The sequence below is a fragment of the Mustela nivalis genome, assembly GCF_964662115.1.
Source record: "Mustela nivalis genome assembly, chromosome: X".
Classification (NCBI taxonomy): Eukaryota; Metazoa; Chordata; class Mammalia; order Carnivora; family Mustelidae; genus Mustela; species Mustela nivalis.
Window position 1 is genome coordinate 28,340,745 of NC_139040.1, and position 72,089 is coordinate 28,412,833.

General features: G+C 41.9%; 1 protein-coding gene across 1 annotated transcript; it reads left to right on the forward strand.

Moving 5' to 3' along the window:
* Positions 1 to 7,378: 7,378 nt before the first annotated feature.
* On the forward strand, positions 7,379 to 50,033 carry LOC309855867 (uncharacterized protein; the record flags this gene model as incomplete). Its single annotated transcript, XM_082716507.1, has 5 exons — positions 7,379 to 7,440; positions 46,078 to 46,138; positions 46,188 to 47,817; positions 48,608 to 48,751; positions 49,747 to 50,033. The coding sequence occupies 4 exons, from the start codon at positions 7,379 to 7,381 to the stop codon at positions 48,709 to 48,711; spliced, it is 1,857 nt and encodes a 618-aa protein (XP_082572633.1). The 3' UTR covers positions 48,712 to 48,751; positions 49,747 to 50,033.
* Between the last annotated feature and the right edge of the window lie 22,056 nt (positions 50,034 to 72,089).

Genomic DNA, 72,089 nt, shown 5'->3' on the forward strand with positions numbered 1-72,089 from the left:
GAATTGTTTGGTATGTGAAATATGTCTCAACAAAGCTGGAAAAAAATACAGACAAATCATAATGGAATTCTAAAGGTAAATCAAAAGAAGGAAGGAAAAATAAACACAAAAGTGAAGATCAGAAAGAATAGAAAACAAAAAATGTTACACTTAAGCCCTAGCATATCAATAATTTCATTAAATGTATACAGTCTAAATATGCAAATTAAAAGACACAATGGCATAATAGTTTCAAAATATGACACAATAATATGCTTATAAAAGAAACTTCAAATAACAGAATATATGCAGGTTGGAAGTAAAAGAATAGAAAAAGTTATATCATGGGAATATTAAACAAAGGAAAGCAAGAGTGGCTATGTTAATATCATATAAGTAGACCAGAGAAATGAAAATTATCAGAGATAACTAGGGAGAGAACATTCTATAATGAAAAAGTGTCAGTCACCAGGACAACATAATGCAATTCCAATCTTTATGCCCCAAACAACAGAGCTGCAAAATGTATGAAGCAAATACTGATAGACTGAAAGGAGAAACAGAAAAAAAAAATGGTAATTGAAGACTTCAACACACTTGTCTCGAAAACTGACAGAACTAGACAGAAAATCAGCAAGGATATAGAAGAACTAAATAGCACGATCAACTTACAGGATCTAACTGACGTTTATAGAACACACCAGTCAACAACAGCAGAATATACATTCTTTTTCACATAAACATGGAACATATACCAAGATAAACCAAATCAGTACCAAAAAGATAACAGGAAAATCTCCAAACAGTTGGAAAATAATCAAAATCTAAATAATCCTTAAGGCAAAGAAAAATTCTCAAAGAAAATAAAACAATACATTGAATTAAGTGAAAATAAAAATAAACACATCAAACTTTGAGGGATATGGCTAAAGAAGTGCTGGGAGGAAATTTATAGCACTAAAAGCTTATATTTTATAAGCACTAAAATTTATAGCACTAAAAGACTTAGAAAAGAGAAAATGTCTCAAATCAATAACCTGAAGTTCTGATTTAAGAAAGTATAAACAAAATAAACTCAAAGCAAGCAAAGGGAAGGAAGTAAAGAATGGAAGTCAATGACATTGAAAACAAGAATTATAGAAGTGGAGTTTATGAGTCTTGGGATGCCTAGCTGGCTCAGTTGGTAGAGCATGTGACTCTTGATCTTGGGGTTGTGAGTTCAAGCCCCATACTGGGTGTAGAGTTCACATATTTAAAAAAAAATGTTGAGTTTATGAGTCTATACTTCAAAGAATTTACCTTCATCCATTTTGAAAACCAGGACAGTATCTATTCCTCTCTCAGCTTCTTTATGGACCTAGTCCATTTTCACTATCCCTTAAAGATTCCTTCTTTAAAAAAAAAAAAAAATTATTATTTTCAGAGAGTGAGCACACAAGCTTGAGGGCGGCAAGCAGAGGGAGAAGCAGACTCCCCACAGAGCAGGGAGCCCAATGCAGGGCTCAATCCCAGCTCTCTGGGATCGTGACCTGAGCCAAGGAAGATTAACTAACTGAGCTACCCAAGCCTCCCTCCTTAAAGATTCTTGACAGCAGTGCTATAATTCCATCTGTGATCAATCCCCTGGGATATAAACTATGCCAAGAGACTTGAGGTCACAAACTCAACTTAACTTGACATTGGATTCATTCTTCTCATGCTTAGTTCTACCTTTTGTGATGCAGGTAGAAGCCAAATAAAATTTGAATACTTCCTTCTCTCTTACAACATTATCAGCCAAATCACCAGACCCTTGCTCTCAGGGACCATCAGAGTAATTCTGTAGAACCCTAAGACAGTGAAAAACAGTTTGAAAATCACTTGACTAAACTATGCTGCCTCTCCTATAGAAATAGAACACCGAAATCTCCATAAACTCAATTTTCAGCAAGATTACAATCTCATTGCCTAACCGTGGCTTATTAACCTGTGCCTGAGGTTTGCCTTCCTTTAGAAAATGTAGATATTATACTGATTCTTGCATGAACATATTAATGAGAGAGTGACTCTGGAACCATCATCTTATCTCCAACCTTGATAAGTATCATGTCATAATCATTAAGAAACCTCAATGCAACCTCTAGGTATACTTTGGTGCTAGGGTTTCTTTTCCAAATAGCCTAAGAGTACACTATTTCAGCATGCAGATAAACTCCTTCAAGAGCAACAAAACATGAAATACAACCCTGGATAAAAATTTGAAAATCACAGCACTGAATAAATTGATTCCTGAAATATTTACTAAAATAGCAGCCGGTATCCAGTAGTATATCACCGAATACCTTCCTGCAGCAAAAGAATGTGAGCCAAAGAGGTTTTTATCTTCAATGTATTTTTGGAACCTGTATTTATGAACCAAATCTGAGTTGTTCATTGAAAAGTAGTTGTTTGGGAATTTGTTATGCTCTACTAAATGAGAATATAAAGGACAAGAAATATGCTCCATTATGAGCATAAACACTCTTTCCTGCCTCCTCCTGTTGTTTTTTTTCTGCCTGCTCAGTACTGGGCAAGGCCCTTGGGAGATACAAAAACATAAAGGAATGGACCCTATCCTTAGGGAGTTTATGGTCTGGTTGAGATAACAGACATGTCTAAGAAGTAAAATAATTCAACAAACATGACGAGGTTGCTGATGAGTACTCTGGGGGTGTGGACACTATGGGCTGTTGAGTCAGAGAAGGCACCAAGAAAGAGACTAAACCTGAATTAGAACTGAAGGAATGGCAAAGATTTGGAGAGACAGTAAGGAGAGAAGGCATTTCAGCCAGATGGAGCAAAGTGGCCAAAGGTTCTATAGAGTTAAGACTGTGTCAAGTATGCTTAGGGAACAATGGCTAGAACGGAGGGTCTATGTTGAAGAACAAGAATGTGACTAGGTCCCGATTAGGGCTGATTTCCCCGTATTAAGGAGCTTTGGCCTTAGCACATTAGCTACTACTAAATTGTAGCCATCTGCATCAGAATCACCTGCAGAGACTGTTGAAAATTAATTATAGGCCCCAAGTCCAATGACTCTGATTCAGTAGGTTTAGGGATGGGGCCAGGGAGCCTTCATTTTGAACAAGCATCAACCCCCCTCCCCCACCGCCACCACCACACAGGCGCACAGATACCCCCTCAACTGATTCTGATGCCTGACAGAATATGAGAACTCCTTCAGGCAATGGAAAAGCTGATGAGAGGCTTTTGAAAGAGGAGTACTATAGTGATACAGCAGTGATTTGGGAAAATAAATCTTCATTTGTATGCTAGACAGATTGAAGAAAAGGAGATAAGGGAAGTCAGAGGAAGGCTTTCAATAGTCCAGGTGCTCGGGCTAATCACTGTGATTTATCCATCCCTTTGTTTCCAGGACCTAGCATGGTGTCTCGGAAGTAGTAATTCACTCCGAGGCCGAGTTACTTACGAAGCTGATGGAGCTTATGTTTCGAAGTGCCTTACTCGAGGGATCCTTTCCCAGTCCCTTTTTTTTTTTAATTAAAAAAAAAAAAGAGAGAACCTCACATATATATCTATTTCTGAATTCTTGTACTTAAAAGTGGCCCCCAAAATTGTATAAAGCCTTAGACTCCATAAATACTAGATCAGCCCTGTATTCAATGTTTACAGAGTTGAACTCAAAGATTTAATCTTTGGACAAACCATTTAATGTGTTCTTCCTCCCTGCTAGACCCCTTAATCCAAGTTGATTCTCAATATAATAGACTGATCCTATTAAAACAGAAGTCATATCACATATCATTCCTCTGCCCAAACTCTCCAGTTTCAGAGTGAAAGCCATATTTTTACAATGGCTCTGATGAAGTTCTAGAACCTAGGTGAGGTTCGGTGGGCTGAGGTCTGGAGCCGATGACCAAGAAAGAATTCTTGAGACATCTTTGGTGCAAAATAGTGGTTTATTAAAGAACGGGGACAGGACCCGTGGGCAGGAAGAGCTGCTGCCCAGGGCCTGTGAGGAGTGGCTGGTTATATACACAGGAGTTGGGTAGGTGAGGACAAAGGGGTGTTCAGAAGGGCTATTGGGGTAAAGAAGACTGTCAGGATATTGAAAGCCTGGTTACTATCAAGCCAAGGCCACTTTCCCTCTAATGAGGCACTAACATAAAGACAATTGGGAGTCTCCTGGTGGAATGTTACATTCCTGCTATCAAGCATGCTTGTTAGTGAGATTTAGGTTTAGAAGAAATTTAACTTTATTTACTTTTCCTTCTACCTCAGCCTCCTTCAGTTTTTATGGAGGGGAGGGTGACATTAGGGCTTGAGGAATTGAGTTATGTGCCTTTGGAAATTGGGCTATTGATAAGGTAACTTCTTTGTTGTATATCTCAAGGACATTTGTAAACCAAGGGAGGCTCTTGCCTTGCAGGATTGTGATCTCTGCAAGTTAACTATTTGTTTTCCTTCTAGGGTAGTCAGGGGTGCCTAAGGAATGTGACACATATTACTGAGGGGAGCGGGTGGAGAGGGGTGCAAGGTGCCAGCTTTTGCTTTGTCCTCAGCCAGCCTCCTGCTCCCTCATCAGCTCTAAGGTCCTATACAACCTGGATCCTTTTCCCTCTCTCTCTTTTTTTTTTTTTTAAGATTTATTTATTTATTTAACAGAGAGAGAGAGAGAGAGAGAGATCACAAGTAGGCAGAGAGGCAGGCAGAGAGAGAGAGGAGGAAGCAGGCTCCCCGCTGAGCAGAGAGCCCGATGCGGGACTCGATCCCAGGACTCTGAGACCATGACCTGAGCCGAAAGCAATTGCTCAACCCACTGAGCCACCCAGGCGCCCCCCTTATTCCCTCTCTTATCTCATCTCCTACTTTTCCTTCTGCTCACTCTGCTCCAGTTACATTAACCTCTTTGCTGTTCCTTGACCATGCCAGGAATATTCCTGCATCAGGGCCTTTGAAATTTCTCTTCCCTTTGCATGGAATGCTCTTCTGGGCAGATATTCTCATGGCTCACTCTCTTACCTCCCTCAGAGCTGTGCTTGAATGTCACCTTCTCAGTGATACCTTTTCTAACCACCTTCTCTAAACTTCAGTCTTACATACATACTCCCTATACCCCTTCTCTGCTTTATATTCCTCCTTAGCACTTCTCACTATATAACATATATATATTTCAATTTTTGTCTTTCACCATTAGAAAGGCAAGCTCCAGGGGTGCCTGGGTGGCTCAATGGGTTAAAGCCTCTGCTTTAACCCACTGTGATCTCTGTCAAATAAATAAATAAAACCTTTTTTTTTTTTTAAGATTTTATTTACCTGACAGAGAGAGAGAGAGAGAGATCACAAGTAGGCAGAGAGGCAGGCAGAGAGAGGAGGAAGCAGGCTGTCCGCAGAGTAGAGAGCCCGATGCAGGGCTCGATTCCAGGACCCTGGGATCATGACCTGAGCCGAAGGCAGAGACTTTACCCAATGAGCCACTCAGGAGCCCCTAAATAAATAAAATCTTAAAAGAAAAGAAAAGAAATGCAAACTCCATGAGGGCAGGGGTATTTGTCTCTCTTGTTTTCTGGTATATCCCTACCACTTGCAACAGTTCCCCAGGCATAGGAATTGCTCAAAATAAATCGCTCCTTGAATGAATGAATACCACATTTTAGCTGTGTAACTTTGGATAAATCACTTACCATAAGCCTTGGTTTTCTCACCTATACAATTAGACGATAATAGCACTTACTTCGCAGTCTTCTCAGGTTTGGAAGGAGATAATTTGCTAACAGTACAGAATCTTGCACAAAGTAGTCAATAAATGTTAACACGAGCCCTCAATAACTTAATCCAAAGAATATCACTTCCCCTACTTCCACGGAAGACCAGCCGGAACCAGGCACACTTAGCCAGGCCTGCCCAAATTCATCAACAGAGCTGCAACTGCAGAAGCTATTTCCCTCCACTGATGAATGTCACTGACAAGTACAGAGGCAAACAGACACATGCAGAGAGGCAGATGTGACACACCAGAAGCTCAACCAGGACATGATCTCAGGCAAGCAGAATTGTAATCTGTCTTGTTTTACAGAGACATGAGAAGGGAGCCAAGCTACATATGCACATTCTGTTATATTTGTGAGGAGTCAGTCGCAGCAGGATCCCAGCTAAAAGATGCTCACCACCACCCAACACATACATACATTTCGGTGCGCATATCAAATAAGCCCTCTCTTTATTCCTTGGGCATCATGGGAAGCCGAATCAAGAGCAAACCTACTTACACAGACAGTGGGAGGAGTCTTAACTATTGGCATCACGTGACCAGTACCTAATTTTGAGTCACTCTTGCTTAAGTGAGAGCCCACCCCTTTCACTCACACAAAAGCATACTGAGCTCAATTAGGACCTCAGAGGGTCAGGGCTGCTTCCAACATCTGCTCCTGGACTCCATCCGGACTCTTCATTGTCCAGTTAGAGCCTATAGATGTGAGTCTTCCTGAAAGGTAGGGGGCTAGGGAGAGTCCTTCCTACTGTCATGCTTCAATATGCTCCTAACAAATGTGTGGGACCAACTTTAAGACCATAGCTCTTGTTTCCTCTACATCTACTTGGAGAGTAATATTCTGTGCACATTGAATAATAATAACAATTACTAGCTGCCATTTAGCCATTACTATGTAAGAAGCACCATATAACAACCTTTGCAAGTTCACTGTTCTTAAACATTCAGTAACACGTTAAGTCGGTACTACTGGCCCCATTTTACAAAGGGGAAATCCAAACTGACTCAGAAAGATGAATTTATTTACATAAGGTCATATAGCTAGTGAGTGACAAAGTCAGGATTCAAACAGATCTGCCTTGCTCCAAATCCAAACTTGCCACTATAGAACACTGCCATTCTAGAAAAAGATAATTTAGCCATATGCACAAAACTAACTTGAAGATATAAAGTCCATATCAATTAGGCAATGTGAAATTGAGAGAGACTGAGAGCAGTTTCATCCAACTCAGAAAGTAAAAGCAACAACATTTGGTTTGGGATTATAAATCTGCTCCTGATTCAGTCCTTCTGTAACTGTCAGAAAGGTCAATATTCACTTTCCAATTTTAGCTGGCTCCCTCTCAGTTGCTGAAGAAGAGTCTGTCTACTTGGTCCCCAGATATCGTAAGCAGCCAAGTTCGGTGTGCTGGTATATCAGTCTGGGTCCAATCAGGATAAATAAATGACACAGTCATTTGAACAGGGAAAGTTAAATATAAAAACCTATTAATTAGAACAGAAAATTGGAGTAACAAGGGATTGGCTAGAAAGAAGTAAAGACCATTCCAAATACAGAAATAGCATATCTAAGGAGCAACCACTATCCGAGAGGCTGAGATGTAATGCCCAAGGAAGAGTTCCTCCTCAGTCGCACAACCCTCCTCCAACATGGCTGACATTGGTGGAGAGGATATAGCCATGGCTAACTGGATGCCAGAGAAGCTGCTATGGTACCACACCAGTAAAACATGCTAGAAATCTGCTCTTTGGAACTTGTCAGAAACTCATTCTCAAGGGGTTTCATGGGAAGTGTTTTAGTAGATGCACTCTACTACAAAATTACCTGAGAGGAGCTTACTGGGGAAAGCTTGGGGCCCCCAGTAACTGCTAAATCCCATGCACCGTAGAAGCCAGGCACTGGAGGGGCTGCCCTCGCTGCCTCGGAGCGGACAATGGGGAAACCACTTGGCCTGGAGTAGCTTATTGTGTATGCACACTAGAATCAGAAAGCAAAATTTTTTTTCTCCTTCTAATCTCTCTTTAATACCTGCTGACAAAATGTAATATCATAACTAGAAAAGGAAAAGCATTTAAAAGGCCGAGATTCATCTTCACAGATCAGTCAATAAGAATACATATGGAGCTGAAAAATCAAAAACTCGTGCTGTCAGGTCTGTGAAACCTTGGTATGCTCCTGAGCAGCCTGTCTCTCTACTGGTTCTAGCTTCTACCCAAGGCTACATATGCTTTTTTTCCGTCTCTGTGCCTCCCACATAGGAAAAAAAAACTGATAAATTTGTTTTTATAATGTGTTCTGATTCCAGTTAGTAATAAATATGCATTATAGAAAGATTAGAAAAGTCAACCCTTTTATAGAAGAAAATGCAAAACATTCCCTAACTCAAGAGATAACCACAATTAACATTTTAAAATGTTAACATATATCTAAAATATAGTGAGGTATGTGTGTATATGTATGTGTGTGTACATATCCCAAACACATGTACACATATGGACACATAACCCTACGTGCACCTACATATCTATGTTTATGTACACTGGCACATCACATCTATCCATTTATATAAATAGATGTATATAGAGATACAAATATGGAAATATTTTATAAACAAAAGGGTACAAATATTGTGTCCTTTTTTTAAAAAAAAATTTTATTTATTTATTTGACAGGCAGAAATCACATGTAGGCAGAGAGGCAGGCAGAGAGGGAGAGGGGGAAGCAGGCTCCCTGCCAAGCAGAGAGCCTGATGCGGGGATCGATCCCAGGACCCTGGGATCATGACCTGAGCTGAAGGCAGAGGCTTAACCCACTGAGCCACCCAGGTGCCCCTTAAGTGTCCTTTTGACTTTTTGTTCTGTAAGTGTAAGAGTGCTGATTATCTCCAATAGAAGAACAAGGAAAACACCTCTGTTACTCGTGAATCATTAATCCTTAACAATGTCACAATACTTTAGAGTGGTTCAAGAGCAGAGTTCAATAAATAGCCCATACCTACATCCCTCCACCTGCTTTTGTAAATAAAGTTTTATTGGAACACAGCCACATCCATTAATTTATCTAGCAGTGATGGCTTTTCTGCTACAACAGCAGAGTTGAGTAGTTGCAGCAGAGACCATATGGCCTGCAAAGCCTAAAAACATTTACTATCCAGCCCTTTACAGAAAATTTTGCCAGTTCTTGCTTAAGAGCATGGAATCTATAGAGAAAATCCCAGCTCCAACCCTAGCTGTGTGCCTTGGGCAAGTCACTTCCACTCTCTGAGGCTCAGTTTCGTCATCTTTATGAAATGGAAATAATAACACCTACTTCACAGGGCTACAGGAGAGATTAAAAATGAAACATATGGTACTTGCAACGGTTACAACATGAAGACCTAATGAATGCTTGCTCTTGTTATTTTTTGTAAGCACACCAAATATAAACAAAAGCAATCACACACAGTGTTTCTTTGGCCTAATACCATACCCTGGGGGAGTGGACCTAATCAGCTGTAACTTTCTTTTGTTTTTTCCTAGGAACACAAAATGGAAGCTTAGAGAAACAGAAAACCAGCCTATTTATATAAAAATGGAAGTATGCCATTTCTTTCCTTAGGAGAAGCCCTAGCACAGGAAGCTGAATCCCTTACCCATTCAATTGGCAGAGCCAATGAAAGAACAGCAAAAAAGCTTTGAAACAAACCTAGGTCTGGACATAAATATATAATGTGCTGTAAGAATATATACAAGCTGCAAGAATTTCCCTAATCTCGTATCACAGTTCCATTTCAGCATGGAGGGTTTGTGCCCATCAAGATGACCCCCCTCCCCAGCAATATCATTATACCAACAGTGTGGTGAGCCACTCTCGTCACCTACTAATTGAAAAGCTTTAAAAAAAAAAAAGTGGTAATAATGTCAGGCAATAAAGTAGTTTGATTTGGATTCAAACAAGAAGTTATTATACCATAATCCATTTTCTTAAGCCTATTTCTTAGAAGCTTTAAAATATTCTTTTAGAGAGAGAGAGTGTGTGTGTGTGTGCATGTAGGAGTGGGGAGGGGAGGAAAAGGGGGAGAGAGAATCTTTTTTTTTTTCCCAAAGATTTTACTTATTTATTTGACAGACAGAGATCACAAGTAGGCAGACAGGCAGGCAGAGAGAGAGTCGGAGAAGCAGGCTCCCAGCCAAGCAGAAAGCCCAATGTGGGGCTCCATCCCCGGACCCTAGGATCATGACCTGAGCCAAAGGCAGAGGCTTTAACCCACTGAGCCACCCAGATGCCCCAGGGAGAGAGAATCTTAACCAGGCTCCACGTTCAGTGTGGAGCTCAGCACAGGGCTTGATCTCATGACCCTGAGCTCACGACCTTAGCCAAAATCAAGAGTCAGATGCTTAACCGACTGAGCCACCCAGGTGCCCCTAAAAATATTATTTTCTTAAAACCTAGCATGTTTTCTGATGGTATTATTAAGCACTACAGAAGTACAAGGAAAGTTTATTTGGATAAATTGCTTCAGATGAACCAAGTAAATCCAGGAAAACTAGAGTGCTTTTTCTATCCTCTGAAGTTTTGGGGTTTTTCGAGCAGCTAAGGAGAAATGAACAGGAGTTTTCTTTTAACTTTAGTATTCATCCCCCTCCAACCCTTCACTGTTCTTGCTAACAGAATAGATAGGCAGATGGGTGGAGGTGGCATGGAAAAGAATGGGACACAATATGATACTGTAGTAATTAGTCTCTCCACAAACTGACACACAAGTTTCCTTGGTTTTTGGTTTCTGGTCCAGATAAAAATGTATGCAACATTTTATATTACAACAAAACAAACAGGATAATGGCTTATTATTATTATTATTATTATTTAAAGATTTTATTTATTTATTTGACAGACACAGATTACAAGTAGGCAGAGAGGCAGGCAGGGAGAGAGGGAGAAACAGGCTCCCTGCTGAGCAGAGAGCCTGATGCGGGACTTGATCCCAGGACCCTGGGATCATGAACCAAGCCGAAGGCAGAGGCTTTAACCCACTGAGCCACCCAGGCACCCCATGGCTTATTATTTTTATTCTGGAATAATACCTCTCTGGAATATGGGAACATTCCTTTGGGCCACTGGCAGGTTGATAAAAATGTGAGAAAACACTATATGATATAATAGGCTTATAACCCCAAATACTACACTTAGACAAGAAGTATGGTCTTTTACCCCAGCATGGGGTTAAAAATCTGGCCCCAAGTCTCAGCATAGTTATATCTCTTCAACAGTAAGTTCTATGGGTACCTAGATGGTACCTTCAAACAACATTATACTGCTAGAGGGGCACACCGTACCTGTTCCTGTATTGACTACCTTTTATTTTTAGTCATGGCTTCTTTCTGGAATTCCTTGTCCAACCATTTCTGCCTATGAAAAAAAAAATTTTTTTTAAGTAAGCTCTATGCCCAACATGGGGCTTGAACTAATGACCCAGAGATCAAGAGTTGCATGCTTTGCCGGCTGAGCTAGCCAAGGACTCCCTGCCTATGGAAATTTTGGCCATCTTTCAGCTACCAGCTCCAGTAAAACCACCCATTTTGAAACCTTCCCCAATTCAAGAACATACTTCTAGGGGCACCTGGGTGGTCCAGTTGGTTAAGTGTCCAACTCTTGATTTTGGCTCAGGTCATGAATTGGAGTCCTGGGATCCAGCTCCAGATTGGGCTCCTTGCAGGGCAGAGAGTCTGCTGAGAGAGCAGAGAGATTATCTCTCCATTCCCCACTACCCTCCCCCAGCTTGTGTGCATGTTCATTCTCTCTCTCAAATAAATCAATAAATAAAATCTAAAAAAAAAAAAAAAAGAACATATTCCTAAAACATGTAACCACTCCTGCTACCAAAGATGAAGGACATGAGGAGGCAAAATAATTAGAATTTAGGGGTGCCTAGCTGGCTCAGTCAGTAGAGCGTACAACTCTTAATCTCTGGGCTGTGAATTTGAGTCCCATGTTGGATGTAGAGATTACTTAAAAATAAAAACCTTCAAAAATAGAAATAATAATAATTAGAGTTTATATGAGTGTGGGAAACACGGAGATGGGGTTGCTGGATTAGAGGTGTAATGAGGGCTTTGGATTTTACATTGAATTTTTTCACCCGAGTTTGTTGATTTGAGTTCAAGTTGTTACAAAAGCTGTAAACTGGTAAACAGGGTCTGCTTAAGACTAGACGGTATGAGAACAACAGAGAATCACTCCCAAACTCTCACAATCAGCACTGCACAAGTAACAAGCAATAGTATTTTACCATTGTGGGAGGGGAAAGAACATGAAGAGAGACCCCCTTTTCGGTGCAGGCATCCAGGCCAACTTAAACATTGATAAAAACCATCTGACAATCCAGCCACGACTCTAAGGACAAAATAATAGCACCCATTGCCAGAAGAATCTGAAAACTGATGTCTTTTTAAAAAATATTTTATTTATTTAAAAAAATATTTTATTAATTTATTTGACAGAGATCACAAGTAGGCAGAGAGAGAGGGGGAAGCAGGCTCCCCGCTGAGCAGAGAGCCCAATGTGGGGCTCCATCCCAGGACCCTGGGATCATGACCTGAGCCGAAGGCAGAGGCTTTAAGCCACTGAGCCACCAAGGCACCCCCTGATGTCTTGAATGTAACAATAAACATGAAAAAATCCAAATTCACTTTAACTCTTGATGACATTGACTCAACCATACATTAAAGGCTTGATAGAATAAGAGGAAGCCCATTCCTAGACATAAATAAAATAAAACCTACCTCAGTCTCTCCTCTTCTAACCATTTGACAAAAAATTATGAGACACAGGGACCTGAAAACAGGCCATTGTCAGTAGGCAAAGCAATCAACAGAGATGGCTCAGGTGTCAAAACTATCAGAGAGGGACTTAAAAGAAATTTGTTATGTTAAAGAGCATATTATATTAAATGAATTATGATACATATGAAAGGAGCTGGTGAAAAAGGTAGACAACAAACATGGACAGGGAATTTCAGTAGAGACAGAAATTGAAAAAGTCAAGTAAAGATCCTTTTTTGGGTTTGTTTTGAACAAGAAACCTAAATAAGGACACCAGTCATATTGGAATTAGAGTCTACCCTAATGTCCTCATTTTAACTTGATTACCTCTGTAAAAATTCCTTTTAAAAAAATTTTTTTTAAAAAGATTTTATTTATTTATTTGACAGAGACAGACAGGCAGAGAGGGAACACAAGCAGGGGGAGTAGAGAGGGAGAAGCAGGTTTCCCACCGAGCAGAGAGCCTGATGTGGGGCTTGGTCCCAGGACCCTGGGATAATGACCCGAGCTGAAGGCAGATGCTTAATGATTGAGCTACCCAGGCACCCCTCTCTGTAAAAATTCTATGTTAGACTTCTGGGTTTTGGTTTCACATGTTAGGACCTTGGGAGTTACCACTCCATTCTAACAAGTAAAAAACAGAATAGACTGAAAAATCAACAGCTCTTCTTGGATCTGTAAGAGAGGGGAGGACACAAAGCAAATGTCAGCCCCCAATACAATAAACAGGCAAATACAGGAAGGGAGTTGTGGCTTACCTGAGTCTCTGCTCCGGAGCAGAAACCACCATGGCAACGATAGCCTGGGTAAGAAAACCTGAACTCCAACAGGAATTACCGGAGGCTCAGTGTGGGCAACTCCTTGACCTAAAAATTCCAGGAGGCCCCAGTCACAGAAAGGGGTCCCAGCAATACTCTAAGAGTGCAACCAGGTTCCCACAGTAAATATCAAGAAAAACTCACTTGGACTTCTGGCAGGAAAATGGAACCATCTTGAAATACCCAGAGAACTCTGCTGTTAACAATGCCTGCCGTCAGGGGAAACTAATTAACAAGAGCCCAACCTGGTGGGGTATTATCAGCTTAACTCACCTGGGGAAGGAAAATACCCAACTCTAGCCCAATCTACTGATCTTGACCCACCTAAATAGGGGCGGGGGGGGACTAAGAAACACTTTTTATTTTCCCCAATCCCCAGCTATTGGAAAACAATAGGGCATAGTATTTTAAAAGTAAACTTTCATAAGTTAAGAATGTATTTTCTACACCCTAGAACAACCACTGAAAGACTAAAAAGAATGGCAAATTAATAAGGAAATACATTAGGATCATGAACTAACATCAAAAAACTCTAACTCACTAAGATATAATTGGTCAGAACAGTGAATCCAACCTCATAGCCATCATTATGTAGGCAAGAAAATCAGAACCCATTTCACAACTGGGAATTAAGAAAGAGAAAAGATAGGATGACTTCCAACCACATAACTGCATATATAGGGAAGTAGAGTTAAGTGGTGCTGACTGCCTCTGAAGGAATTTTTCTCTGCTCCTTCTAATAAGTCATTAATCAAATTGTATAGTTTAGAGAGAGTTACAGAGGGTAGCATGAATGGCCAATACAGGTGGTGACGGGATGAGACAGAGGTAGAAGTGTACCATATGGTATGAGCTGGAACCATGAAGAGACGGATAAATGACATAGCCAATATTAAGGCCCTTTCCTGCATGACTGAAAGGCCGTGCCCCTAATCACTGAACTATTAATACCTGCCATGTGTAGACGCTCCCTAATAGTTGAATAAATTACTTCCTACTGTCGCTTCTTTCTGGAATGCTCTTTCCTTTTTCTTTTTTTTTTCCAAAAGATTTTATTTATTCATTAGAAAGAGAGAGCATGAGCAGGGGGCAGGGGGCAGAGGGAGAAGGAAAAGCAGTCTCCCCACTGAGCAGGAAGCTGGTAGAGGGTCTGGGTCTGGGACCTGAGGGTTAGGACCTGAGTCACCCAGGTGCCCTGCTCTTTCCCTTCTATGACCATCTATAAAAACCCTATTTTACAGAGACCAGTTCCAATGCAGCCTCCTCCATGATGCCTCTCTGATCTACTCTTCCCTACCCACCAAGAGACAGCTGCATTAATATAAATACTAATATAAATACTACTAGTAGTAATAGCGGCCTAGAACTTATGAGTGCTTACTCTATACCAGGCAATAGGTTAAGAGTTTACATGGATTATTTTATAAAATCCTAGCAATAATCCTATGAAAAATATACTATTTTATAAAAAGATTTTATTTATTTGACAGAGAGAGACACAGTGAGAGAGGAAACACAAGCAGGGGTAGTGGGAGAGGGAGAAGCAGACCCCACACCTAGCAGAGAGCCTGATGAGGGGCTCGATCGATCCCAGGACTGTGGGAACGTGACCTGAGCTGAAGTCAACCGCTTAACCGACTGAGCCACCCAGGTGTCCCAAAAGATTTTTTTTTAAATCTTTTTTTTTTAAAGATACTATTAATATCTGCACGTTTTGCAGATGAACACTTTCAGAGAGGTTTAAGAACAGCTCACTCGGGGCGCCTGGGTGGCTCAGTGGGTTAAAGCCTCTGCCTTTGGCTCGGGTCATGATCCCAGGGTCATGGGATCAAGCCCCACATCGGGCTCTCTGCTCAGCAGGGAGCCTGCTTCCTCCTCTCTCTGACTGCCTCTCTGCCTACTTGTGATCTCTGTCAAATAAATAAATAAAATCTTTAAAAAAAAAAAAAAAAGAACGGCTCACTCTAGAGTACACAGTGGAAAACTAATATTCCAACACAAGTTTCTGCCTCTAAAGCCCATAGTATTAACCACTTAGCCATTTGGTTTCCCATAAATTGGGGGCTGTGTCAGAGACTAACTGTCCCCTAGGATTTATCCTCTCCTATTAACAACAGAAACACCAAGTTTTATCTGGGCCCCTGAATGCCCTGATAGACACTATATACCCAGCTTCCATGTAAGTTAATTGTGAATGTGACTTAGTTGAGCCAATAGGATGAGAGTAGAAGCAAAGAGTGTAATTTCCATATCATCTCTTAAAAGATGAAATCACAGGGCACCTGGGTGGCTCAGTGGGTTAAAGCCTCTGCCTTCAGCTCAGGTCATGATCCCAGGGTCATGGGATCAAGCCCCACATCGGTCTCTCTGCTCAGTGGGGAGCCTGCTTCCCTCCACCCCTGCCTGTCTCTCTGTCTACTTGTGAGTTCTCTCTGTCAAATAAATAAAATAAAATAAAAAGAAGATGAAATCACTAGCTCTATACTCTTTTTTCCCTTTCGTAAAATCAGGAACATGAATTTGGAGGTGAACTAGTTTCAACTATGAAAACAAGGAGTATACCCTAGAAGAAGGCAGAGCAATAAAATGGAAGAAACCTAATTCCTTGAATCACTGTATGAAGTAAAGCCATCCTGCCAGACCTGATCCACCCATCTCTGGGCTACCATATAAATGAAAAATAAACTTCTATCTCATTTAAGCTGATGGAGGGTTTTTTTTTTGTTTTTTGGGGGGTTTTTGGTTTTTTTTTTTTGCTATAGTATGTTAGCCTTTACCCTAATACAAATATTTTCCCCTACACTAGGAAGAAGAAACTAGACAACTACCTAATTAAGCATATGCAATTGAGAGATTATCATACAAGAGAGTATGGAAGTGAAAGAATATGATAACACAAGAAATATTGGCTTATAAGTACAGTTAATATGTGTCAAAGCTTGAATTTGAATTGAGATTCAGTGCTCGCTTCCTGCAGCACATATACTAAAATTGGAATGAATTGAGATTCACCTGACTCTAAAGACCATGGTCTTAAATTTTAACCAATTGTTCTCAAACTCTTTATGCCCCAAAATGACCTGTACCACTTGTTAAAATATAGATTCTGGAAGAGATTATGCTGAGTGAAATAAGTCAAGCAGAGAGAGTCAATTATCATATGGTTTTACTCACTTGTGGAGCATAAGGAATAACATGGAGGACATTAGGAGAAGGAGAGGAAAAGTGAATTAGGGGAAATTGGAAGGTGAGACAAACCGTGAGAGACTGTGGACTCTAAGAAACAAACCAAGGGTTTTGGAGGGGCAGGGGGTTGGGTGAACCTGGTGGTGGGTATTACACAGAGTACGTAATTGCATGGAGCACTGGGTGTGGTGCATAAACAATGAATGCTGGACCACTGAAAAGAAATAAAATAAAATAAAATGGAAAAGAATATAGATTCTCAGCACTTATCTCCAATGATTCTGATACTAGAAATCTGTATTTTCATCAAGTACCTCCAGTTGATTCTCATCCACAGCCATGTTAGTAAAACACTGGCCTATGGGAATGCTTCTCTTTCTAGATCACCCAAACTCTCAGATAAGTACAAGTGTTGAATGGCTACTGGTCACCCTAGGGAGGAAGAAGGAAAAAAACAGCAGGAGCCTCACTGCTCCCTCTGGCAAGATTTGCTTTGCTTTTTTCCTCACAGGCCTGAAATTTGCCTAACAGTATGGGAGCGCAAAGAGAGTACCATTCAGTATACAACAGCAGGAAACTCACCCACATTCAAACTGTGCAGACCAGAACCCTCAGCCCCAAAGACTTCTCCTCAGCACTTTATACTCTCTTTGCGAAAAAGCACTTTCTTTCAAGGTGACTAGGTAAAGGCAAGGAAGGGCAATATTACTCCATTATTTTGTCAAAGCTCATAAGAGCCAGGAAACCCAAATTCCAAATATTATCTGCTCTATTGATTTACTCTTACAAAGTATATGGAGGTTCATACTTGCAGAAAAAAAAAAAAAGACATGTCAGCCATAAGTTTGATCTTTTGATGGAGTCTTTGGGTTTATCATGTTTGACAATTAATCCATATTCCTTCCTATTATATCAGAATTATTGTTAGTGATTTCATTAATGACTTCTTAGAATTAAAAAGACTGACTTATGTGTTTGTATGTATATTTATTAGATAACGTGACCTAGACAACCTCTACATTAACTATAAATACTCTAGAATTCTAGAGTCTACTATAATGCAAACTTTGACTCAATTTAGGCAAAACCAGGTCTTAGCGCAAAACAACTTTTATTACAGTACTATCTTGGCACCTGGGTGACTCAGTCAGTTAAGCGCCCAACTCTTGATTTTGGCTCAGGTCATGATCTTGGGGTTTTGAGATCAAGTCGCACATGGTGTTCCACACTGGCAAGGAGCCTGCTTAAGAGTTTCTCTCCCTCTTCCTTCTACCCCTCCCCCTGTAAAAGAAGAAAAGTACTATCTTCCAATACCAACCTTAAAATGGAGACAGTGTGTGAAAGTACAAGGTAAATTTTAAAGGGATCAACTGTGATGACTATCAATTGAGGAAAGTAATCTACCATAAGGGTAGGGTACTTGGAGGAATTTTTTTATACTATGTCACACTACCCCTTTTTAAATGTGGGATCTCAGTTTCTGGGCTACAGTAACCCAGTTTCTCTGGCCCCAGAGTCTTAAAACTACCAAGCAATGAAGAGTAAAAAAGAACTTTCAAAAAGAGTTATTCAGGGACGCCTGGGTGGCTTAGTGGGTTAAGCCGCTGCCTTCGGCTCAGGTCATGATCTCAGAGTCGTGGGATCGAGCCCCGTGTCAGGCTCTCTGCTCAGCAGGGAGCCTGCTTCCTCCTCTCTCTCTGCCTGCCTCTCTGCCGGCTTGTGATCTCCATCTGTCAAATAAATAAATAAAATCTTTAAAAAAAAAAAAAGAGTTATTCATTCCAAGATCAAGTCCAAGCTCTGCTATAAACACTGTTTGATCTTGGATAAGACATTTAATTATCAAGGTCTGATTTCTCATATATTAAAGGTAGGTATTGACACTTCTCCAAAGAGGCCATAATAATCTAATAAAATGAAAGGATATCTTTTTTTAAGATTTTATTTATTTACTTTAGAGAGAAAGCACAAGTGTGAGCAGGGGAAAGGCAGAGGGAAAAGAGAGAGAATCTAAAGCAGACTTCTTGCCAAGACTGGAGCCCATTGTGAGGCCTGTTTCCATGACACTGAGATCATGACCTGAGCAAAAACCAAGCGTCAGATGCTCAGTCAACTGAGCCACCTAGGTGCTCCAAGGTGATATCTTTTTTTTTTTAATGAGATATCTTGGGGTGCCTGGGTGGCTCAGTGGGTTAAGCCTCTGCCTTCCGGCTCAGGTCATGATCTCAGATTCCTGGGATGGAGCCCCGCATCAGGCTCTCTGCTTAGTAGGGAGCCTGCTTCCCTCCCCCTCTCTCTGCCTGCCTCTCTGTCTACTTGTGATCTCTCTTTCTCTCTGTCAAATAAATAAATAAAATCTTTTAAAAAAATAAAAATAAATAAAATGAGATATCTTGTTCTTCTCCTAGTCCTCAACATGTTATAGAGTAAATAGCACATAGTAGGTACCCAATACATACATGTTCATTGAAGTGAATAAGCAAGTGAATACAAAAAATAAGGATGACAAAAGGAAAAGGTGATCATAGTGTAAGTTCAAGGAAAAGCAAAGATGGATCATAAAAACAATAAGTGAGGGGTGCCTGGGTGGCTCAGTCGATTAAGCATCTGCCTTTCACTCAGATCATGATCCCAGGCTCCTGAGATGGAGCCCCGCATGGGGCTCTCAGCTCAGCAGGGAGCCTGCTTCCTCCTCTCTCTCTGCCTGACTCTCTGCCTGCTTGTGATCTCTGTCTGTCAAATAAATAAATAAACTCTTTAAAATAATAAATAAAAAAATAAAAACAATAAGTGAGTTCCACATTCAATAATAGCAACTAGGTAATTTGTATTAACCCTCCTATTGGGAATAATGAGAAAAACTATGTAAAAAAAAATTTTTTTTAAATCTGTTAAGGCACCGAAGAACTACCAAAGACAACAAGAAATTAGAGAGCCAAGATTTGAGAACCGGAAACCTAGAAAAGAGAACCCAGTTTTAGAGACCACATTTCCCCTAGAAATGCCTTCAGTTCAAGAAGAGGCATCTGAGGGGATGAGAGGATATGCAGGGCAGTCAAAGGCTCTCAAGCCTAGGAGAATAAAACAAGGAGTTCAGGTCCCACAAAGAAGAGGAACCCCAGTAAACCTCCCAGAAAAAAATCATATGTTTTAAGAGTAAGAGTGAACTAGAAATGGACTAGAGCTTGTTAGTACTCCTAGCCTATGCACTTACTTGAAACAAATACAGAAACATCACCTAGACTCTAACAATATCTCTACTACTCCCAACCCCATACAATGTCTTGTCTGCAATCAAAATAGCAAAATATGAGAAGACAAGACAATATATCACAGAGAGAGAAAGACACAGAAAATAAAATACATAGAAAATTCATACAAATGGAGTTTTGGACATAAAATTTTAAGTAACTCTACTTAAAATGTTCAACGAAATAAAAAAATTGAGAAATTTGACAAATATGTAGAAACTATATTAAATAAACAAGTGGAGGGGCGCCTGGGTGGCTCAGTGGGTTAAGCTTCTGCCTTTGACTCAGGTCATGATCTCAGAGTCCTGGGATGGAGCCGCACATCAGACTCCCTGCTCAGCAGGAAGTAGGAAGTCTGCTTTTCCTTCTTTTTCTGCTTGTTTCCTCAACTTCTTTCTTTGAAATAAATAAATAAAATATTTTTAAAAAATAAATAAGCAGTGGTACTTGGGTGACTTAGTCTTTAAGTGTCTGTCTTTGGCTCAAGTCATGATCCCCAGAGTCCTGGGATCAAGCCCCACACCATGGGGGGACAGGGGGGTCCCTGATCAGTGGGGAGTCTGCTTCTCCCTCTCCCACTCCCCTGCTTGTGTTCCCTCTGTCCCTGTGTCTCTCCCTGTCAAATAAATAAAAAAAATCTTTAAAATAAATAAATAAATAAATAAATGGAAATTCTAAAAATGAAAAACATAAAAACCGGAATTAAGAACTCAAAGGACATGGGGCACCTGGGTGGCTCAGTGGGTTAAAGCCTCTGCCTTCGGCTCAGGTCATGATCTCAGGGTCCTGGGATAGAGCCCCCACATTGGGCTCTCTGCTCAGCAGGGAGCCTGTTCCCCCCAACTCCCCCACCGTCTGCCTCTCTGCCTACTTGTTATCTCTGTCTGTCAAATAAATAAATAAAATCTTTAAAAAAAGAAAGAACTCAATGGACAAATATGACAGTAGAATATATGGATATATCATGAGACATTATAGCGAGACCAAAGGATGGAAAGAAAATACAGAAGTAGATACATACAAGATAAAGAGAAGGCAATCAAACTTTGCCACTGTAAAAAATCATCAGTTCAAAAGGAAGACTGCAAGAAAGGAAAAAAAGAACTAAAAAAAAAAAAAAAAACCCAGCCAGAAAACAATTCACATATAGATATAGTGAGTTCTTACCTATCAATAATTATTTTCAACATAAATATATTAAATTCTCCAATCAAAGGCATAGAATGTATCTAAAAACAAACTCCAACTATCTGCTACTTACAAGAGATTCACTTCGGCTTCAAGGACACAGGCGAAATGAAGGTATAGAAAAAAGACTTTTCATGCAAATGGAAACCACAGGAGAGAAGGATAACTATTTTTTTTTCTTTAGGTTTTTATTTATTTGACAGAGAGTGACAGAGTGAGAGAGGGAACACAAGCAGGGAGAGTGGGAGAGGAAGAAGCAGGCTTCCCACTGAGCAGGGAGCCCCACATGGGGCTTAATCCCAGGACCCTGGGATCATGACCTGAGCTAAAGGCAGATGCTTAATGACTGAGCCACCCAGGCGTCCCAAGAGCTATTCTTATATCAAACAAAATAGTCTTTAAATAAAACACTGTATGGGCACCTGGCTGGCTCAGTCAGAAGAATGTGTAACTCTTGATCTTGGGGTCATGACTTCAAGACCCATGTTGGGTGTAGAAATTACTTAAAGAAATAAAAACTTTAGAAAAAAATAAGAAACTGTAACAACAGACAAGGTCATTATTTAATGATAAATGGGATAATTCATCAAGAGGATTTAATATTTTTATATGCATCCCAAATCAGAGAACCTAAATATATTATGCAAATACTAACAGATCTGAAGGGAGTAACAGACAACAATACAGTAATGGGAACTTCAATACCCCATCTCAGTAAGGCACAGATCTCCAGACAGAAAATCAATAAGGTAACATTGGATTTGAACTATTCTTTAGACCAAATGGACCTGAAAGACATATACAGAGCACTCTAGTGAACAGCTATAGAATACACATTCTTTCTCAAGTGAGTTTGGAACCTTCTCCAGGATAGATCATATGGTAGATCACAGAACAAGTTTTAGCATATGTAGAGATTGAAAGGTACTTTTTTCCAACCACAATGGTATGAAGCTAGAAATCAGTAACCAGAGGAAACTGGAAATTTAATATGACACTCCTGAATAACCAATGGGTCAAAGATGAAATCAAAAGAAAAAAAAATCTTGAAACAAATGAAAATGCAAACACAATACAAGAAATGTCAAAATTTATAAAATAATCATTCACAGGACTAAAAGGAAAAATAGAAAATGCCATAATACTACAGGGGGATTTCAGCATATTTCTCTCAGCAACTTACTAGGCAAAAACTCAATAAAGCTATAGAAGATATGAAACAACCCAGCTGACAAACTGGACTGAATATATATAAAACACTGCTCCCAATTTTGCAGGGGAAAAAAAAAAAAAAATATATATATATATATATATATATATATATATATATATATATATTTCAAGTGCTCAAAGAACATTTATTAAAATTGATCACATGCATCACAAAGCAACAAGCTTGAAAGGACTGAAATTTCAACTGACTGAAGATAATCTAGAAATAATAATAACCCAATAGCTAGAAAGACCCCCACATGTTTGAAAGATAAGAAATTCATTTCTAAAAACTCCATGGCTAAAAGGAGAAAAAAAAATCACAGTGATATTTAAAAGATATTTTGAGCTGAATTAGAGTAGAAATATTATCTATCAAACTTTTGGGATGCCGTGCTTGGAAAGACATTTAAGCAGGGCCGTCTACAAAATTTGCTAGGCCCAGTGCAAAATCAAATTGCATGGCTCTTTGTCCAAAAAGATGGGCTGTGAGGGCAAGTCCTATTAAAGATAATATATAAAAATTTCTCCTTTTCGTCAGATTCTCTTTCTCTACTTGTGGTGTTCTCTGTTTGCTATTTAAATGTAATCCTAAAGGGGCACCTGGGTGGTTCAATCGGTTGAACATCTGCCTTTGGCTCTGGTCATGATCCTGGGGTCCTCGATGGGAGTCCCACGTTGGGCTCCCTGCTCAGCAAAGAGCCTGCATCTCCCTCTGCCCTTCCTCCCTGCTCATGCTCTCTCTCTCACTCTCTCTCTCTCAAATAAATAAATAAAATCTTTTTTAAAAAATGTAATTCTAAGAACGAACATTTTCAATTTTAAACTTTTAGCATGAATTTTTACTGTTCATCTTTGTGTTCTGCAATGCCAGAATCCTGTGAACGTGGAGCATCACAAACACCATCTGCAAATAGGGGAACAAGGAAGTTCAGACATGCGTATTGCACACACCTCCCCTGCGCATGTGCATGCTCTGTTGGTACATAGATTTTACTGTAGAGAGTACAAAGATAAAACAAAAAATTTTAAGATGGGAACAGCATAATCCAAGTGGAGAGAGGGGGCTTCTGAGTGTGGAGCCTTGTGTGACTGCACAGGTGACACACCCATGAAGGTGGCCTTTGCCTTAAGTGCAAGTCTTAGAAAAGATAAAAGGCTGATAAATCAATACAAATCAAATATCCAACTCAAGAAGGTAGAAAAAGGACACAAAATTAAACTCAAAGAGCGTAGAAGGGAATAAGAAAGAGCAGCAAAGAAGTAGAAATCAAGCATAAACAGCAACAAAGCCAGAAGAAGCTGGTTCTTCGAAAAGAGAAAATTGAAAAACCCCTAGCAATATAAGTCTTACATTAAAAGAACAATCTAGGGGTGCCTGGGTGGCTCAGTAAATTAAGCCCCTGCCTTCGGCTCAGGTCATGATCTCAGGTTCCTGGGATTGAGCCCCGCATCGGGCTCTCTGCTCATCAGGGAGCCTGCTTCCCCCTCTCTCTCTGCCTGCCTCTCTGCCTGTGAATTCTCTGTCAAATAAATAAATAAAATTTAAAAAACAAAAACAAAAACAAAAAAAAACAAACAAAAAAATAAAAGAACAACCTAATTACTGTCTTAATACATGTAGAACCAGCATTTAATAAATCTCAAAGAAATCTTTCCTTAATCTGATGAAGAGAATCTCACCTGTGGGCTCAAGACTCTCCTGCCTTGCCCAGAGACACCTTTATAACAACAACACCTTTATAAACAAATAGGTAAAATATAGAGTAAGTTAGCAAGCGATTCAATCTGGTAAGAAATATAAAGCAGGAAAAGTTAAGTGAGAGTATTGAGAGAGGGTTTCAAGTTAAAAATAGAACAATCACGGAAGGCCCCAGTAAGATGACCTTTGACTGATGAAGAAAAGAAGGTGAGGGAATTAGGCATCCAGATCAGTGGAAGAAGGGGATTATAGGCTGAGGCAGCAAATGCAAAAGTCCTGAGGAAGAAAATGTCCAGTGTGGCAGAGGCACAGCCAATGTGGCTGGAATAGAGTACTGGGGAGACAAGTCGGATATAACATCTGAGAAGTAACAAGGATCCGGATCTTAGAGGGTCCTAGAAGGCTATTGGAATTACTTGGGTTTTACCTAACATGATATGGGAGGTAATTGAAAGAGGTTTGTACGTGACTGGATTTATTAATTAACAGGATCACTCTGCTGTATTAAGGAACAGACGCAAATGGAATGGAAGCAGGGAGACCAGTTATGGGGCTATTGCAATAATCAAGGCGAGAGTTCTCATAGTTCAAGCTAAGGAGGAAGCAATAGTGTTGAAAAATGGATTAGGTTTTCTTCTCCATCTCAACATCAAATTCTGTATCATTTCTGAAAGGTATAACCAAGGAAAACAATTTTACAAAAACCTTTATCTTCCAAAACAAAAGTCAAACCAGGGGCACCTGGGTGGCTCAGTGGGTTAAAGCCTCTGCCTTCGGCTCATGATCCCAGAGTCCTGGGATTGAGCCCCGAATCGGGCTCTCTGCTCAGCAGGGAGCCTGCTTTCTCTTCTCTCTCTGCCTGCCTCTGTGCCTACTTGTGATCTCCGTCTGTCGGATAAATAAATAAAATCTTTAAAAACAACAACAACAAAGACACACCACTACTTAAATGCATCTTTTTATGCTCCCCATTATAAAATCTCTTAGTCTTTCCTCAGTTATCCCTTCCCTAATTAAACAGTGCATCAATGACCCAATGACTAAATATCAATAGCACTTTTGTCAGCCAACAGCAATTTAGGCAAGAAGTCAAAGATTCAAAATATTTTTATAAAAGTGTTAATAGGTAAGGATGAAGATTGCAAGTTCTGCTGAAGCTGTTTCCGAGTTCAGATAAGGCTAAATGAAAAGAAGAGGCACCAGTATGCAATTCCTATCCTGGTTTCCCTTAAAATCCTACACACTTGAATCTCTTCTATCACACTAAATCAATTACGGGCCTTGGATTTTCATCACTCCAGGAACCATAATGAAGGATAACCTGCCATGTATTCGTCTAACTCTCAATTATAATTCAAGTCAATAAAATCAGGGAGCTATTAGCAATGGCCTTAATGCCATAAACTAATTCAGATAATCTAATTCAACCAGTCTCTTATAAGAACACTAATACAAATTGCTCTGTGGGGTTCTCTGGAGAAGAAACAGAAAGGGAAAAAATAAGGAAATGCTACTCTTTTGATATAACTTAGATGATCCATGTTTGGGATAGGTAGAACAGAAGTCAGGCTACAAGTCCCATGCCAAGTGCTAAAAATACTTTTTGAAAAAGGTCCAAAATTAGCAACCCATGGCCACATGTGGTCTCAGAGCATATTGTGTTTAGCCCAACTAGCAATTTAAAATTTAGGAGATTTCTCATTAAAAATATGGTTGTTAGCATCTCTTGAAATAATAGATTAAATAATACAAGTTATATTTCCATATGGCAAAAAATGGTAAGACATTAGTCAATTTCCACCACTAAATTTAGGTAGACAAGAAGCAGACCTACCTTAAATTCAGATTAGAACTCAGCAATGTGGGGAGGAGTCAAGATGGCGGAGAAGTAGCAGGCTGAGACTACTTCAGCTAGCAGGAGATCAGCTAGATAGCTTATCTAAAGATTGCAAACACCTGCAAATCCATCGGCCGATCGAAGAGAAGAAGAACAGCAATTCTAGAAACAGAAAAACAACCACTTTCTGAAAGGTAGGACTGGTGGAGAAGTGAATCCAAAGCGACGGGAAGATAGACCCGGAGGGGAGGGGCTGGCTCCCGGCAAGCAGCGGAGCAGCGGAGCACAAAATCAGGACTTTTAAAAGTCTGTTCCGCTGAGGGAAATCGCTCCAGAGGCTAAACCGGGGCGAAGCACACGCGGGGTAGGCATGGCCTCAGGTCCCGCAGGGTCACAGAAGGATTGAGGGTGTCTGAGTGTCGCAGAGCTTACAGGTATTGGAACGGGAAAACCAGCTACTGAGACAGAGCCGACAGTGAGCTCACAGCTCGGGGTTACCTGGAACTGGTCGCAGGCTCGGTGAGCTCGGAGTGCGGCCGGAGGTCAGGCAGACGGGAGTAACTGGGCGCTGTTCTTGAGGGTGCACTGAGGAGTGGGGTCCCGGGCTCTCGGCTCCTCCTGGCCGGATACCCGGAGGCCGCCATTTGTATTCCCATCCTCCGGAACTCTACGGAAAGCGCTCAGGGAACAAAAGCTCCTGAAAGCAAACCAAGCTGATTACTCAGCCCGGCCCCTGGTAAGGGTGGTGCAATTCCGCCTGGGGCAAAGACACTTGAGAATCACTACACCAGGCCCCTCCCCCAGAAGATGAACAAGAAATCCAGCCAAGACCAAGTTCACCTACCAAGAAGTGCAGTTTCAATACCAAGGAGACGAGCAGAATTCCAGAGGAGGAGAGAGCAAAGCACGGAACTCATGGCTTTCTCCCTGTGATTCTTTAGTTTTGCAGTTAATTTAATTTTTTTTTCTTTTTCAATTTTTTTTCTCTTCTTCTGCTAAATTTTTTTAACTTTTACCCTTTTCTTTTTTAACGTTTTTTAACTAGTTTATCTAATATATATATATTCTTTTTTATACTTTTTCTTTATTCATTTTCTTTTTTAATTGTTTCTTTTCTCTCTCTTTTTTTTCTTTCTGAATCTCTTTTTATCCCCTTTCTCCCCCCTCACGATTTGGGATCTCTTCTTATTTGGTTAAAGCATATTTTCCTGGGGCTGTTGCCACCCTTTTAGTATTTTACTTGCTCCTTCATATACTCTTATCTGGATAAAATGACAAGGTGGAAAAATTCACCACAAAAAAAAGAACAAGAGGCAGTACCAAAGGCTAGGGACCTAATCAATACAGACATTGGTAATATGTTAGATCTAGAGTTCAGAATGACAATTCTCAAGATTCTAGCTGGGCTCGAAAAAGGCATGGAAGATATTAGAGAAACCCTCTCAGAAGATATAAAAGCCCTTTCAGGAGAAATAAAAGAACTAAAATCTAACCAAGTTGAGATTTAAAAAAAGCTATTAATGAGGTGCAATCAAAAATGGGGCGCCTGGGTGGCTCAGTGGGTTAAGCCTCTGCCTTCGGCTCAGGTCATGATCTCAGGGTCCTGGGATCGAGCCCCACATCGGGCTCTCTGCTCAGTGGGGAGCCTGCTTCCTCCTCTCTCTCTGCCTGCCTCTCTGCCTACATGTAATGTCTGTCTTCAAATAAATAAACAAAATCTTAAAAAAAAAAAAATGGAGGCTCTCACTGCTAGGATAAATGAGGCAGAAGAAAGAATTAGCGATCTAGAAGACTAAATGACAGAAAATAAAGAAGCTGAGCAAAAGAGGGACAAACAGCTACTGGACCATGAGGGGAGAATTCGAGAGATAAGTGACACCATAAGACGAAACAACATTAGAATAATTGGGATTCCAGAAGAAGAAGAAAGAGAGAGGGGAGCAGAAGGTATACTGGAGAGAATTATTGGAGAGAATTTCCCCAATATGGCAAAGGGAACAAGCATCAAAATCCAGGAGGTGCAGAGAAAATCTGCAAAATCAATAAGAATTGACCCTAACCCTAACCCTAACCCCTCAAAATCAATAAGAATAGGTCCACACCCCGTCACCTAATAGTAAAATTTACAAGTCTTAGTGACAAAGAGAAAATCCTGAAAGAAGCCCAGGAAAAGAAGTCTGTAACATACAATGGTAAAAATATTAGATTGGCAGCAGACTTATCCACAGAGACCTGGCAAGCCAGAAAGAGCTGGCATGATATATTCAGAGCACTAAACGAGAAAAACATGCAGCCAAGAATACTATATCCAGCTAGGCTATCATTGAAAATAGAAGGAGAGATTAAAAGCTTCCAGGACAAACAAAAACTGAAAGAATTTGCAAACACCAAACCAGCTCTACAGGAAATATTGAAAGGGGTCCTCTAAGCAAAGAGAGAGCCCAAAAGTAGTAGGTCAGAAAGGAACAGAGACAATAAACAGTAACAGTCACCTTACAGGCAATACAATGGCACTAACTTCATATCTCTCAATAGTTACCCTGAATGTTAATGGGCAAAATGCCCCAATCAAAAGACACAGGGTATCAGAATGGATAAAAAACCAAAACCCATCTATATGTTGCCTACAAGAAGCTCATTTTAAGCCCAAAGACACCTCCAGACTTAAAGTGAGGGGGTGGAAAAGAATTTACCATGTTAATGGACATCAGAAGAAAGCAGGAGTGGCAATCCTTATATCAGATCAATTCTATTTTAAGCCAAAGACTATAATAAGAGATGAGGAAGGATACTATATCATACTCAAAGGGTCGGTCCAACAAGAAGATCTAACAATTTTAAATATCTATGCCCCCAACGTGGGAGCAGCCAACTATATAAGCCAATTAATAACAAAATCAAAGAAACACATCAACAATAATACAATAATACTAGGGGACTTTAACACCCCCCTCACTGAAATGGACAGATCATCCAAGCAAAAGATCCACAAGGAAATAAAGGCCTTAAATGACACACTGGACCAGATGGACATCACAGATATATTCAGAACATTTCATCCCAAAGCAACAGAATACACATTCTTCTCTAGTCCACATGGAACATTCTCCAGAATAGTTCACATCCTCGGTCCTAAATCAGGTCTCAACTGGTATCAAAAGATTGGGATCATTCCTTTCATATTTTCAGACCACAATGCTCTGAAGCTAGAACTCAACCACAAGAGGAAGTTTGGAAAGAACCCAAATACATGGACACTAAACAGCATCCTTCTAAAGAATGAATGGGTCAACCAGGAAATTAAAGAAGAATTGAAAAAAATCATGGAAACAAATGATAATGAAAACACAATGGTTCAAAATCTGTGGGACACAACAAAGGCAGTCCTGAGAGGAAAATATATAGCGGTACAAGCCTTTCTCAAGAAACAAGAAAGGTCTCAGGTACACAACCTAACCCTACACCCAAAGGAGCTGGAGCAAGAACAAGAAAGAAGCCCTAAACCCAGCAGGAGAAAAGAAATCATAAAGATCAGAGCAGAAATCAATGAACTAGAAACCAAAAAAACAATAGAACAAATCAACGAAACTAAGAGCTGGTTCTTTGAAAGAATTAATAAGATTGATAAACCCCTGGCCAGACTTATCAAAAAGAAAAGAGAAAGGACCCAAATAAATAAAATCATGAATGAAAGAGGAGAGATCACAACTAACACCAAAGAAATACAATTATAAGAACATACAATGAGCAACTCTACACCAACAAATTTGACAATCTGGAAGAAATGGATGCATTCCTAGAAACACAATAATTACCAAAACTGAACCAGGAAGATATAGAAAGCCTGAACAGACCCATAACCAGTAAGGAGATTGAAACAGTCATTAAAAATCTCCAAACAAACAAAACCCAGGGCCAGACAGCTTCCCGGGGGAATTCTACCAAACATTTAAAGAAGAACTAATTCCTATTCTCCTGAAACTGTTCCAAAAAATAGAAATGGAAGGAAAACTTCCAAACTCATTTTATGAGGCCAGCATCACCTTGATCCCAAAACCAGACAAGGATTCCATCAAAAAAGAGAGCTATAGACCAATATCCTTGATGAACACAGATGCGAAAATTCTCACCAAAATACTAGCCAATAGGATTCAACAGTACATTAAAAAGATTATTCACCACGACCAAGTGGGATTTATTCCAGGGCTGCAAGGTTGGTTCAACATCTGCAAATCAATCAACGTGATACAACACATTAATAAAAGAAGGAACAAGAACCATATGATACTCTCAATAGATGCTGAAAAAGCATTTGGCAAAGTACAGCATCCCTTCCTGATCAAAACTCTTCAAAATGTAGGGATAGAGGGCACATACCTCAATATTATCAAAGCCATCTATGAAAAACCCACCGCAAATACCATTCTCAATGGAGAAAAACTGAAAGCTTTTCCGCTAAGGTCAGGAACACGGCAGGGATGTCCATTATCACCACTGCTATTCAACATAGTACTAGAAGTCCTAGCCTCAGCAATCAGACAACAAAAGAAAATTAATGGCATCCAAATCAGCAAAGAAGAAGTCAAACTATCACTCTTCACAGATGATATGATACTATATGTGGAAAACCCAAAAGACTCCACTCCAAATCTGCTAGAACTTGTACAGGAATTCAGTAAAGTGTCAGGATATAAAATCAATGCACAGAAATCAGTTGCATTTCTCTACACCAACAGCAAGACAGAAGAAAGAGAAATTAAGGAGTCAATCCCATTTACAATTGCACTCAAAACCATAAGATACCTAGGAATAAACCTAACCAAAGAGACACAGAATCTATACTCAGAAAACTATAAAGTACTCATGAAAGAAATTGAGGAAGACACAAAGAAATGGAAAAATGTTCCATGCTCCTGGATTGGAAGAATAAATATTGTGAAAATGTCTATGCTACCTAAAGCAATCTACACATTTAATGCAATTCCTATCAAAGTACCATCCATCTTTCTCAAAGAAATGGAACAAATAATTATAAAATTTATATGAAACCAGAAAAGCACTTCAGGTGATCCCCTATGCATACTCAAGTTTGGAGAACCACTGCATTCCGTGATTTCTAAGGTCTCTTCCAACCTAAAACATTTTCATTAATATCTCACCATTAAGCCCAGGGCATTTTGCACAAAACCGTGCTGTCTTGATCTGGAACCAAAATGTTAAAAAAGAAAGAAAGAAAGAAAAAAGAAAGAAAGAAAGAAAGAAAGAAAGAAAGAAAGAAAGAGAAGGAGAAAGGAGGGAGGGAATAAAGAAAATAGAATAGAAAGAAGAGAAGAAAAAAGAAAAAAGTAATCAAAAAGAAAGAGAAAGAAAAGAGAAGAGAAGAGAAGGAAATGGAAGGAAAGGGAAGGGAAAAAAGCAGCAGCTTGACTGGAGTTTGTGTTAGTGGAAGGAAGCACTCCAGCCCCTTGGTGGAATTTGTACCTACTGTGTCAAGGCTTCCTGTTTTATTTGGGGCACCTGCCTGGCTCAGGGGGCAACACTTGCAAGTCTTGATCTCCGGGTTGTGAGTCTGAGCCCCACGTTAGGAGAAGAGACTACCTTAAAAAAAAAAAAAAAAATCCATTTAGAAAGAGCTACCAATCTTGAATCATTTGCACAGCACATATGGGTAATCATGACTTAGTCTTTCCTCCTGGGGTGTGCATGGAGAGGAGAGCAATGACCCCTCTTCACCAAAGCAAACTGGAGGCGAGGTGGTGGGCCTGCCCATCACCCCTTCTCAGCCAATGAGCTTAAGACCTAGAGGCCTCCAGGGAGAGGCCCTGCAGGAGGGAACTGGACGCTGGAGAAAGTTGCCGGAGGGAACTTTCCTGAGCTCTTTCTCAACTTGCCCGACTTTGGCCAGATGTAAATGGCAGCTCAAGGCCGACCGGGAATCTGCCAGGCAAGGTTGTCCAGCAGTCGTGGCCATCATGCCGACCTCAGGCCATCGACCTCCCCCAGCAGCACGGCCTCAGCCACCTCCCTCGTTTGCCCTCACCCGTGTCCTGGCTTCCCAGCCATAGCCAGGCAGGAGGCAGCGGGGGTCCCCCAACGCGGCTGGTGAAAGAAGCGACCTAAACCCAGCTCTGGCTGCCCAACTGGAAGCAGCTGCTGGGAAGGGTGGAGGGGGAGGAGGGGCACCGGGGGCCGTCCCGGGGACGGTTGAAGACGTGAACCCTCGTGCTGTGTGGGCCACTCAGCGAGGCCAAGAGGACGGGTCTGCCCACAGGACCGCAGAGAGATAGACTGTGGCGCCGAGGGACTGCCCGTCATCTTTCCCCAGCTGCGCCCTCCTGAGTCTCCGGTCTTCATTAGGGGATGGAGGACACTTGACGGTGGGGAAGAAAAAGGCACTGAGATGGGAAAGCAGAGGAGCCCCAAGCTCTGCCCAGGACGCGCTTTTCTGCCAGGGAGGCTGTGGCGCTGGCATCACAAGGCGCAATGAGAGTGGCCGGCCCCTCGTGACTGACGGCTGGAAGGAAGGAATCAGCCATAGAGAGGAGACACTTTCCTCCAGCCAAGGTAGCTTCCCAGGAAAAATGTGATAGATTCAGTTGGAGCATAGGTAAACTTCCTTCAGGACTTGCCTAATGATGTTAAGCAGTGACTTATTGCTGTCTGAGAGAGTGAGAGAAAATACACCTGTCCCTATCAACCTGTTTGATAAGAGATATAAATCATCTTATAAGCCTGCAGAAATAAAAATAAATGAAAACCAGGTATTGAGGAGACAGTTAAGGAAATAAAAAAGGAACACAAAACTTGAGAAGAAGTCTGAAAGTAATGTCCACCCTAAAAAATTCTTTGTTTTGGTGTGAAAGTTTTCAAGAACGCAGGGTTACTCTGAAATGTGGTTCAGAAACCCAATGATTTATTTTAGAGCACCTGAACAAGATTTTGCGCAAGGTCTCCAATGCTAGTGAGCCTATGAGTTTCACAGAATTTCTTTGAGCCCAGTGAATATTTCTCAAATGAGGTGTTGACTAAAACATATATGATAAGGTCATATCCAGTTGATTCTGATCCCTTCTCTCTTTTTAAAGATTTTATTTGTTTGTTTGTTTGTTTATTTATTTATCTGGGAGAGAGACAAAACAACAAAACAATTTCCAAAGACTCATTCTTCAATTACTATTGGAGTCCTGAAATGCCCAGCTTGGAATGCTACGTAAGGTTATTAAAGCTATAATTCCTGAAAATCTTCAACTGGGGTTCTTTTTCCATGAGCACCCAAACCCAAGATCAGTATTATACTTGGCAGGACCACACACGTAGAATGATGATGACTATGACAAAGGGGAAGAAGCAGGTGAGAAGAAGAGGAAGAAAAAGATTAAGCAGATGTAGAAGGAGAATGCTAAAAGCAAACTACTTTGCAGAATGCAAGGTAGCAGTGAGCCAGGTGTGGTACATGTCATTAAAGAACAGCCTGGACACCCTCTGAATTGCTTAGAGCTTCATTTAAAAAAAGTTTTCTGAGTAGCTAAATGACAAGTTTTGTAAAGGTTTTAAAACCAGTGTTTTCTTCTTAGAATTTCAGTTGTCCTCCACTTCTGTGCCAGATACAGATTCACCGTACTGTATGTACTTCCATAGTTTGGTTCTTGTGAAGTCCTTTTGTCATAGCTATAAGAATAAAGCTGTAGGGGCACCTGGGTGGCTCAATCTGTTAAGCATCTGCCTTTGGCTCAGGTCATGATCCCAGGGTTCTGGGATGGAGCCCAGCATTGGGTTCCCTGCTCAGCAGGAAGCCTGCTTCTCCCTCTCCCACTTACCCTGCTTGTGTTCCCTCTCTTGCTGTCTCTCTCTGTGTCAAATAAATAAATAGAATCTTAAAAAAAGAAGAAGAAGGAGAAGAAGAAGGAGAAGAAGAAGGAGAAGAAGAAGAAGAAGAAGAAGAAGAAGAAGAAGAAGAAGAAGAAGAAGAAGAAGAAGAAGAAGAAAGCTGTAAAATATCAGCCTAGTTAGTGATTTAGAAAACCTTCCTGAGCAACCAGCTGAAGTAATTTTCAAGCCAGCTCTCTTGGCTTATGCCTTCCTCCTTCCATAGTGGAAATGTAGTCTCTTGTATTAACTAGTAAATGATGCCCTTTTCACATGACCATGGATATGATAAAGGGTTCCAGTTAGACCATGTTCAGTAACTATTAGCTTGTTTGAGGATTTTTTTAAGAAGAGAAATATTTTATCTTTTAAGTAGACTCCACAGTGGGCACTTGAACTTCCAACCTTGAGATTAAAACCTGAGCTGAGATCAAGAGTTCAACACTTGGGGCTCCTGGGTGGCTCAGTGGGTTAAAGTCTCCGCCTTCAGCTCAGGTCACGATCTCAGGGTCCTGGGATCGAGCCCGCATCGGGCTCTCTGCTCAGCTCTGCTTCCTCCTCTCCCTCTGCCTGCCTCTCTGCCTACTTGTGATCTCTCTCTGTCAAATAAATAAATAAATTCAACACTTAACCAACTGAGTCACCCGGGTGCCCCTTCTTTGAGGATTTCTGCAGGACTGTTAAATGGAAAGAAGCTTAGTCACAGTCTGGTGATTAATCAGTGAGGTGTTAATAAGGTCTCGTTTTCATTTTATACTTTGTCATGAAGTACATTCAAACAGTTAATAAAACAGTCTGTGGGGGTGCCTCGGTGGGTGCCTCGGTGGCTCAGTGGGTTAAAGCCTCTGCCTTCAACTCAGGTCATGATCTCAGGGTCCTGGGATTGAACCCCACATCAGGCTCTCTGCTCAGCGTGGATCCTGCTTCTCCCCCTCTCTCTCTGACTGCCTATCTGTCTACTTGTGATCTCTCTCTGTCAAATAAATAAATAAATAAATAAATCTTAAAAAAAAAAAAAACAGTTTGTGAAGTGCTCTACCTACTAAGAATTTTATCTTTTCACCTTTTTGGTAAGTTTGTAGCAGACTATTTTGTGGAAAGGAGGCTAAAGTATCCAGGGAGAAAAGATGTTCTGGAGCAGTAGTTTTCAGAGTGTGGCTCCCACGGTGATGATCTAGGTCTGTGTTCTGGCGCAAGACAACAGGAGAAGGGGCCCTGCACCTAAGGCGAAACCAACCTTAATCCACTGGCTGGAAAATGTTGCCGGTGAACTGAATAGGTCAGCAAGGCCTGGGCCGGGGAGAAGACTGGAGCTCACTAGATCCTGAGCCACAGCGCTCTGAGGGCAATGATGAAGTGGCCGCAGTGGAGAAAAGAGTAAGACACAAAGCTAGGTGCCCTGACCCCTTGATACATCATTGATGGTTTTATCCATGGATCTTTGGGAATCTGTGTACTTGAATTAAGAACCACCAGTAGAAGTGAAAAACAGAAGCCAAAATAAGAATCCAGGAATGTTCCAAACAAAGAGTAACAGAGGGCCAAGCAGGAGATCTAAATGAATTCGGATGATTAAGGACAGATACTATAGTGGCCTTTTCAGTGTTCCCATCGTGCACTTGCTCGCCAGAACTCAGGCACTCAGGTAAAGGGCTTGACAGAAGGAAGATGGGGTGAAAATGAAAACAGAGTGGCTACATGTAGATAACTTAGAGAAGTCGGGTGTTCTTCACACTGCTCCTTTACTTTTCTGTATATTTGAAATCGCTCATACTAAGCAATTTAGAAATAAAGGATCTGACATGCTGTTTCATTATCAGAATTACTGGGGCGTCTGGGTGGCTCAGTCGGTTAAGCGTCTGCCTTCGGGTCAGGTCATGATCCTGGGGTCCTGGGATCTGAGTCCCTTGTCAGGCTCCCTGCTCAGTGGGGAGTCTGCTTCTCCCTTTCCCTCTCCCTCTCCCTCTGGCCCCGGCTCGTGCTCGCTCTCTCACTTGCTTGCTCTCTCTCAAATAAACAAATGAACTCTTTTTTTTTTTTTTACAGCTTTTATTTTTTTTTTACTTTTTTTTTATTTTTAAAATTTTATTTATTTATTTGACAGAGATCACAAGTAGGCAGAGAGGCCGGCAGAGAGAGAGAGAGAGGAGGAAGCGGACTCCCCCCTGAGCAGAGAGCCCAATGTGGGGCTCAATCCCAGGACCCTGAGATCATGACCTGAGCCGAAGGCAGAGGCTTTAACCCACTGAGCCACCCAGGTGCCCCAAACTTCCCATTTTCATAGCTTTGCCTAAGACTAACTTCTCTCTGGAGGTACTTCGTACTTTAGGAAAGAAAAAGGTACCTTAGGACCTTTTGAGGTTCCAACCAGTGGAGCTCACAGTTGAGGGACGCTGACATAAAGCAGATGATGAAGTATGCCATTGTAACATAGGCAGCAAAATTATTATTTTTAAAGATTTTATTTATTTATTTGACAGAGAGAGATCACAAGCAGGCAGAGAGGCAGGCAGAGAGAGAGAGAGAGAGAGGAGGAAGCAGGCTCCCTGCCAGCAGAGAGCCCGATGCGGGACTCGATCCCAGGACCCTGGGATCATGACCTGAGCCGAAGGCAGAGGCTTTAACCCACTGAGCCACCCAGGCGCCTGGCAGCAAAATTATTAATGCCATCCAGATATGGTATTAAGTAACCTTAACTGAATGTAGAAACAAGACCTGCTCAACAAACTCATGGGCCGCCTTCCTTTCTCTGACCAATTACCCTTTCATCCACTTTCTCTTCTAGATTCTAGAGATTGGGCCCATTTGCTACATATAAAACTATAGCAATACTAATATGAACTTCCTCAGGGCCCACGTAACTGCTCTCCAGGGTTAGAAATAAAGCAGCAGAAATGGAGTTGAAGCTCTGCATATTTTTTCTCAAGTAGTAACCAGTAGCATGAATTTGGTGTTTCATTCCCATGTGCATTTTTCTTTGCCTTCATTTGCTGGAATGAATCATGTTGTTAAATACACACTTTTAGGGGCAGCTGGGTGGCTCAGTGGGTTAAAGCCTCTGCCTTCGGCTCAGGACATGATCCCAGGGTCCTGGGATCGAGCCCCAAATCAGGCTCTCTGCCCAGCAGGGAGCCTGCTTCCTCCTCTGTCTGCCTGCCTCTCTGCCTACTTGTGATCTCTCTCTGTCAAATAAATAAATAAAATCTTTAAAAAAAAATGGGAAGTTTGCTTCTCTAGCTCCTTTGCCTCTTTTTCCAATGTACTTCATTCTCAGAGAGTGACCTCTGTCCTCTCCAACCTCACCACTATCGCTAGGCACCTACAATCAGGATTATCCACTATCATTCTCCATACAGACCTCCCTTCCCTGGGAGCACCCCATGCTCTAGATGTTTTCTTCAGTTCTCTACTCCTTGAGTCCTCTCAGAATTTCCATTCTACTTCCTCCAGACCCTGCCTTAAATAATGTTTGTTTAATGACACTTTCAGATAGGTTGTGATACCATTTTAACGTACAAAGTACTTTGTCTCTGTCTAGAGGCCCTATGAAATGATGCCAAGATGGGGAATTTCAAACCTTGTGGGGAAGCAGGGGAAGAAGATTTTGGAAGATTTTAACTTATACCATATTAAAGAGACAGCAAGCTGACTTTTGAGCAAGTGACCTCTCTGACCTCCAAAAGTTGTAATTTAGTGTGAGTTAACCACAAAGCGAACACTTTAACAGTGGTGGAATCCCCTGCAATTTTACACATGCTTTTTAACTGTTAAATTAAGACATTTTCCCTATGAAGTTGCCCCCTCAAGCTAAGGATAATTATATCCTCTGGTGATATGAGATATATTGGTATCTATGGAAATTACCAACACTTGACAGAAATTCCACGCCCTATTTAAATCTCATTAATCTATTGGGGGCTCACCCAATTCATAAATGCAATCCTATAACCCAGTAACATTTGGTTTTGGACCTTGTATAATTAACCAATATAGAGAAAGCAAGTTGCTTATTCAATAGTCGCCCCATCTTTGTAGGGTACCTTCCAAGTCCTCTAGCGGCTGTCTGAAACCACAGATAGTACCAAGCCCTACATATACCCTATGTTTTTTCCTGTACATACCTACCTATGAAAGTTTAACTTATAAATTGGGCAAAATAAGAGATTAGCAACAATAGCTAATAATAAAATAGGACAATTATAACAATACTGCGAGAGTTATGTGAATGTGGTCTCTCTCTCAAAATCTCTTAACATCCTATACTCCCCCTTCTTCTTGTAATGATGGGTGATGATAAAATGCCTACCTGAGGAGATGAAGTGAGGGGAATGAATGACATACGCATTGTGACATAGCATTAGGCTACTATTGACCTGACATACCAGTAGAAGGATCATCTACTTCCGGATTGGAATTCACTTGACCATGGATAGCTGAAACTACAGACAAATGGGGACTAGTGTAGTGATTTGATAAACGTTGATACATGTTTGAATATTTACTTGCTGTTCTAGGTGTTTGGGGGACATAATGAAGAAAACAGACAGTAAGCCCTGTCTTTGTGGTGGGGGTACAATGGGAGGTAATGAGGACAGGGATTATAACAATAACGATAAAAAGTAATTTAATGGGAAAAGTTCTAAGCTATGAAAAATAGAATGGGTAAAGATATGACAGTGATTAGGGTGGCAGTGGATCACCCTAAGTAAAGCTAAGTAAACCCTAAGCTTTACTTAGGGTGATCAGGGAGGATCCTCTGTGTGTGCTCTTTTACTAAAACCTGAATTCTAAGCAGGAGGCAGCCATGGGATAATCCGGCAGGAAAATCCCCACAAAAATGACTGAGATCATAAAAATGGATGAGGGGAGATCTGTAGGCGTGTAGTTCTAGTAATTTCTTCTATCCAGAGAGCAAGCATCGGAAGGTGGACAAGAGGACCAAATTAAAATTCTCCTTCCTCTGAAATAACTGCATGCTTAGAAAGTGAGGAAACCTTGACAAACCTCACTAATAACCTTAATTCTGGTAATGCTCATTGTATATTATCACATTGAACATTCACAAAAATCCTGTGGGATGGTAACTATTACCTTCAAGAAATGAAACTGAGGACCAGAGAAACAAAGTACCCTAAACCACACAGCTGTTAATAATGGAGGACAAGGAAACTTTCTTTTTTTTTTTTTATTATTTTATTTATTTATTTGACAGAGAGAGAGAGAGATCACAAGTAGGCAGAGGCAGGCATAGAGAGAGAAGGAAGCAGGCTCCCTGTGGAGCAGAGAGCCTGATGTGGGGCTTGATCCCAGGACCCTGAGATCATGACCTGAGCCTAAGGCAGAGGCTTAACCCACTGAGCCACTCAGGCCCCCCCGGAAACTTTCTTAACATGATAAAGAACATCTATTTGCAATCAACAGCCAACCTCCTATGTAAGGGTAGGGTAGAGGAGTAGAAATCTCTAGTCAAAGAGGAGTTAAGAATTATAATTTCTTACCAACCTGAAAAAATTAAACTGAACTATATACCAAATATTAGAGTGATTTTTTTCCTGGGTAAGGAGATTATTTTATTATTTTATTTTCTTAATTCAGGTTCTGTCCCTTACTGACTGTGTATCCTTGGGAAAGTCTCTAAACCTCTGTATGTTTTGGTTTCCTGATTTGCATAAGATGGATAATAATAGTAGTCACATGATAGGTTTGTTGCAAGGAGTAAATAACATAATCTATGTAAGCGCTTAAAATAGTGCCAACCTATAACGAGCACTTAATAAATGCTAGTGATTATCATTACCTCAGTATAGTTTTAATTTGCATTGGGTTGAGCATATGTCCATATGGTCAAAAGTCATTTGTCCATATGTTTAAAAATCATTTGTATTTATCTATGATTTATCTATCCATGTCCTTTGCTCATTTATCTAGGGTCTTATTACCTTGTAATTAAAAAAAAAATTCTATTTATTTGTTTGTCAGAGAAAGATTGAGAGAGAGAGAACATAAGCAGGGGGAGTGGCAGAGGCAAAGGGAGAAGCAGGCTCTCTACCAAGCAGGGAGCCTGATGTGGGGCTTGACCCCATCATGACCTGAGCTGAAGGCAGATGCTTAACAGACTGAGCCACCCAGGTGCTCCTATTATCTTATAATTTATATTAGCAAGATATGTGTGGTATTTTTTTTAAAGATTTTATGTATTTATTTTAGAGAGAGAGAGTATGTGCAAGCAGGGGGAGGGGCAGAGGAGGAGGGAGAACAAAAGGGAGAGAATCCCAAGCAGACTTCACACTGAGTATGGAGCCTGATGTGGGGTTTGATCTCATGCCCCTGAGATCATGACTTGAGCTGAAATCAAGAGTCAGACACTCAACCGACTGAGCTACTCAGGCGCCCCAAGATATGTGTGATTTTCACTTCCTTGTTTTGGCTTATCTACTTTTTTGATCTACTGTACAAAGAATATGTGCTATTTTTACAAGGAGAAGAAGTGTGGGCACTAAAACTTGCTGGAAGGACTTTCAGGGTCTTCGCAGACCTTTTCTTGGTCTTATTTGTTGCTAAATGCATCACAAATTATTCTGCTAATTCTGCTACCATCTCAGTGATTGTTTGAGAAGTAGAAGACCTACTTTTCAGGACAAAGGGCAAACTCCTTTCTTAAGCATTCATGGCCCCCACTCGGCTCTTTTTTTTTTTTTTAAATAAGAAGGAGAGTGTGAGCAAGGGCAGGGGCAGAGGGGGAGGGAGAAAGAATCTCAAGCACTCAAGCAGAGTGTGTGCTCAGCTTGGAAGCCTGTAGGGCTCAATCCCATGACCTGGAGATCATGATCTGAGCTGAAACCAAGAGTCTGATGCTCAACTAACTGAGTCGCCCAGCCCTGCCCCACCTCCTGCATCTTAGCTCTAAGGGCCCATCTGCCATTCTGCCCAGTGCTCCAGCCATCCCAATAGGTCCACACCCACGTAAGCCGCTATCTCTGCCACTGCTCATGCTGTTTCTTTTACCTTCCCTAACCTCCCTCCCACCCACCTTTAGTGCCAGTTGAACTCCTAGTTTTAGGACCTACCTGAAATGACTTCTCTTGAGCACCTTCCCAGGCACCAACCCACTTCCTTCACCTCTCCTCCCCCGCCAGCTAATCATTTTCTTTCCCAAGCTCCCACGTCATGCCAATCCCTGTTATAGCATTTGACACCCTGTGTCATCATTATCCAAGTATGTGTCTAACCCTCTAGACCATGAACTAGGACAAGCCTTGGGTCTTAGGTATCTGTGAGTTCCTAAGCTCTAACATAATTCCAAGTAGACAGCAGGTACTTAAAATTTGCTCAGTGAAGGACTGAATAACTAGGGTCTGGAGTGTTTGTCCTGTAGCTTCAGGTGGACAGCCCAGCTTTTCATGACCTGGGAAGAAACCTGTATGGTTTTTGTTTGTGTTGTTTTTGGTTTTGGTAACATGCTATCTTCTCTAAAGTGAATAGTGATGATTTAGTTCCAAGTTTTGAAAAAAGAATGGATAGAGACAGGATGGAGGTGAAGAAAGCAGAAATACTCTGATTTCATATGAAAAAACCATCTAGCTGTGAGCTTTGGTTTGCTAAGGAAGAGGGGGGGCAGCCCTGGTCAGAGCATGTGGGGGGACATGGGTGTGTCCTTGTCAACACCCTCCTCGCTTTGGGGCTTCAGTCACATGGAAGGTCCTCTAGGTCTGCCCCTCCGCCCCCAGGCTAGGAGCTACATCTGTTCCCTTTCTGTATTCCAAGGCTCAGGCTCTCATAGCCAAGAACCCTCCGAGGTTGTGAGCGCATTTTAACCAGGGCAATGTGGAAACCATGTCCTGCCTTTACTGTTCTTCTCAGTCAGGATATGATGCCCATCTTTTGTATCCAAGCCCTCCCTCCTCTGGGAAGGCTTTTCTGAGAAAAGCCCATCAACTGAGAGGCCTCCCGTCTCACTTGGCTGAGTCAATATACAGCAGTGTAAGGATGTAAATGTTTTACATCATCAGTATCCTCCAGCCTAAGACCAAAGAAACATACCAGTAGTTGAACAAGTTGGGTTTATTACTCATTGCAGTAAGGAAGAAAGCACCTCAGGGTGAACCATGTGGTGACTCTGTAAGAGGTATAAGAACCTATCATAAGAATTGGGTTTGGGTGGGGCACCTGAGTGGTGGGTTAAGCTTCTGCCTTCTAATCGGGTCATGATCTCAGGTTCCTGGGATTGAGCCCCACATCAGGCTTCCTGGGAGCCTGCTTCCCCTTCTCTCTCTACCTGCCTCTCTGTCTACTTGTGATCTCTGTCAAATAAATAAATAAAATCTTAAAAAAAAAAAAAAAAAAGAATTGGGTTTGGGTTGGATCATCTGGGGAAGTTTTGAAGGAAACAGGGGTTTGCTCCAGATTAGATGCTAATCTAATTTTAGCAATTAATTTTAGATTTTTAATCTAATCTCATTTTAGCCAAGAGAGGAAGATGTTTAAGATTTTGTGACCTTGTTTTTTGTCCCTGCTTAAGTAAAATTACAAAGTGGCTTTGTTTTGTCTCCTTTCATCATGGTGGCTGAGTGACCTTGATGTCAGTATCGGTGTTCTGTGATATTGTTTATGTCTAATAGGAGAATAAAAAGGCCTAGCATGGGTGCCAGTCCAGCTCTGAATGTCAGGAGCTGTTCTTTTTTTTTTTTTTTTTTTTTTAACATGCAGTCCTTTCTCCCAACTAGACTATGATATGCCACCAGAGATGAAGGCCCTTACATCTCCATCCTTGGAAAGGTCTTACATGAGGCATTATATGTAGGTGTTTAGTAAATACTTCCTGATTGACTAGAGGTCAGGAGTGCTGGTCCAGAACTTTTAGAGAGTCTCAACTTATGGCCATTTACTTTGAGCCTGGTTAATTAATCTTTTGCTGTCAAGTTTCTCCTGAAGCAGCATATATAAGAAGTAGGCCTATTTCAACTTCGGACTAAAGGTCAGGAGAGGGGCGCCTGGGTGGCTCAGTTGGTTGAGCAACTGCCTTCCGCTCAGGTTATGTTCACTTCCCCTATCTCGTGCTCTCTCTCTCTCTCATTCTTTCCCACTCAAATAAATAAATAAATCTTTAAATAAATAAAATAATCTTTAAAAAAATTAAAGGTCAGGAGACTGGTTTTAGTCCTGGCTCCTCCATGAAGTTGCATGACCTTAGGAAAGCTAGTTAGCTGCTCTAGGCCTTAGTTTCCACATTTAAAAAAGAATGGACTTAGCTTCAGTTCTAAAGGCCTTTCCAGCTCTGAAATTTTGGAAGAACATGCATTTTCTCTTGCATCTCTTCTGCCTTTATGGAAAGTGCTAAAGGATACAACATTATAGAGGGGAGTAATTACTCAACAAATGGTACTGTAGTTGAGCTTTTTAAAATTAAAGAAAACTGGGGTGCCTGGGTGGCTCAGTGAGTTAAAGCCTCTGCCTTCAGCTCAGGTAATGATCCCAGGTTCCTGGAATCGAGCCCCACATCGGGCTCTCTGCTCAGGAGGGACCCTGCTTCCCTTCCTCTTTCTCTGCCTGCCTCTCTGCCTACTTGTGATCTCTGTCTGTCAAATAAATAATAAATAAAATCTTTTTAAAAATTAAATTAAATTAAAGAAAACTGATATTTTAATCTTATACTATGAATCAGTATTAATTCCAAATGGATTAAGGCGTTAAATATAAACATTAAGAAGACCTCTAAAAGGAAGAAAATATAAAATTTATCTCTGGAAGAGAAAAGATTTACAAATTTATAATGATGTTAAAACTATGAAAATAATATTATTAGATTTTATAATATAAAAATGAAAAACTAGTCAATCGGAGAAAGACAACTATCATATGATCTCCCTGATATGAGGAAGTGGAGATGCAACATGGGGGGCTAAGAGGGTAGGAGAAGAATGAATGAAACAAGATGGGCTTGGATGGGAGACAAACCATAAGTGACTCAATCTCACAAAACAAACTGAGGGTTGCTGGGGGGATGGGGTTTGGGAGAGGGGGGTGGGGTTATGGACATTGGGGAGGGTATGTGCTATGGTGATTGCTGTGAAGTGTGTAAACCTGGAAATTCACAGACCTGTACCCCTGGGGATAAAAATACATTATATGTTTATAAAATAAATAAATAAATAATGGAGATTTTTAAAAAGTGAAAAACTATATACTTAGAAATATTAACCAACTTAGAAGACAAAATCAAACTAAGAATATATTTTCAACAAATGGTTAATACCTTAAATATAATCCCATCTCATTCCATCTACCTATTTCACTCAAGTCTTGACTCAAGTCAGCGTATGAACTCAGCCAGGGAGGAAGTGTGTAAGTCCATTAGCTGGGAAGAACAGATTCCTCTAAAACCAAATTAGATGATTCCTTCTGACGGCTAAGAAACTACTCAATAGCTTCTCTCCAATAGTTCAAGAATGGAAAGATTATTATTGATATAATAATATCTTGTATGTATATAAAATATGACAGTATGAAAAAGCATTTTCCCCATTATCTTGTTTGATTCTTAGAACAACACTGGAAGATAGCTAGATAATTATTACTCTATCTTCACAAATGATAAACTGAAGCATAGAAATGATAAGTAACTTTCCTAAAGTCACATCAGTGAGTAAATGTTAAAACCAACTCTAGACCTCAGATTGGGACTGTACCTCAGTTTTGCTCTTTTTATAGCGAGGATCACAAATTAGAGATTTTCTACATTGCCTTACAGATTTAAACCAGTGGATAGCACCATGCTCTATTATTGAGGTGAGACCAGTAGAAAAATAAAAACATTAAAATTTTGTTGGGATGATGACACCTTGACAGGATTTATGGTATTAAATACCCAAATATTATTTGCTATTTTTTTAAAAGACATTTTTAGTATTATAAAACTTTTTTTTTGGGTGCAAAATGGTGGTTTATTAAAGCATGGGGACAGGACCCAAGGGCAGGAAGAGCTGCTGCCCTGGGTTGTGAGGGAAGGCAGGTTATGTACCTTGTGGTTGGGGGAAGGTGAAGGGAAGGGAGGTTTCAACAGAGTTTTCATATGCTAAAGAGGGCCTACAGGGTGCCAGGATACCAGAGGCCTTGCCCTTGTGGCTTGATCAATGTTGGCTTGATCAATGTCATCTTTAGGCCAGCCATTTACATCAAGATAGTTGGGAGACTTTTTGGTGGGATGTCATAATCCTGCTATCAATCGTCTTTTTTAGTGAGATTTAGGACATTTGTAAGCCAAGGGAGACTCCTGTCTTGCAGGATTGTGATCCCAGCAAGTGAACTATTTGCTTATTGTTCATGGCAGTCAGGGCTGCTTGAGGAATGCTACACATATGACTGAGGGGGAGCGGATGGAGAGGGGATGCAAGGTGCCAGCTTTTGCTTTGTCTTCAGCCAGCCTCCTGCTCCCTCATCATTCCCCCCTGAACAATTTTGACCCTTAAATCTTTAAGGTGGTTGAAGGTGGAAGGTCTCATCTTCTGTAACTTCTTCCTGCTGAATAGGGGCGTAGAGCTGTCCCTACCTACTCGGGTCAACATTGATCAGTTGAGGAATGTATAGGGGAGTTACAAAAGGTGGAGGCAGCTGAATCCAGCGCTGACCGTGAAGAAGTGTCTCTGTACATAGTCAGGATGATCTGTCGTGGTGAAGTCATTGCAGCAATGGAGTCTTGGCACCAAGCAGAGAAACACAATTTTGCACCGAAGCTCAGAGTCCAAATGTAAAGACTCACAGCCCCACGTTGGGAGCCATATGATGAAGTTCTAGAACCTAGGTGAGGTTCGGTGGGCTGAGGTCTGGAGCCGATGACCAAGAATGAATTCTTGAGACATCTTTGGTGCAAAATGGTGGTTTATTAAAGCACGGACACAGGACCTGTGCTGTTGCCCTGGGTTGTGTCTATGAAACATTTTTTAACAGAATGGGAATAAAATAGTGATTTCTGCATAATTTTCAGAATTACACTTGAGATCTTGATTAAGTACATTTTGAAATCAATAAAAAGTCTTGGACTTTTGCCTCAGAAACATCCTAGGAAGCCTGCTCTTTTAAAGTCTGTCAGGCTTATTACCTCTTAGGAGATGACCTGGCCCTTTAAAAGAAGTATCTCTTTTGTTCATTCTTTGAAGGCTTAAATTTATCAGGGTTCATTATATACCTTCTAACTCCTCTTTTACCACTAACTCCTCATTTACCACTTCTTCAACATTCAGTTCTGACTGCACCCATGTCAATTTTGTCTATTCTTTTCCAAGTAGTTTTAACTATGTTAAATTTTCCAACTTCTTTCTTCTTGGGAGATTTTTACTACTGCTAAGTTTGAGCTATACATCATTTTTATGACCTTGTCCCTACTTGTATTAGCCATTGCCAAGTGGAAATTGGGGAACACCTTGTAATTCACATGGCCCAAGGTGTCTCCATATTGGATCACTCTACTTTCTCAGACACTGGTACAATTAAAGGGACAGGAGTCGTGTGGACCTGAAAGCCACGGAGAACCCTAAGGCCTCGAAGAACACAGAGGTAACCACGAGCAACCCTAGAACCTAAAGGCCTCGGTCACTCATTGGAGGCTGCGCATGTCAATCCTCGCTTCTCGACCAATGAGCCCGGGTGTCCAGCAGCGCGACGTAGGACCACTGTTGACGCTTCTGGCCCCGCCCCCCGTCCCTGGTCAAGGGCCCCTTTGGAACCCTGTCCACTGTTACAGGAGGGGAGGCCTGGGTGGGCCGTTGGCGACATCCGCCCCCTTCCCTTCCCGTCGCGGGCCTCCTCAGGCACCGCCGCAGACTGTCGTCCCCTCCGTGGACGGCTCCTCGGCCTCCCCGTCCACCTCACGTCGGGCCCGCTGCCCACCGCCTCCCAACAGCGGCGGCTCCCTCGACGGCCACCATCTTTGCCGTTGGCTTTGCCTCAGCCCCGTCATCGCCCCACTGAGGTACTGCTTGTTGCCATGTCCTCCTCCGGGGATCCCGGCCAGGACCCTGGCCAGGATAGCCCCGTGAGCGCTGTGGGGGCATGGTCCCTGGAGGCCCGAGGTGGCAACAGGGTGGCCCCCGGGGTCGGGTTTCCCCAGATTGAGGTGGCTGGAATGGCAGGGCCCGAGGTGGCCCTCGAGTCCGGGCCCCCCGGGATGGAGGTGGCCCTCGAATCCGGGCCCCCCAGGATGGAGGTGGCCCTCGAGTCTGGGTGCCCCGGGATGGAGGTGGCCCTCGAGTCCGGGCCCCCCGGGATGGAGGTGGCCCTCGAGTCTGGGTGCCCCGGGATGGAGGTGGCCCTCGAGTCCGGGTTGCCCGAGATGGAGGTGGCCCTCGAGTCCGCACCCCCCGGGATGGAGGTGGCCCTCGAGTCCGGGCCCCCCGAGATGGAGGTGGCCCTCGAGTCCGGGCCCCCCGGGATGGAGGTGGCCCTCGAGTCCGGGCCCCCCGGGATGGAGGTGGCCCTCGAGTCCGGGCCCCCAGGGATGGAGGTGGCCCCCGAGTCCGGGTTGCCCGAGATGGAGGTGGCCCTCGAGTCAGGGTCCCCCAGAATGGAGGTGGCCCTCGAGTCAGGGTTGCCCGAGATGGAAGTGGCCCTTGAGTGCGGGCCCCCTGGGATGGAGGTGGCCCTCGAGTCCGGGCCCCCCGGGATGGAGGTGGCCCTTGAGTCAGGGTCCCCTGGAATGGAGGTGGCCCTCGAGTCCGAGCCCCCTGAGATGGAGGTGGCCCTCCACTCTGGACTGCCCCCGATGGAGGTGTCCGAAGTGGAGGGGCCTGTGGGAGGCCTCGGGGAGGCTGCCTTGGGTCTGGGTCTGGCCCGTGGCCCGGCGGGCATGAGCGTGGAGGCCGAGGAGGACGACTCGGATTTCGGGCCTGCGGAGGAGGACGGGGAGGAGCAGCAGGAGGAGGGTCTGGACATCCTTGTGGACGCCCACCAGTTCCCAATGGTTGGCTTCCGCTTCATGTTCCTGGACCTGGTGCACTCGCTCCTGCACCGGATCTACCACAACAACCACATCCTTGTGCGGCCCCGCCGCGGCCGCGTGATGGTCTGGCCCCGGGCCAGGCAACCAGACGGGCACCCCGCAGCCCCCGCAGGCCCACCAGCGTGGGCAGCTCCGGCCGCGGCCCGCGAGTCCGAGGCCTCGTCCGAGGAGGAGGCCGCCTGGGAGACGGCGGAGGAGCCGGACGAGGAGTCTGAGGAGGGCCCGGAGACCGCCAAGGGTGAGGAGGGACTCGGGTGCCCGAGGGGCGAGGGCGGCGGGCGGCCCTGCGGGTGGCCGGGACACGGAAGCCGGGGTTCCCCCAAACCCAAGGCCGAGGGCCCAAGTCGGAGCCCCATTCCCTGGGGACCTACAGCTTTTGAGAAGGAAGTGTGCAGCCCTCTGGCAGCCTCCACTAAGACAGCTGAGGGCCCCGGGGCAGCGGGCAAGCCGCAGGCCACTGTCCGCCCGGGGGGCGGGGCGGGGCGGGGCGGGGGCGGGGAGTGGGCGGGGGAGTGGGCGGGGAGTGGGCGGGGGAATGGGCGTGGCCTGAAGGAAAAGCGCCAGCCAATGGCACACCTGGTTTCTGCGCGTGGCTTTGAAAATGTCCAGAGTCTCAGAGTTCATCCCCCATCATTACGCACTGATGCGCGTGGGCCTGGTACAAGTGAAATATTCAGGGGTTGAGTGAATGCGCTTCGCTATAGAATGTGTCCTTGAGGCAAAACGTTTTTGCGAGAAATTTCTGACAAAACCTTAGAGAAGGCCGCAGACCCTGATGATTCTGATCCCTTCTTCGGGGAAGGGCCAAAAATAGTCAGCTGCACAGGGTGACTGAGAAGAATGTCACCCTGAAAGTAAGGGATCGAGCGGCAGAACTATCAACCCGGAGGAGGCTTCCCACCTCCGCTTTTCAGAGTTTCTTCTACGCTCCTGCTTCGGGGAGAGGACTGGGTGTCATTAGTCCTTATGCATCGGGATGGTTTTCCCTGGAATGTCTGCTCCAACGTCTGTCTTATTCTTTACCAAAGGAACAACTAAATTTCAGTATGAGAAGCCTGCCAAAGGGGCCAACGACTCTGAAAGGGAGGAAGAAAAAGACAAATTTAACAAAAAGCAAGAAGGAGCCGACTAAAGAAGATCTGCCCCAGCAGAGAACAGCCCCAGAAGATCAGGTATCGCAATAGCTTTGCACATCACCCCACCTTGCCTGGCATTTACCTGCTACTGACAGTCCTTTCCCCACCCCCCAGGTCTCCCAATAAATTAAGAAGTTCGTTCAGAATTAGTTTAAAAATTCAGTTTTACCAGCTTAGACCATTAACAGAAAACTCATGTACCTAGTAATAGAAAATACAGTATATTCTGAAATATATTTCATGGTTGCTCATTCGTTCTTGTGAGGTCTTTTGTCCTCTACCTGAAAGACTACTAACAAATGGTAAGTGTCTCAGTAACCAAGAAAAATATTTCTTTAGAGAACGGTTAGCAGAAGCAGTAAGGAAATTGGCTAGCTGGACACTAGTCAGACATTCATAGGAGAGACAGTGCCTTTGCAAAGGTGATTACATACAAATAGCAAAAAGTCAGGAATTCCAAGTAGGACCACACAATGATTAATACCTAAATATTCAGGTGTGGATGTTTGTATTTTATGTGACAGTCCAAAGACACTTAGTCATCGTATGGCAATTACTTATCACTGAATTGGCAATTAGGTCTTGAAGAATATCTTATCTTTGAATATTTGGAAATGATGTACACTTCTTTGCATTTTCACAGCTGTGTATTTCATAATCACAGCCTCATTCTTGTATGGTAGATAGAGAAACTGAGGGTCTGGGAGAGTAAGGGAGTATCATTTGTGGAATGAGCAGAGGCTTTTAAGGTGAAGAGATTTCCACTAATTCCAGAATGGCCTCTAGGTGGGGGTGGAGGGCAGGGAGGGATTTATGGTGTCAGGCCAGAGGGAGGCAAGGTTGGTATTATCCCAGAATTGAAGCCATGGGTTGCACGAGCGCGCAAGGGCGCAGGTTACAAGAGGAAGGTGTGTTGTCTCTCCTTGCTGAGATACAGCACACAGATGGAGCCCACAGACACAGGGTCTAGAAGGTCACTGGTGCTGGTTAATGCTGCCTCATGGTTCCTTTTCTCTCATTTCATCCTGCAGTTGGCGTAAAAGAAAGAAGATGAAGAAAAAAGAAAGAACCTGTTGTTTGTTATTTTTAGGTTTTTCATTTTTTAGAAGCCCATGGGAATTTTATTAACACCGATGTCATTCCAAACTGCATCATCCAAAAACTGATATCCAATGAAATGTGACTCTTTACTTATGTTTGACAGACATATCTGATAGCATTTGTTCAAGTTAAAAATAAGTTTGTTTTAAATGAATGCACTGGAGTGTAGGCAGGTTTTGCTTAGATAAATTATCTTGACTCAGATCTCTCTTTTTCCTCTTTGGCCCACTGTACCTTCACTAAAAGGTATCACTCTCCACCATTTGGTGAGCCTGTTTTAAATTAATTTCTTACAGCTCCAAATATAAGAAAATGTCAAGTTTAAAACAATTGTTGTAAGGAGAAAGATGTAGGTCAAGTCTTTAGAGCTACGCTGTCCACGACATTAGTAACTAGCCGTATGTGGTGACTGAAATATGGCTAGTCTAACTTGATATGTGCTGTTAAGTATAAAAATTTTAAATTAACTCACTGATAATTTCATATGGATTACATGTTGAAACGATAATATATTGAGTTAAAATGTACTATTAAAATTAATTTTCCCATTTCCTTTCACTTTAAAAAAATGTTTTATTTATTTATTGGGGGGGGAGGCAAGGAGCAGAGGGAGAGGGACAAACAGACTCCGTGTTAAGTGCAGAGTCTGACATGGTGCTTGGTCCCTTAACCCTGAGATCATGACCTGAGCCGAAATCAAGAGTCCCATGCTTAACCACCTGAGCCACCCAGGCACCCCTCTTCTTACTTTTTTTTTTTTTTTTAAGATTTTATTTATTTGTTTGACAGACAGAGATCCCAAGTAGGCAGAGAGGCAGGCAGAGAGAGAGGAGGAAGCAGATCTCTCCGCCGAGCAGAGAGCCCAATGCGGGGCTCGATCCCAGGACCCTGGGATCATGACCTGAGCCAAAGGCAGAGGCTTTAACCCACTGAGCCACCCAAGCACCCCTACCCTCTTCTTACTTTTTAATGTGGCTACTAGAAGACTTAAAATTACACATGTGACTTGCGTTATATGTCTATTAGACAGTGCTGCTCTAGAGTATGGTTTTGTTTTGTTTTAAAAACTTTATCTACTTATTTGAGAGAGAGAAAAAGCCTGACCGGGGTTGGGGGGGGCACAGGGAGGGGCAGACTCCCCGCTGAGCAAGGAGCCAATGCGGCTCAATCCCATGACCTGATCCAAAGGCTTAACTTACTGAGCCCCCCAGGTGCCCTAGAGCCTGGTTTTGAAGGAAACTTCCCTGCTGGCTCCACTGGCCTTGAGGCCAGATTGTGCTGCTGAGCCTGGGCCCAGACACGGAGTTAGAGCAGTGGTTCTCGAAGTTCGGTCCCCACAACAGCATCACCCGGGAATTCTTAGGTTCTACCCAAGAGCTACTGAATCAGAAACTCTGAGGGTAAGGCCAGCACTCTGGGTTTGAACGAGCCCTTCAGGGACGCTGATGCAGCCGAGGTCTCAGAAGCGCTGGTTAAGAGCCACAGGGGAAGAAGCCGAGACTCATCTATGGTAGAACCAGCCTTCATTCACGGGCTTGGGACTGGCAGGTAAACTGAACAGGATGTGAGCTGGCTGGGGGGAGGAGGCCAGAACGCACAGGGGGCTGAGACACAGGGGGCCTCCGATGGGGAGATGGCGGCTGAAAGCTGCATAAGGAGCTGTTCCAGAAGGATACAGACATGATACCACATGTATGACGTCTAAGACACATGCAAAATGACCACCAGGTCTGGACTGTAGCTACAGATGTCTGGGGGAAAGGCACACACAGGAGAGAAGCATACAAATGCAGCATGTGTGACAGCATGCGCAGGGTAAGGTAAAGAACTCATGTAGGATGGTGGCCACTTCTTGGGGAAACAAAGGGAGAGGAATCCTACTGGGGAGGGCTCTGTGGCTTCAGCTGTATTCGTAGTATTACCTTTCTTAAGCTGGGTGGTGGGTACATAGGTCTTGATAGAGTATTCTATTCTGTGGAGATCTGAAATACTTCATTATAATGAAAATAAAAGAAGAAAGGGAGAGAATACACTTAATTTCTGGAATCTGTTTCAGCAAAAAAAAAAAAAAAGATAAAGTCATAGTTGACTTGAATAGAGGATCAGAGAAGGGGAAGGGTCCAGGGGTTTGAGATAAGAGGGCTTCATTTCTGCATTTTGTTAAGATTTTCTGGGTGCCGCTTGGTGGCATGAGATACCTTCTTTCACGTTCTCCAATAGCACAACTCCTATTCTCATATATATAATCTAATATATATATATACATACACACACACACACACACACACACATGTATACACACATGTATACATATGTGTGTGTGTGTGTATATATATATATATATATATATATATATATTCCCCCCACTCCACCAATACCAATCAATCCCTAGGTTGAACCTCTGAATGGTTGGGACCTTAAAAGGTTTTATCTTTCTTTCCCAAAGCTCTAATTAGGTACTTAATTAATGTCTGCTAAACTGAAGTAAACTTAACACTCCCACAACTCTGTTTTTGGTCACCAGTGTTGACATTTTACAACGTATTATCACGGAGGATTCCTTATGGCTAGAACCACATGGTGAAATAGTCACCATTATTTAAACTGGAAGAGCAGGCCAGGGTAGTGTGATCTGAGGGCCTTCAAACTGGTTCTGGTTAGTGTTTATGCTGTGCTAGTTGTGGTAGACTATTGCTTTAAGACCCAGGCAAGAGGGACCCATGTCCTGAGGCCCCACTTTGGTCCTCTTCTGGCCATCCCCCTCCCTACAGGACCCAGTCCACAGAAACAAGGGATGTGTCCCTGTTAGCCCACACTCCAGGGCCCAGGCCCCCAGAATCGTCCCAAGCCCATTGCCTGGGCCTGCGTGCTCCCCTTGGAGCTGTCCTTGGAAGGGCCGACTGCACTGCTGGCGTGTGTGCTCTTGGGCCTAATGGGGAGGAGGTCATGTGCCTGAAACAGGGGATGGGGCCTGGTTTGGGAGTCCAGGTAGGGGGGGCAGCTCTTCCTACATCATTAGAACAGAGCTTAGAGGAGTCTGAAATTCTAAATCCTTTCAGGTCATTATGAAGGTACATGTGTCATGGAAAGAGATGATATCATTAAATAAAACATGCTGTATTTGGTGACTTATACATTTGAAATAGTTAGACATAGGGTATGGGGATCCCCAAACAAACTCTTTTTCTGACCCCTGCAAATTTTACAAATATTATAGGCAAGCCAGGTTAAATACCTAATGTCACTCCTTTCCCTTCTTCGGTCCATGTTACACTTTGTTCCCTGAGCAAAATGGGAACTTTCCTTTTGGTAATGGCATGTTCCAGTAGCCCATCGTGCTGTGGGACTCCGATATAGTCCCTGGGCCAGGCTGGAGTATGACCACCATCTTGCCCCCTCTACTCAACCGCTCTGCATTCTCTCTCCTACTCATCTCTTTGTTCTCCAGGTGTTTACACACATAAAACCACCTCTTAAACACCACTTTCTCCCCAACACAAACAGTCACCCAGAAGCCTTCAGCTAGGGTAGGCACACCTGTGTGGAGGCACTTTCTGCCCTGCATAATCTCTCTTTTTTAAAAGTTTATTTTATTTTTTTAGTAATCTCTATATCCAACAAGGGGCTCAAACTCACAACCCCGAGATCAAACTTTGCATGCTCTTCCAACTGAGCCAGCCAGGCTCCCCTGCCCTGAACAATCTCTTAAGATCATTTTGCTTCTCTGACAACCCCCAGTTGTCAATATCTTATTTGATTTAGACTACGGAACAGGTTCTGTTGTATTCGTTTTTCATATAGCAAAGATCAAAGAAACTGAATAGTTGTAAGAACATGCCTCTGAGCATTAAAAAAATAACCTCTTCATTTAAAAACAGAGTTGTTAGCTGTGTGAAAAAAATTCTTAATGGAGAGCTCTGACAGAATAGCCAAAGAGAAGTCCATATTGAGAAAGGAGACATATAACAACTGACCTACCAGGATTACCTGGGTAAAGGACATCTACCTAAATAAAATGTTCCTATTGGAATAAAAAGGAAATAAATTCCATGCATTCAAAAACCAAGCATTATCCAAAAGGCAAAGATACAGTGTCAGAAACAATAGATGTTTTATAGAACAAATGCAAAATCCAGCATATGGTGGTATAATGTCACGGTCTACCATCACCAGCACAACCAAGCAGCCATTGGTTTTTCTCAGCCAAACCACTCAGAACTTAAAAGGCACAGTTATGTTTAGGCCTCCATTTCTATTTAAGCAACACAGCCCCAAGGTGAGAGGGGCAGACACAGTGGAAGGGAGAAGACACTGCTGGGTCTCCTAAGATGATGAGCGAGGTACTGTCCAGACATCCAAAGGGAGGTCTAAATGTTTGGTGGTGTTTGGGGTATAGAATAAAAGGAACGACTTGAAGAAGAAAATTGAACTTCCAGTGAACCCAGACAAAAATCCAGGGTGGTTTCTGCCTCAGAGATCCAGACAATTAACCAACTGACTATTAAGGTCTAACTGTCTACAGCTCCACTCCTGCACCTGGAAGTTCGTAATGGAGGTGATACTACAAAAGAAAAAAACTGCGGGGCACAATGGGAAGGAAGGAGTCAACAATTGCTGGGTTTGCATGCGTGAGCTTTCCCCTCACAGCTGACCATTCCTCTCATCCTGACTTCCTCTTCCATTCCCACTTTTGGCCTCCCCTCCTCTCTGTGGCTAGGGGTAAACGGTTTGCCTAGGAGGTAGGGGCTGTCCAGCCTAGTAACTTGGTTTTTTTTTTTTTTTTAATTTTTAAAATTTTTTTTAGAGATTTTACTTATTTTGACAGAGGGAGACACACACACAGCAAGAGAGGGAACACAAGCAAGGGGAGTGAGAGAGGGAGAAGTAGGCTACTTGCTGAGCAGGGAGCCTGATGTGGGGCTCAAACCCAGGACCCTGGGCTCATGACCTGAGCTGAAAGCAGATGCTTAATGACTGAGCCCCCAGGCACCCCCTAGTGACTTGTTTTTTAAAAGTTTTTATTCAAATTCCAGTATAGTTAACATACCGTGTAATATTAGTTTTAGGCATACATTATAGTGATTCAACAATTCTATACATTACTCAGTGCTAATTATCAGTGCACTCTTTAATCCCCATCACCTATTTCACCCATTTCCCCACTCACCTCCTCTCTGGTAACCTGCAGTTTGTTCTCTACAGTTAAGAGTCCATCAGTTTGCACCTCTCTTTTTTCCCTTGGCTTGCTTGTTTTGTTTCTTAAATTGCACATTTGAGTGAAATAGTGTGGTATTTGCTTTTCTCTCACTTATTTTGCTTAGCAGAATACTCTCTAGTTCCATCCATGTCATTGTAAATGGCAAGATTTCATTCTTTTTATTGGCTGAATAATATTACAGTGTGTGTGTGTGTGTGTGTGTGTATACACATACCACATTTTCTTTATCCATCTATCATTCTATGGACACTTAGACTGTTTCCATAATTTCAGCCTAGTAACTTTAGAGGTGTGTGCCTCTACAAACGAGGGCAAGGTGCTATTGATTTAATCACTTAGACTTCCAGTTAGCAGAAAGACAACTGTTCTACGTTAATATGTTCTATGGCTTTGGGATTGCAGTTCTACTTTTGCCTAAATACTTGTGAAGTAGGGGCTACTGAGGGGAAAGGACTAGAAGCTTGGCTACACGGAGTTCTCCACTTTAAGGTTGGAGCCAGGGCTTAGACAGCTCTCCCGTGGTCCAACTTCCTTCATGGTGGTGACCTTACTCTGCCTGATTGAAAGTTTTGGGCATCTTTAAAACATTGAATTTCATCAGGTCTTATGTGCTTCAACAATAGGGTATATGACATTTACGTTTCTGGGCCATTGGAAGGGGTCAACACGGCACTGGGGCAAGAGGCCAAACTACTGGCCTAACCGTCATGATACGATAATCCCCAAGAAAGATTCTGCCTCATAGGAAGGTGCTCATTGCTGCCAAACCCAGAACACATTAACATGGGGCAAGTGCAGAGAGTTCTGTATAATTGCTTTCTATGTTACTATTACCTGAGTTGCAAATATTGGGGGCCCCAAGGGCTATAGTAAAGTGTTTCAAGGGGTTAGTGTCCTGACTGGGGGGACTGATTTACAAAGCTTGTAGTAGCAACCAAAAAGTGAAATGTTTAAGTAAGCCCATAAAGCCTAAAAGACAATCCTTAGACCAAAGCCTCTGGACTTTTCCATCAGAAACATTTTATTTAGTCAAGAAAAATGACAACCTTTTAGTAACTCCAAGGCAACATTTTTGCTTCCTCCTTCCAAAGCACAGTGTCCAAAGATCAAGACTTTGTAATTAAGTCTACAACAGTGTGTACAGCATCAGGGCCCCTCCCTGAGAGTAGAAGCCTCATAGGCCACGATGACAATTCAAATAAAAATAAGATTGGAAGGCCAAATGTAGGTAGTCAAGACCTAAGCAGGTTAAAAAAAAAATACAACTATTAATGGTGATAGTTATTCCAAACAGACCAAACAAGTCTTTTTTTTTTTTTTTTTTTTTTTTTGACGGAGAGAAGATCACAAGTAGGCAGAAAGGCAGGCAGAGAGAGAGAGGTGGGAGCAGATTCTCTGCTCAGCGGGGAGCCTGATGCGGGGCTCGATGCCAGGACCCTGAGATCATGACCTGAGCTGAAGGCAGCCACTTAACCCACTGAGCCACCCAGGTGCCCCGAGACCAAACAAGTCTTAACAAAGTAAAGAAGACTGAAACTATATCAAGTATCTTTTCTGACCCAAACTAGAAACCAGTAATAGGAGAAAAACTAGAAAAACTAGAAAAACTAGGCATATAAATTATACAATGTCCTCCTAAACACGTAATGCATCAAAGAACTCAAAGAGCAAATAAAATGGAAACACAGCATACTACAACTTATACAATGTAGCAAAAGCAGTTTAAAGAAGAAAGTTATAGTGAAAAATGCCTACATTAATAAAAAAAGAAAGATCTCAAACATCCTTACATTACACCTCAAAGAACTAGAAAAAGGAGAACAAACTGAGCCCAAAGTTAGCGAAGGAAGGCATAAAACCAGACACATAGACCAACAGAACAGAATTGAGAGCCCAGAAATAAGCCCATGTATATATGGTCAACTAATATTTGACAAGGGAGCCAAAAATGCTCAAAGGGAAAAAAAGGGTCTCTTCAATAAATAGTGTTGGGGAAACTGGTTATCTACGTGTAAAAGAATGAAATTGGACCCCTATCTTATACCACTCACAAAAATTAACTTAAAGGAATTAAAGACTTAAATGTAAAACCTGAAACCATGGAACTCCTAGAAGAAAAGTTTCTTTATGATGAGCTCCTTGATATGGGTCTTGACAACGATTTTTTTATTATATGACACTAAAAGCACAAGGAACATAAACAAAAATAGACAAGTGGGACTAGATCAAACAAAAGAGCTTCTGTACAGCCAAGGAAATAATCAACAAAATGAAAAGGCAGCCTATGGAATGGGAGAAAATATTTGCAAATCATATATCTGATAAGGGGTTAATATCCAAAATACATAAAGAACTCATAAAACTCAATGCCCTCAGAATATGAATAATCCAATTTAAAAATGGGTAAAGTACATGAATAGATATTTTTCCGAAAAAGACATACAAATGGCCAATAGGTACAGAAAAAGGTGCTCAACATCTTTAATCATCAGGAAAATGCAACTCAAAACCACATTGGGATATCTCCTCACACCTGTTCAGGCGGCTATTATCAAAAAATCAAGAGATAACAAGTGTTGGTGAGGATATGAAGAAAAGAGAAACCTTGTGCACTATTGGTGAGACCATAAATTGGCATAGCTGCTAGGGAAAACAATGGAAGTTCCATGAAAAATTAAAATAGAACTCCCATATGATCCAGACCACTTCTGGGTATATAGCCAAAGGAAATGAAATCAGGGTCTCAAAGAGATACCTGGACTCCCCTGTTCATTGCAGCGTTATTCACAGTAGCCAAGACACAGAAAAAACCTACATGTCTATAGATGGATGATTGGATAAAGCAGATGTATGTATGTAAGTGGAATATTATTCAGCCATGAAAGGACAACATGGATGGATCATGAGGCCATTATGTTAACTGAAATAAGTCAGACAAATGCTACACAATATCACTTATATGTGGAATCTAAAAAAACCAAGCTCATAGACATGGAGAGTAGAATGGTAGTTGCCAGGGGCTGTGGGGGGAATGGTGAGATGCTAGTCAAAGGGTATAAATTTCCAGTTATAAGCTGAACAGATTCCAGAAATCTAATGTACAGCATGGTGACTGTAGTTAAATACTATATTGTATCCTTCTCAGTTTTTATTTTTTTTTAAGATTTTACCTATTTATTTGACAGACAGAGGTCACAAGCAGGCAGAGAGGCAGGCAGAGAGAGGAGGAAGCAGGCTCCCCGCTGAGCAGAGAGCCCGACACGGGGCTCGATCCCAGGACCCTGAGATCATGACCTGAGCCGAAGGCAGAGGCTTAACCCACTGAGCCACCCAGGTGCCCCATCCTTCTCAGTTTTTAAGAGACTAAATCTTAAATGTTCTCATAACAACAACAACAACAACAACAATGGTAACTATGGACATATTAACTAATTTCATTATGGTAATAATTCCACTATATATTTAAATATATATATATTAAATATATATTTAAATATAAAATATATATAATAAATAATATAAACATATATTAATATAATACATGTTATATATAATATAAAATAATATAAATATTTGTATATTTATATTTATATAAATTTATATTTATATTTATATAAAATAATATATATAAACATATTTTTATATATTATTTTATATAAATATAATATTTATATAAAAATATATATACATATAAATTATCATATTGTATACCTTAAACTTGCACAATGTTATATATCAATGATATGTCAATAAAGATGGGGAAAAATACTAATGAGCTACCAAGTCATGAAAAGACATGGAAGATTTTAAGTCATAGTATTAAGTGAAAGAAGGCAATTTCAAAAGTGCATATATATACTGTAAAATCCCAACTATATGACATTCTAAAAAATGCAAACCTACGCAGACTAAAAAGATCAGTGGTTGCAGGGGGTTGAGGAGAGAACGAGATGAGTATGTAATGCAGAAGGGATTTTTAGGGCACAGAACTTATTCTATATGATATGCCATGGTGGGTGCATGTCATTATACATTTCTCAAAATCTATAGAATGTACAACACCAAGAGTGAAGCCTATTGTAACCTATGAACTTTATGTGATTATGATCTGTCAGTGGAGATTAATTGATTGAAACAAATGTCCCACTCTGGTGTGGGATGTTGACAGGGAGGCTGTGCACCTGTGGGAGTAGGGGGTATATGCTTCTGCTTAGTTTTGCTGTGAACCTAATACTGCTCTAAAAAGTAAACTCTATTAAAAAAAATCCTTGGACTCCCATATGCCAATGTATAAATCCACGAGCTTATTCTATTTTTCCCTTCCCTCTCTTCCACATTTTCTTTTTTTTTTTAAAGATTTTATTTATTTATTTGACAGACAGAGTTCACAAGTAGGCAGAGAGGCAGGCAGAGAGGGAGGAGGAAGCAGACTCCCCACTAAGCAGAGAGCCCCATGCAAGGCTCGATCCCAGGACCCTGGGATCATGACCTGAGCCGAAGGCAGAGCCTTAACCCACTGAACCACCCAGGAGCCCCTCTCTTCCACATTTTCATAGGATTTTCTTTTTTTTAAAAATCATCTTTATACTCAATGTGGGCCTTAAACTTATAACCCCAAGATCAAGAGTCACATGCTCTACTGACTGAGCCAGGCCAGGTACCCCCTCCCCACATTTTAAATTGTGTTATTTGTAACTTGTCAATATGTATTTCAGTTATGAATTATCACCTTTGTCCCAAACTTTTCATCTTTGATCTATAATTATATTCAATGTAAAAATAAGAAAAAAGGGATGGACAGAGAGAAGAAGCAGGTGAAATGAGGAGTTCTCTCTTTTGTATGTGTGTATATATATATGTGTATATGTGTATATATGTATATACATATATGTACATATGTATAGATATGTAGTTCTATATGTATATAGAATATGTAGTTCATATGTATATATATATATGGAGTTCTCTCTTTTGTATGTGTATATATATATGTATGCATGCATACATATGTATGCATATATATATGTATATATATATACATATGTATATATATACACACATACAAAAGAGAGAACTCCTCATTTACACACTCCTCCTCATATACACACACAATATATATACATACCCAGGAGTAGTTGTTTCTGCTAAGGAAAGGCAGAGACAGCTCTGATCATAGCATGCAATAGGAAATAGGGGTGTCCTAGTAAGAAGCTTTCCCACCAAAGGACTTCCATCACATACTCATCTCTTTCTCTCCTTAACCCCTGGCATTAAGCCCTTTGGATAATTCCTGGCCAGAGGTAGTATCTTTTTCCTACTGCCATCTCTTCGGTCAGGCTTTACGAGCCAAGGACCCTCTTCGGCTTTGTGCAAATTTTAACATGGGCCTTGTGGAGACAATTTATTGTTTTTACTGCCCTACTGAGGTAAGGGATGTACCATCTTTTTAATTCCAGGCCCTCCCCTCCTCTAGGAAAACTTTCCTGAGAAAAGCCCACACACTGCAGGTCTTCCTGACTCACTCTGCTGCAGTTGAATGAGTCAGTAAATGATAATATAAAGATGGAAATATTCATATGCAGTCTTTCTCCCGATTAGACTTGAGTTCTTGTCAGCGGAGGTAGTGACCTACTTCTCTGTCCCCAGCAATGTCCCATACAAGTCACTGAACACACATGGGCAATAAATATTTACTGATTTATCTGGGATAGGTGAGGTAGGCTGGTCTAAACCTTTCAGACACCCTAGGTCATGTTCATTTTCTTTGTGGCTGATTAGTAAAACTTCTGTTGTCAAATGTCCCTGGAGCTGGAAATGACAAGAAGCAGACTTACCTCAAACTCAGGTAAGAAGCCAGAGATCTTGGTTTTAGTTGTGACTTCTCTATTAACTAACAGGACCTTAGGAAAACCATTAGCAACTCTGGGCCTCAGTGCCTCCATTTGAAAAAGAATGGGCTTGGAGTAAACTCTCCCTTCCATTTATTCCACCTTCCTAGAAGTTTGTTTGTTTGTTTTTAACCTTTTTCTTTTTTAAGATTTTATTTATTTTTTTGACAGAGACACAGTGAGAAAGGGAATACAAGCACAGGGAGTGGGAGAGGGAGAAGCAGGCTTCCTGCTGAACAGCAAGTCTGATGTGGGGCTCGATCCCAGGACGCTGGGATCATGACCTGAGCTGAAGGCAGATGCTTACCAAATAAACCCCCAGGCACCCTGCCTTCATAGGAGTTTTAACAAATGCAAAGCACACATGAAGGGAGAGAAAAGGGATTACTCAACAAATGATGCCAGAGATAAACTGTCTGGAAAAAAACAAAACAAACCCCAGATCTGAACTTCATATCATGTGCCAATATAACTCCAGATAGATAAGGGTATAGATAGTAAAAGTTCATACCAAAAAATGAAAGTTAACTACAGATGGCTCCCTGATGATGGTTCAACTTATGATTTAAGGTAGGCTAGACTAACCTACAATGTTTGGTAGGTTAGATGTATTACACATACTTGGGGCTGATACTATTTTCCACTTATGATGGGATTATGGGGACAAAAACCCATTGTGAATCCAGGAAGATCTATATATACCTGATTGGTCTTATCAGATGTAAAAAATTTTGTAAATTTAAAGAACGAGGAAGAAATAGAAAAGGAAAACAGTGGGGAATTTTCTACATGAAAAAGAAAATTCATCAGCATTACCTTGATCCCAACACCAGACAAAGACCCCACCAAAAAGGAGAATTACAGACCAATATCACTGATGAATATGGATGCAAAAATTCTCACCAAAATATTAGCCAATAGGATCCAACAGTACATTAAAAGGATTATTCACCATGACCAAGTGGGACTTATTCCTGGGCTGCAAGGTTGGTTCAACATCTGCAAATCAATCAATGTGATACAATACATTAATAAAAGAAAGAACAAGAACCATATAATGCTCCCAATAGATGCTGAAAAAGCATTTGACAAAGTATAGCATCCTTTCTTGATTCAAACTCTTCACAGTGTAGGGATAGAGTGCATACCTCAATATCATAAAAGCCATCTATGAAAAACCCACAGTGAATATCATTCTCAATGGGGAAAAACTAATACCTTTTCCTCTAAGGTCAGGAATGTGGCAGGGATGTCCACTATCACCACTGCTGTTCAGCATAGTTAAGAGAAGTCCTAGCTTCAGCAGAGAACAAAAAGAAATAAAAGCCATCCAAATCAGCAAAGAAGTCAAACTCCCACTCTTTACAGATGATATGATACTTTATGTGGAAAGCCCAAAAGACTCCACTCCAAAACTGCTAGAACTCATACAGGAATTCAGGAAAGTGGAAAGATATAAAATCAATGCACAGAAAACGGTTGCATTTCTATATACCAACAACATGACAAAAGAAAGAGAAATTAGGGAGTCAATCCCATTTATAATTGCACCCAAAACCATAAGATACATAAGAATAAATCTAACCAAAGAGGAAAAGGATCTGTACTCAGACAACTATAGAATACTCATGAAAAAAAAAAAAAAAAAAAAAGAATACTCATGAAAGAAATCAAGACACAATGAAATGGAAAAACATTCCATGCTCATGGATTGGAAGAACAAACTGTGAAAATATCTATGCTACCTAGAGCAATCTACACATTTAATGCAATCCCTATCAAAATATCACCAACCTTTTTCACAGAACTAGAACAAATAATCCTAAAATTTGTATGGAACCAGAAAAGACCCTGAATAGCCAGAGGAATCACGAAAAAAGAAAACCAAATCTGGTGGCATCACAATTTCAAGCTTCAAACTTTACTACAAAACTGTAGTCATCAAGACAATATGGTACTGGCACAAAAACAGACCCATAGATCAATAGAACAGAATAGAGAATCCAGAAATTGTATAATCACTAACCTTCAACAAAACAGGGAAGAATAGCCAATGGAAAAAAGACAGTCTCTTCAACAAATGGTGTTGGGAAAATCAGTCACATGCAGAAGAATGAAACTGGACCATTTCCTTACACCACACACAAAAGTTGACTCAAAATGGATGAAAGACCTCAATGTGAGACAAGAATCCATCAAATTCCTTGAGGAGAACACAGGCAGCAACCTCCTCGATCTCAGCTGCACCAACTTCTTCCTAGAAACATTGCCAAAGGCAAGGGAAGCAAGGGCAAAAATGAATTATTGGGACTTCATCAAGATCAAAAGCTTTTGCACAGCAAAGGAAACAGTCAACAAAACCAAAAGACAACTGACAGAATGGGAGAAGATATTGGCAAATAACATATCAGACAAAGGGCTGGTATCCAAAATCTATAAACAACTCCATGGGGGTAGGCAGGACAGGGGCTGTTACTCTAACTTTGTAGATGAGAAAACTGAGGCACAGAGAAGCTAAATGAGATTGCGTAATAGCTGATAAGGGTTAAAACCAACTTTGGAATCCCGCTGGGGTTCTGCCTCAGTTGCCCCACCCATCTGGGAAATGACAAAGTTGGAATAGAACCGTGGTTCTCAAAGTGCAGTGCTTCCCCTGGCAGCAGCAGCCTCCCATGGGAACCTGCTAGAAATGCAAAGTCCCAGATCACCCCAGACCCTGGAATCCTGGCCTTTGCAGTGGAGCCCAGCAACCTATGGTCCAACGAGCACTTCAGGTGATCCCCTATGCATACTCAAGTCTGGAGAACCACTGCATTCCATGATTCTGCTCAAGGAGGCCCTTTTCTGCCAGGGAGGCTGTGGCGCTGGCATCACAAGGCGCAACGAGAGTGGCCGGTCCCCTCGTGACTGACGGCTGGAAGGAAGGAAAAACTGTCCAGGAAAAGCAAGTCTCTCACGCTCACGAATGTTCTCAAGAAAGATGTGAAAAAACACACACAGCCCACCTAGAATACAGGGAGTACTTCTAGCAGCTGAGGCCCTCAAAAATGTTGAATTTGAAATTGCTCAAACAAAGCCAAATTTCATAGGGAAATCATGGTGTTAAAAGAAAAAAGTGCTTGTCTCGATCTTCCTCTATTTGATGAGCGTTACAAAATCATCAATGCGAAGTATGGGGCAAGAGAGAGTAAAAGCTAATTGAAAACAGGTTTTGAGGAGGCAGTTTGTGAAGAAATGCAGAGACAGCTCGAGGAAGTGACACTGTTTGAAGATAAAAGCTACGCTAAAGGAACTCCCCATTTTTGGTTAATGTTTGGGAATACACAGATGCTCGGAAACAGTTCAGAAACACGATGAGCCATTCTAGAGCACCTAGAAGATACCAGACTCAACTTTTCAGAGGCTGGTGAGACTGAGTTTCAGAGTTTCTCTTTGAACCCAAAGAATATTTCTCAAATGAGGTGTTGATTAAAACATATATATTTACTTTAGACTCAGATGATCTGGTACTTACCTCTCTAGGGGATTTGAGATTCCAGGCTGCATAGGATGCTAAATACATTGGAAGAAAGGGGGAAATGTCATCCAGCATACCATTAAACTTCAGCAAAACAAGCTGTAAGATTACACTTGTAAACATCAGAATACTCAGAGTCCAGGAGTGGTTTAGAAAACCTTCTTGAGAAACCAACTGAAGCAGTTTTTTTTTTTTTTAAGATTTTATTTATTTATTTGACAGAGAGAGATCACAAGTAGGCAGAGAGGCAGGCAGAGAGAGAGAGAGAGAGATTGGAGGAAGCAGGCTCCCTGCTGAGCAGAGAGCCCGATGTGGGACTCGATCGCAGGACCCTGAGATCATGACCTGAGCCGAAGGCAGAGGCTTAACCCTCTGAGCCACCCAGGCGCCCCCAACTGAAGCAGTTTTCAAGCCAGTTTCCGGGATTTGTGCCTTCCTCCTTCCACAGTGGAGATGTCTCCTGTACTAACTAGCAAACAATGCCCTTTTAACTCGACCATGGGTGTGGTTAAGAGTTCTAGTGGGGGGGGGGCACCTGGGTGGCTGGGCGGGGGGCACCTGGGTGGCTCAGTGGGCTAAGCATCTGGTCAGGTCAGATCTCTGGGTCCTGGGGACCAGCCCAGCATGGGGATCCCTGCTGAGCAGAGAATCTGCTTCTCCCTGTGCCCCTGCTCCTCCCCTTGCTGTTGCACGTGCTCTGGTTCTCATTCTCTGTCTCAAATAAATAAATAAAATCTTAAAAAAGAAAAAAAGAGCTCCAGTCAGGACATATTTGATAACTACTAGTCTGTTGGTGGATTTTGGTCTTGACTATTAAAAGAAACATAGTCATAGTCAAGTAGTTAACCACTGGGATGTTAATAAAGTCTTCATCTTGTATTTTGTCATCATGTACATTTAAACTGTTAAAGTGGTTTTTCATCACCTTACCTGGTAGGAATGCTACATTTCAACATCTCTAAAGGCTTTTTCAAGCTCGAGGGGTTTTGTTGGTGGTGGTGGGGTGTGTGTGTGTGTGCGTGTGTGTTTTAATGGTAGTCTAAAGCATCAAGGAATTCTCTGTAATTTCACTTAAGGGCACTGCAAGGATCATCCACAGTATCTTCCTACCTCCACCGCCCCCCCCGTTCCCCCCCCAGCTATTCACTGTATCCTGGCATTCCACTCAATGGGCTATTTCTCTGGGTTGAGACATTGTCTATTAATGTAACAAGTAGTTCAAAACAGCATCTGCACATGGTAAAAGCTATGTAAATACTGTAAATACTAGTAATTATTTATTAGTGTCTTTTTACTGGGGTTAGAGACATTAATGAATAGGGACAGGAAAGTAAGATGATGTTAAGTGGTTTTAGATTTTGCTGAAAATCACCTGAGCAAAAAAAGAAAGAGAAAAAAAAAGTGTGAAATAAATCTTCTTCTCCTTCACAGTGGTAATGATTGATGGCTTTATCTTCCCTCACAAAGTCCATCAGCACTCTAAACGTACATGTAATCTATAATCTAAAGCAGTTCTTGCAAACAGCCACAACGAATTATAACGAAATCACCCTCCAAAGCTCCATTTTTTAAAAGTTTTTATTTATTCAGTTGAGAGAGAATGAGAGAGAACACAAGCGGTTGAGAGGGGCAGAGAGAGGGAGAAGCAGACTCCTCGCTGAGCAGGGATCCCAACACAGGGCTCCATCCCAGGACTGAGAGATCAGGACCTGAGCTGAAGTCAGACTCTTAACTGACTGAGCTCCCGAGGCACCCCAGTCTCCTTTTTTTTTTTTTTTTTTAGATTTTATTTGTTATTGGACAGAGAGAGATCACAAGTAGGCAGAGAGGCAGGCAGAGAGAGAGGAGGAAGCAGGCTCCCCACTGAGCAGAGAGCCCGATTCGGGGCTCGATCCCAGCACCTTGGGATCATGACCTGAGCCGAAGGCAGAGGCTTAACCCACTGAGCCACCCAGGCGCCCCCCCCCCCAGTCTCCTTTTCTAAGGAAATTCTAGAGCCATTTCTTTTCTCTCTCCTCAGCCACTTTGATCACTTGTGATCTGAGTAAGAACACAGCCCATGACCTCAAGGAACATCACCCATTTCTAATAATCAGGAATCCTACCTTGGAGATTGACTTACTAAATAATGTCAGGTCCTCAAAGGTTTCCTTGTCATTGACTCTTCAATAGAGACCCAGGGGTAAGAAGATGACTTCTGAATATGTAGTCTAGACCAGTATCCCCAAACTTCATTGAACATTGCATTCACCTGGGGATCCTAAAAAAAAAAAAAAAAAAAGGCTGTTCCCCCCCCCCCCAGACATTTAGATTTAATCACAGTGGGGTGCAACCCGAGTATGAGGAGTTTTTTTAGTCTCCCCAGGTGATTCTAATATGCCGCACAGTTTGAGAATCACTGGGGCAAATCTTCAAGGTTATTAGGGTTTTGTCCTGTGTATTTTCTGAAAGTTTCCTGCTTTGTTTTGGGTAGTCATATGCAGTTAGGGTGTATGTTTGCATGGACACGATTTCAGCACCCCCCCCCCTTTTTTTTAGATAGTTGGGTGGGAGAGGGGCAGAAGGAAAGGGAGAGAGAGAATCCCAAGCAGGCTCCACACCCAGTGCAGAGCCCGATGTGGGGCTCAATCTCACCACTCTGAGATCATGACCCAGGCCAAAATCAAGAAGTTGGACACTTAACCGAATGAGCCAGCCAGGAACTCCAATTTCAGCTTTTTTGACAGGAGTATAGTTTTTCATTCTTTGCAATGTGATTAGCTTTAAGTAATTTCCTATTCCTTTACGTTTATTTTCATTCTTAATGTTAATAATTATTCTCCCTTCCCCCAAACCAGATACACCTGGGAGCAAATTATCTTTCTAAAAACAGACATTTGCAAGCCACAATAGCTCTCACACAACCACAGAAGACCACTTGGAATTATCTTTCCAGTGCCCTGCTCCTCCTTAAGGATATAAATGTCAGGGGAAACCTCCAGGATAGGATGGTTTGCAATGAAGCTCTCGCTCTCTCTCTCTCTCTCTTTTTTTTTTTAATAGTTCCCAGAGGCAGTGGCACTTTATTTATTTATTTGACAGAGAAAAAGTTCACAAGTAAGCAGAGAAGCAGGCAGAGAGAGGGGGAAGCAGGCTCCCTACTGAGCAGAGAGCCCCATGTGGGCCTTGATCCCAAGACCCTGAGATCATGACCCGAGCTGAAGGCAGAGGCTAAACCCACTGAGCCACTCAGGCGCCCCAAAGAAGCCCTCTTTTAAACCAGTAATACATAGGACTCACCTGCTCAGACCCTTTGGATGCCAGAAATATTCAATTTTTCTCAGATAAAAGTAAGTCAGGCAGCTACTTATTCTTTTATCTCCTCATTAGTGTTAGCCCTAATTCTGGTTTATAGAACGACTGCTGCTGGGAGTCGGGTGGTGAATGAATGCATCTATTTAAGTAATATAATGACCTTATTTTAATCCAATATATAGAGCCCTTGTATTTTGGGGGGAAAGAGATTTTAGAGCTCATTTAGATCAGCCCCTTCAGTCAGCTTGGCCACTTCTAGCTGTGTGACTTTGGACAAGTCACCTAGCCTCTCTGTACCTGTTTCTTCATTTATAAAATGGAGATAGTACCTACCTCCCATGGTTATTGTGAGCATTTTCAAATGAGGTAATGCTTAGTATGGCACTTAGAGCAGTTCCTAACTCAGAAATTGTTTGGTTATCTATCCTTATTAGGTCAGACCCTATGGTAAAGCTTTATATTCATCTTTTTATTTTTCCTAAGGATCCAGCAAGGAAGTTGCTACTGTATCATCTCATGAATGAAGAAACAACTGAAGCTCAGAGAAGTTAGCAACACACTCCGTTGTTCAGCCACTGATGTGTGGAGTTGTGAGATGAACTCCACTCCATGGGACCGATTGCAAAGTTCACACATGCTCTTTCTACCCCGCCCTGCTCTTCCTAATTGTATGTGGGAGGAATTCAGCTTGCATCATCATCTCTATGCCTGAGGCTCAGGCATGTGAGGGCATGTTTTGCAACCTGGTAAGTACAGTCTGGTCTGAAGAGAGTGTGCCTGCATAGTGCCTGGGGAACCCCGGTGAGAAGTCCAGTTGTGTCCACTGCACTGTGGGATAAAATGGCTCAGAAACCTAATTTTTTTCCCAAGATTTCATTTATTTATTTGACAGAGACAGAAAATGAGTGGGGGCCAGGGCAGAGGAAGAGCCCAACATGGACTCCATCCCAGGACCCTGGGATCATGACCTTAGCTGAAGGCAGATGCTTAATAGACTGAGCCACCCAGGTGCTCCAACAGAAACCTAATTTAAGAAATGCTGAGGGAAAAAAACACATCCTAAGGGAGAAGGGATGCAGGAATGAAGAGTTTGGGTTAGGAAGCATACCTTAAGTCATCAGAGTGGCATAACATTTGAGACTAGCTTGGTCTCTTACATGCATGAGTATGTCCTAGTGAAAAGGCAAGAGTTTTTTCACTAAACACTAACATCAGTGGTCCCAGCAACACTATTTGGGGCTCCTTCGACAGAGAGTAATGATTCAGAGAAATCCTGATGATTCAGAGCAACCCCCCTCTTACCTACACACATCTTCAACTTTGTCATAGGCAACTCCAGTAACATAAGATGAATGATCAGAGCAATGGTACCTATCAACAGGGAAATTACTTACTCGGTAAAGCAGCCACAAGCCCCACTATGCCAAGGCCCATCAGGGCTGAAGTGGCAATGGTGCCTGATGAAAGAGGCATAGGATCTGAACTGACACCTCCACGCCAGGAGATCTATGAGAAATACGACATCCAGAGAGAACTGCTTGACCTAGTGAATCAAGAGAGTGTCTTCAGGTACAGAATAAAAGATAGACACGCATCTCTTGGGTATCTCAAACACATAGCAGATAGATTTTTTTTCCAAGCCCCCTACTCCACCATATGAAATACACAAGTTAGACCACAGGGAAATACATTCATTCATTCATTCAACAAATACTGATTTTGTAACTTCTGTAAGAATACCAAGTACTCTAGATGCTATGGATATAATGATGATGGAGCTTCTGATTTTGCATGGTAAAATTATGTTATTTAAGTAATTATGCAAATACAAAATTGTGCTTATGACAAATGCTATGAGAGAGATGGATATAGTTCTATAAACATAATAGGAGGATTTCTACCTACTCAATGAAAATGAGATCTGAGGGATGAATAGGCATTAATGAGACAAAAAAAGAAGGGAAGAGCATTTCAGGCAAAGGAAATAGCATAGGCAAAGGCTCTGCCACAAGTTAAAGATTGTAAGTACAAAGGCTTGAGGCATAATACAATACGAGGCTGAAGACTCAGATGGAGTAAGACCATACTGGGCCTTGCTGATCATAGTAAGTGATTTAGTCTTTATCCCAAAATTCATGGGAAGATTTTAAAAGCTTTTCAGTAGGGGAGAGGATGTCATATGACTAATTATGAGAAATCACTCAGTCACACCCTTCCTATGCTTAAAATCTTCTAACAGCTTTCAAATACACTTGGGAGAAATTCAAGTCCTTACACCATGATTTGCAAAGCTCAGGCCCCCAGATACTTCTGCTATCCTGCCTTTATTAGCTCTGCTCCAACCACATTGGCTTCCATGCTATTCCTAAAAATGTTAACCTTGGGGCGCCTGGGTGGCTCGGTGGGTTAAAGCCTCTGCCTTTGGCTCTGGTCATGATCCTGGGGTCCTGGGATGGAGCCCCACATTGGGCTCTCTGCTCTGCCGGGAGCCTGCTTCCTCCTCTCTCTCTGCCTACTTGTGATCTCTGTCTGTCAAATAAATAAATAAAATATTTTTTAAAAATGCTAACCTTGTTCCTACCCAAGATCCATTGGACTTAACTGTTCATCTTACCTAGAATGTTCTCTCCTCAGACATTTGCATGTATCACCCTCTCTCTTGTTTAGGTCTCTGTGCTCAAACAATATCTACTCAGGTGCACCTGGGTGGCTCAGTTGGTTAAGCCTCTGCCTTCGGCTTGGGTCATGGTCCCAAGGTCCTGGGATCAAGTCCCGTGTCAGGCTCACTGCTCTGCAGGGAGTCTGTGTCTCCCTCTGCCCCTTCCCCCACTCCTTTTCTCAATCTCTCTCATTCGTTCTCTCTCCCAAATAAATAAATAAAATCTTAAAAAGAAAATCTACTCAGAGAAGTTTTCTCTGCCAACGCCATCTAAAATAGCACTCCTAACACTATTCCCTTGCCTGTTTAATTTTTCTTCATGACAATATCCCTACCTAACATTGTGTTAAATATTTGCTTATTGCCTATCTCTCACAATAGAATATAACTCCATGAGGGCAGAGGCTTTGTTTTGCTCACTGCTATATAACTAACACATAGAATGGTACCTGGCATATAATGGATACTTATTAAACATTTTTTGATTGAATGAATAAATTAATCAATGACTACAATGTGAAGAATATATTGGAAGGGGGCCAAAGTGATCTAGGGAGACTAGTTAGGAAACAAGTATAGTATTCCAGATGACAGCTGATGACAGCTTAGACTGGGATGGTAATGGAGAAAGTGGTGGGAATGAGTAACTTAGAAAGATATTTGGGTTGGTAAAATCGATAGGACTTGATTATGGATTAGATATAGCACATAATAAAGGGGAGAGAACTGTTAAAGATAAGCCCCAGGTTATATACTAGATTCTACTTGTACAGTATTTTGCAACAATTTACCAGCAAGCATACTATTTCAAATATTCTTTGTTAAGGGTTCGAAAATGGCATTTCCGTATAATGGACTCATACTTGCAGAGGTTACCACAGAACCACCATTAGAAAGACCAGACTTGGCCTTGTTCTAGCAGGGAAGACTGCTCTAAAATAAAGGTGCTATGTGCCAGAGGCTCAGCCTTCCCCTCCTCCTTAAGACACCATCCATCATGGCTAACCATACTCATTTGCAGTCAAGTACAGTTTGTCCTTGGAACGAAAGCAGATCAACCAGGTCATGTGAGGATGGCATCTTCATTCCACATTCCACTCCCTCCACATTCATCTCCCAAAACTACATTAACTATCTAAAAGAAAAACTTACAAATTGAGGGACTTTACTCCTTAAAACTGTCAAGTTGCCACCCCAAAATATGCCTCTTTGGCATAAGGATTATCTTGAGCTGGTTATTTTTAAGAAACAGCAGAGATAGGAGAAGCTTTGAAAAGCAGAATTTACCCTTTTGTACAAAACACTTACATATAGAAGGGAAATCTCCATCTGTAAGGGTGTCTCCCTCTGTACCAGGAAGAGGAGGAGGACTAAATCTCTAGAGACTCTTGTCAATGGAGAAGGTGAGGACTTAAACCTGCATAACAACCATCCCCTTGCTTACTGCTTTGCCTAAAAACCTCCCATAACTTGCCTTGTCCACCCCTCCATGACCACCAGCATCTTTTGTATTTAGCTGGATATGGTATTTAAGGTGGTGGCTTGGGCCATTTCTAGAATCACTCAGTTTTCCTGAGTATCTCCATGTATGCAGAAGGTACACATGTTATCAAACTTCTGTTTATTTTTCTCCTGTTAATCTGTATTTTATTATGGGGTCGGGGATCTCAGCCAAGAACCCAGAAGGATTAAGAGAA